The sequence below is a fragment of the Danio aesculapii genome, chromosome 13, assembly GCF_903798145.1.
Source record: "Danio aesculapii chromosome 13, fDanAes4.1, whole genome shotgun sequence".
Taxonomy (NCBI): Eukaryota; Metazoa; Chordata; class Actinopteri; order Cypriniformes; family Danionidae; genus Danio; species Danio aesculapii.
The window spans coordinates 26,253,782-26,316,231 of record NC_079447.1 but is presented as its reverse complement, the minus strand read 5'-3'; the positions used below and the strand labels follow the sequence as shown (position 1 = coordinate 26,316,231).

The window sequence follows — 62,450 nt, the reverse complement described above, 5'->3', positions numbered from 1 at the left end:
TAATGGTTTAATGTCAAGTTTTTGTACTTTCGAGAGCTTTAGCTTGCTTAGTCCCTTTGACGTTTATTGTCTAACTCTGCTTTTTGTAGCGTAAAAACAGTAATCTTGCTGTGAGATATGTACAATTATGCATAAGTATGCAGATTTGTGTGATATTAATCATGAAATGATTATATTAATGATCATGTGAAATGGTACACTGAACAAAATATATATATACAGTATATACTGTAATTGTAATTGTTAGACTGTTTATGGAGAGAGATCACCTGATATGCAGTATACTTTTTTCATATTACATCACAGAAAAATAACATGTCAGCAGTTTAAATGACCTGTACTGGTACCTTGTTTATCACAGCTGTCTCATGACGTGGCATTTTACAAGAAACCACTGTGGACTTAAAACTGCAAAGAGGAGAGTGAGAAATACACTCTTTCCTCCAGCAGTTACATGCCAGATCTGTCCTCTGTATAGCAAGCATGCAGTGAGGCCTGGCTGTGAGCTGTAGTTCCTGTATCAAGGGTTAATTTAGCTGTCTGCTGTTCTGCCTCTGGATGTGTGTGGTGAGACACCAAGAAGACCCTTTAGCTTTGTGTCAACCTGCTGTCCACATGGCCAGACTCTGCCTCTGTGCAACTCATCGATCTTAGGGTCAGGTACAGAGAGAAAGAGGAGGGGGAGGACGACAGAGTTAGACACCGGGGAGTTGTGTTTGAAACCATGTGTGTGTGTGTGAGAGTACACACATGTTCTGTGCTGCTTTGACATGGTCTCCCCAGACATGTGGACTCCTCTTTGCCCTGCAGGACAACCAATTAGAACCACACAGTGCTGGAGGTGAAGGAAAGCAGCAGCAATGCCTTTACTGACTTTCTGATAACCTTTCATCAACTTCGGTGCGTGTAATGTGTTGAATGAGGGTGTACGTGTACTTCTGCACCTTTTAATTAAATTATTTCCATAATTTTTTGACTTAAATAAAAAAAGTAATATAAATATTTTACTTCATACTATTCACACTTTTGATGCTTTAAACAAATTTCAAATTATATCTTTAATTGTATTGTTTCTATAATTATGGTTTAATAGAAATTTGTCTTTGGTTGAAGTATTGATGTCTATTGTTATGGTGGAGTGTGAATTTATTTTTGAATGTAATTTTATAGTTTATTTGTTGAACAATACAATGTTTTATTGTATTGTTTCTATATTATTATGATTTAATAGAAATTTGTCTTTGTTTAGTTGAGGTATTGTGTCCATTTTTATTGTTGAGTGTAAATTTATCTTTTGTTTGTTTGGGTATTTGTTTCTGTAGTTTACTTGAGTGTATTTTGCTTCTGTTTTGTACTGGTTTGATGATGATTTGATGTAAATGTGTCATTTTATTTGTTTTACCTAAGGAAGAATGGCTAGTATGTTGGTAGCATCAATAGCATAACTATTTACAATATTGACAGCACCAAGAAACGTTTCTTGGGCATCAAATAGGTAAAACAATCTAATTAAATAAAATCAAATTATAGTGATTTCCTAGCGATCAGATATATTAATGTTAAAAAATTGTAAAATATAAAAACAGAAACACCTTTTGTTTAAAATTGTACTATTATTTTTTTTCAAAATATTACTATTTTACTGTATTATGTTCAAAGAAATGCAGCAATGATGGGCATATAATTTATTTAAAAAACATTTTATGATAAAAATGTGTTTTATTATTCTTAACTTCAGTCCTACAGAAAGATCCCATCTAAATTGATCTGTTTATTTCTATGGACATTATAGTAGACATTTATTGAATGTAATTTTCAATAAATTGAAAATTTTATTGAATTGGGGGGGTGTATAAAGTAATTTGTAGTTTATTGTATTGTCTTAAATTGACTGTAATTTTACAGATCAAAATAATTTTTTATCTAAGATGATTAAATTAACGATTGGGTTAAATGTTGTCCTGACCTGATATTTATGCAAAATATCCCTTTTTCTGTATGTTGTATTTAGTTTATTGTAATACATTGTGTTCTCTTACAAAATTATGAGATTGCATCTTTAATTTGGATGACAACATAATTATTATTATATTGTAATTTGATTCGGAACTAATTTAACTACCATTAAAAACCTTATTGAAAAAAAACATTAGTGTAATTGGCCTTTTCAAACAAATTCTGAAATACCATTTGTAGTCGCTGTCTCTGCGTTGAGTTGCTTTGCACTAATCCCTGCTTCAACAGCAACTGTAATAATCATCCTTTGGCTTCAACAGGGAGGAAGAAAATTCAACATCACTAAATCCTGTTTCACCTCTTCTCGCTCTAAAAGACTGAGTTTCATGCTTGTTTGGTCATACAGCACACGCAGAGCTGCTTCCTGAAGGCGGTCAACATGCAGGTCAGTGTGGTGTGGTTTCGTTTGCTGATTTGACCTCTGCTGACCTCTGTTTTCTCCTGTCCACGTCTTTCCTCTTTAACTCTCTCAGCCTGACCACAAGTGTCTTCTCTCATCCCACTCACACACTACAGCTCACAATTAAGGCATTATAGCAACCTGCATCTCACAAATCAGTGACCTTAACGTCTGCACTTGGTCTTTAGCTGAAGAAGATGAGCTGCTTTTGTTTCTGCAGGACTTGCTCTGTCTGTAAATTCCTGGTTTAACTGCTAAAGTCAGAAAATTGTGTAAATTGGATTTACAGATCACACTTGCTGTAAGTGTGAACGTGTTGACTAAATCCGGCGGTTGAGGCTTTTTACACAGTATTAACCAGTGTTTAATGTCTTTTTGCACTTCTGAACCTTTAGTTACAGAAAAAAACTTTTTTTATTGCACATTTTACTAAATAAAATATTAGCCGAAGAGCCTCAGGATCTGTTGTGCACCTACTCTTTTTCTCTTCGTACTCTTATCATACAGTTGAAGTCAGAAATATTAGCCCCCCTGTTTATTTTTCCCCCAATTTCTGTTTAACTGAGAGAAGATTTTTTTTTTTCAACACATTTCTAAACATAATAGTTTTAATAACTCATTTCTAATAACTGATTTATTTTATCTTTGCCAAGATGACAGAAAATAATATTTTACTTAATATTTTTCAAGACACTTCTATACAGCTTAAAGTGACATTTAAAGGCTTAACTAGGTTAATAAGGTTAACTAGGCAGGTTAGGGTAATTAGGCAAGTTATTGTATGACGATGGTTTGTTCCATAGACAGTCGAAAAAAAATTAGCTTAAGGGGCTAATAATATTGACCTTAAAATGGTTCATAAAAAATTAACAACTGCTTTTATTCTAGCAGAAATAAAACAAATAAGACTTTCTCCAGAAGAAAGAATATTATCAGACATACTGTAAAATTTCCTTGCTCTATTAAACATCATTTGGGAAATATTTTAAAAAGAAAAAAAATTCAAAGGGGGTTAATAATTCTGACTTCAACTGTATGATTACAATCTCATCAAGTATTCTCTGTTATTGTTTTCATTAAGCAGTGAAACTTGCCTCTATATTTACATACATTTCTGCCATTTTAAAATGTAACATAATGATTTACATAGTTCAAAACACCTGCAGATTTGACTTGTTCTTGTCTTTTTTATGGGTGTATGCATTGTTGAATGTATTAACCTTTAAAATCAAGGATAGATTCAGATGTTAAATACATTAGCTTCCCAAAAGTCATGTCCAGCCTAAAGAAATTAGATTTTTGCCCCTTATTCTATTTTCCTTGAATTTTTTATATCTTATTGAATATAAAAGTTGTATTTTTAATAATAAAAAAACCTAAAAGCTTGTAGAATGTGGGTATAAGCAATACGTTGCTGTCTGCAGTTCACTTAAAGGGATAGTCAAGTAAATAAATCAATAATTGCACAAAGAGAAAAATGTATTCCGTAATGCTCAATGGATGTAATTGGGATTGTTAAACGACGTAAAGAAGTTCAGAAAATCCTGTTCTCATTTACCCACCCTTGACTTGTTGCAAAGCGATTTGAGTTGTTGTTGTTCTGTTGAAAACAAAGGAAGATATATTGAAGAATGTTGGAAACCTGGAATCGTCGATGTCCAAACAAATACTAAGCAAATCAATGTTTACAAGGTTTCCAACTGTCTTCAGTGTTGTTTGTAGACTTTATCGCACACGGTTGCGTCATTTTAGAAGTCTGAAGTTTTGATTTCAAAATTCCACCGACTTTCAGCTCAAGTGCTGCCGTCTCTTTGACACTTAATAAGCCTATTCATCTAAAAATAAAGCACCGGTCGTGGCATTAAGCAGAGGATCTGGTGTCCAGACTGAAGTGTTCTGATTCTGGGCCGAGATTAAAGACCTTGAATTGGCAGCCGGGTGGAAAGCGAGGAGTGTGGGTCTGAGGTCAGCGCGGCGTGGGCGACCTGTGCTCCCTCACTTTGACAGCGTGGAGTGAAACGAGGCCAAACCCCATCAGCTGTCAATCATCGGCTGTGATTTATGAGCGGTCAAACTCAAACCATTAGCTCTGCCTCACCACTGGACAGCTCTAAAGGAAACCGAGGCCTACTGTGTTTGTGTATGTTAGAATTAGAGGAAGCCGTTACGCTGAATGTGGATGGGGCGTCTGTGGTTCTCCATGATCAAACGCCATTGCTAAAAATTCTCTTGTTTGCTGATGTATGAGTTTTGGTCTTTTCCTGTTCAGTCACTTTTTGTATTTGATTTGTTCTTGGTTGGTGCTTTAATCAATGGTTTGTTGACAGGTAGTTGATGAAGACTTGGCAAGGCTTCAGTGGGAACGTTTCTTTTTTTTTTTTTTTCCTTCACGAGTGTTGATGGTAGAGGGCTGAAGAGTTTGTATAAAGCAGTGATATGAAACCAGACATGTGGACAGTATCAACATCTTCCATATGCAGAAGTGTTCAGGAGTTATTAAAGACAGCCCGGCCAATGTCAGAGTAAGAAAAAAACACACTTGTTCCTGCATATCAAGAGTCGCATGAGAATTTAAAACGATGGTATTTCTTGTGTCTAGGCACTTCTGAGAGATGGGGGAATAAATAAAAACGTTTAAGAGTACAACTGCTGGATGAGAGGCGTCATGTCCATTCAAACTGAGATGTTTAAACATAGTGGATTTTACTGTTCTATTTCTAAATTTAAATACAGTCATTTTACGCTTTCCAGAGATAATTTACTATAGGCCTAACCATATTTTCTGAAAAATATGTTGCACTTGTGTCTCAGGATCAAATGAGCTTTTTTTAAAGTCAAAAAATTATGTTATTTTATTCGGAAAATAAATGTACATTCATTCAAGTTTAAAATAAATGCATTCATTCATTTTCCTTTGGCTTAGTCTCTTTATTTATGAGGGGTCCCTTTATTTATTCCACAGTGGAATGAACCGCCAACTTATCCCACATTGGTTTTACGCAGCGGATACACTTCCAGCCATAAACCAGCACTGGGAAACACCCATACACTCTCATTCACACTCAAACACTACGGGCAATTTAGCTTATTCAATTCACCTGTAGCACATGTCTTTTGACTGTGGGGGAAACCAGAGAACCGGGAGAAAACCCATGTGAACATGGGGAGAACATGCAAACTCCACACAGAAACGCCACCTGACCCAGCCGGGGCTCAAACCAGCGACCTTCTTGCTGTGAGATGACAATGCTAACCACTGCGCCACCGCACCGCCCAAAATAAATACATGCATAAATACACACATACACAACCATTTAGAAACATCATGAACAGGTCATTTATTTCCTCTCAAATTAATCTTTAAATTTAAAGTAATTAATTGATTAATTAATACAAATTAATATTTTAAATTTAACTGTTCAGAACAGTAAAGGGAAATAAAATGGAAGTATAAAAATGTATAAAGTTATATTGTCAGAACAAACAATTTCAACAAAGCATGTTTATCCAAGAGGTCTGATTTATACTTCTGTGTCAGGAGATTGCTCTACCCCACAGCACATACATTGTGTTCAACACAATCGTGAGCATATACAGTATACCTCTGCATTCTGCCTGTGCAATAACACTTCTGAAATGCTAGTAAACCCAAAACACTGGCAAAGAAACTCAACACAGTGGAACAAAGAAAATCCCACTGCATTCTGAAATGCTAGTAGGCAGAGGGGATTTCTATGTTCCACCATGTCGAGTTTCTTTGCCAGTGTTTTGGGTTCATGCCAGAAATGCATGCAATGCTACTATAAGTAGATGTATCTCAAACTCACACTTGTTTAAGGAATGATTGTTCCAAATGGAGTAAATGTTCAAAAACTTTAATCATAAGATAAACCCAAAACAAAAGATTCCATCTGGAGCTTGTTAAACAATTACTCCACTAGACTCCCATGGCTCTCGGCCTCACAAACACTTGTTATCAATACCAAAATCCCTTTAAGTCATTTCACTCGCGGCCATCTTTGAAATGCCTTTCTGTTTTCTGTTTGAATGGGGAAACATCAGATTCTCCAAGTGTGCTTGCCAAGCTTACAGTTAAATTTCATATTAGCAATTACAAGTAAAATGAAACTACTGTCTCTTTAGTTTCTTTTCTAAACATTCGAATCACACAAAATCGGCAGAAACTCTGGTCTAAGCCCCTCCCCAATCATCAGTCTATGTCAATCAATGACTACGTTAACATAGACATCAGTAATCGAATTATTTGCCTTAATCTAATTAAGACAATAATAAGATTGTGTTTACATGAGTTGCTTTTTAAATGTTTCTTTCATGATCCCGTTTTACATGTAATAGCACATACATAAATTTACGTCATTGCATCACCGGGCTATCCGCATTTCCACCGGAGTTTCATGTAATTTCGGGTGTTTCATTGTTAATTTGTCGACTTTAACTGCAGTTTGGCACTTTCACTTTCATTCGGGCATGGCCCCTGTGACAAAAGAGATATTGGATGCAACTATAAACTGCTGGAAGAATGTTGTTTTAATAGAACTTCATACCGCATGCTGAATGGAAGAAAAAAGCCTCCACATTTCACGATGCAGGTGTCTGTGGTCTGCACTGACTCGGTAGGCGCAGCATGACAAACAGCCTGTGTGTAGACTATCCTGTCGCAAAACGCAGCGAAAAGCCCTAAATGACAGTAATAGTTCGATTAAGATGTTTACATGTCTGTACTGCACTTCAATAATGTGACTAAAATCGGCATACTCCACATGCCTTAATTCGGTTTCTCTTTAGTTCGATTATGATCTTAATCGGATTAAATTAATCAAATATATGCTAGTCTCTTAATCAGAGTATTGTCTTAAATCACATTAAAATCGAATTATTGGTGTCCATGTAAACGTAGTCAGTGATTGGCTCCTATACTACAAGGCGGGGCTTCATTTGTCATATTGACCATTACACTTTTCCCCCTATTCAAAACTATACGAGTGACACGTCTTGTGTATTCTATAGTCTTTGCCGATACCAAGCCAACCACATGTAGTCACCATGAAATGTACTTCTAGTTTTTGGGTATAGTGAAGGGTATGGAACTTTGCGAAGGCTATATTGGACCTACTACTTCTACTCGGTGCCTTTAGTGTCTTTAAGCCAAATGCCAATTCTCAATCAGAAATACATTAAATATTAGGACTAATTTATTGTCTTTTATTTCAACACCCAGAGCACCTTGGCCAACATCCACAGCCAGTTCCTGTTAAACGTGGAGGCTCTGTCTGACTTTTGGTCAGTGCTGGATGAGATCGATGAGAAGACATGGGTGCTGGAACCAGAAAAACCCACAAAAGCAGACTCCACCAGAAGAATCGCCATTGGTGACATCATATTACTACATTTGAATCTCATTACCAGCAGATTATCCACCATCCAACAATGCCCATTCACAATGATTCCCTATGATATTAAGCTGCCATATCACTGTTCTTCCCCAGGAAACAATGTCTCAATAAAGGTACAAATTGACCCCAGACACCCCAAAATGCTGCCGGAGTGCTGTTTGCTCGGGGCTGAGCACGGTAGGCATTTTTCATATCTGCAGATCTCTCTGTTTATCTCCATAGAGCTTTTATTACGCTTTCCTGCGTGTGAGAGGCAGCTCGGATGTGAAGACTCATGCCTCACTCTCATGCTCTTGTTTTTCAATTACCTCCGTACATAAGTGCACATGCTGTAAATGCTTTACTGCATTTAGACAGCAGCGCTACAGTCGGAGCGGCCGAGCTGACAGCCCGCAATATGTTTGCGGCGCAACGTGCTTTTAGATTCGGAGTGAGATGGTGCTGGAATGGAGGTCAGTTTGCTCTATTTAAGCCGCCGTGATTGTTTCTTTAAATCCAAGGTCATGCTTGGCTGACAATGGCACACAGAACACATTGTCGGTTGCCTAGCAATGTTATTCATTGATATTAAATCCACACTTCAATAGTCAAGACGGTGGCAGCCGCGGACCCTCCGAGCGCGGGGTCAGACAGAAATATTGCTTTTTGCATTTACAAATGACAAACAGAGAGTGCGGCTATCACGTTCCTCCCAGATTGATCTCTCGGGTGGAACAGCCATGATGAGCGCGTTTTATTTGAATTATTTGAATATTTCCCTTTCTGTCAGACGGTTTGTCACAGTAGGAAATGCCCTGTTCTTTCGGCCGCTCTACTGTGGCATTTCTTGGGAGAGAATAGAGATTAGAGGTAAGAAATGACGTGGTTGTGCATTGTCTGTCAGCGCTCGGCGATCAGGTGAGGAACGCTGAATGAGAGATGAGGTAGAGTTAATTGAAACTGCTCGGCTACATTAGGGGGGTGAGCAGCGTTCTTGCCTTCATATACAACACTCCCCCGGGCTTGTTTTTTTTTTGCCATGCAGATTGATTGATATGATTTATGTTGATGGCTTTTTTGTCCCCCAGTGCTTTGCAGACATTATGAAGTCCAGTGTGTATTGCTATTATAAAAACTAAAATATGTGTGTTTGTTTTAACGAATAACTGAAAATGAGAACAGATAACAGCTTAACTGTGTTAAGGTCATCAATGTATCTTGTCAAATTTAATAGTTTTCAATGCCAGTTTCACCACCACAGCAATAACAAACAATACATTACTACTGAATACAGCTTTATTAACTAAATGAATTACATTTAAATACGTTATTTATTAAATATTAAATATATAGACAGTTACAGTGACATTTTACTGTCATTAAGTAAATGTTTCATTTTTATTAGTAAATACACTCACCTGTCACTTTATTAGGTACACCTGCCCAACTGCTCATTAACGCAAATTTTATTTGTTAAATGGCAGCAACTCAATGCATTTAGGCATGTAGACATGGTCAAGACGATCTGCTACAGTTCAAACCGAGCATCAGAATGGGGAAGAAAGGTGATTTAAGTGACATTGAATGTGGCATGGTTGTTGTTTAGTATTTCAGAAACTGCTGATTCACGCACAACCATCTCTAGGGTTTACAGAGAATGGTTCAAAAAAAGACAAAATATCCAGTGAGCGGCAATTCTGTGGGCACAAATGCCTTGTTGATGCCAGAGGTCAGAGGAGAATGGCCACACTGGTTCGAGCTGATAGAAAGGCAACAGTAACTCAAATAACCACTCGTTACAATCGAGGTATGCAGTAGAGCATTTGAGGCACTTGAGGCAGATGGGTTACAGCAGCAGAAGACCACACCGGGTGCCACTCCTGTCAGCTAAGAGCAGGAAACTGAGGCTACAATTCGCACAGGCTCATCAAAATTGGACAATAGAAGATTGGAAAAACGTTGCCTGGTCTGATGAGATTCGATTTATGCTGCGACATTTGCATGGTAGGGTTAGAATTTGGCATCAACAACATGAAAGCATGGATCCATCCTGCCTTGTATCAATGGTTCGTGGTGGTGGTGGTGTAATGGTGTGGGGGATATTTTCTTGACACACTTTTGGACGCCATTAGTACCAATTGAGCATCATGCCAACGCCTGAGTATTGTTGCTGACCATGTCCATCTCTTTATGACCACAAGTGTACCCATCTTCTGATAGTGTACTTCGGAGAAGGATAACGCACCATGTCATAAAGCCTGAATCATCCCCAGACTGGTTTTCTGAACATGACAATGAGTTCACTGTACTCAAATGGCCTCCACAATCACCAGATCTCAAACGGGAGATTTCGCATCATGGATGTGCAGCAGACAAATCTGCAGCAACTATATGATGCCATCATGTCAATATGGACCAAATTCCAGTACCTTGTTAAATCTATGCTACGAGGATTAAGGCAGTTCTGAAGGCAAAATGGGTCCAACCTTGTACTTGTAAAGTGTACCTAATAAAGTGGCCAGTGAGCATATATAGTGGTTATACTTAGAAGCAATTATTATATGTTGAGGGATTATAACAAAAATTGTAATCGATAAAAAAATCATCTTTTTAGTATTTGACCTTTTATATAGATAGACAGATAGATAGATAGACAGACAGACAGACAGACAGACAGACAGACAGATTGATAGATAGATATTGTTGTATTTTGACAATTATTCCACCAATTCTGTTAAAAAATAGTAACACTTTTGTGTGTCTTTCAGTGGTCACTCCTTTAAGGAATAAGTTGAATGCCAATATGCACTTATGGTAAGCAAACATGTTATACATATATTCAAGCTGAAGCTGATCTGTGGGGATGCTGCATTGATTTCTGCATAAATGTGCTATTTTATTTGCAGCAGATTTTTGTGTGTGGTGTGTGCATATCTGCATTACAGTGGTAAAATGAATCAGAAACCGCACAGTGAGAATGTCTTGGCCCATACGTTGATTCTCACAGTGATAGCCTGCATTTTTTGGGGCAGTAATCACTGAACTGTATTCATTATAGCTTCATGACTGCGTGTGTTTAATTAGTGCACGAAGGTCTGATTTCCTCATCTCTTCTCAGGAACCCTGACTGCACTGTCCTACAGAATATGAAAGATGTGTTGGAGATTGAATTTCCATCGCCTACCACCCACGGAAAAATCTGTACGTTGCATATTTTCGTCTCATAGACTGCCACTTACTATTAGTTCCACAGCACCATTACATTTGAGGCTTGCAGTATGTGTGTGTGTTTGTGTTTCCACCTTCCTTTTCTCTTTATGTTTTATCATCGGGAGAGGTGGGTACGGAATTTCCTTTAATTGGGTTGTTTACAGATAAGATCATTACAATAACAAAGGTGGCAGAATCTTCAGGCAACTAATCAAGAAGCTGTTTAATCATAGCTCCGCCATGTATCTTTTTTTTCTCTGGCGTGCGTTTTTTTTCTGCTTTCTCTCTTTCAGCTCGCAGGTTGAAAGGGCGCAGTGTTTATTCACAGTCTGTACCGCAGATTAATGCTTGACCATCATTAACATTCTGAGCGAGAAAGAGTTTCCTTGACCAGATGTTGAAATTTTTTATCCTTGCATCTTTTTAATGGATTGTGGAGAATTAAAAACAAAAAACCTCTAATTATCCGAATGGCGATATGCAAACATGGACTGTGGAGGAGAAGCAGAGGAATGGGTGGGGGGGGTTGTGAGACTGAGGCGTCCTTTGCTACAGAGGAGATTGTGTGAAGTGCAGGTCAAGCACATATAGAGATGATGAGGTCCACCTGAGCCTTCTCACCCTGTGGGAACAAATATGAGCCGTCGCAATACTCATTTTACATGCAGATTTCACATCTCAGAGAGACTACATATGAGATTTGATGCTTTGTTGGTGTCCTTTTTGTTTTTTTTAACAAGATATTAACAAGTTATTGAAAAAGCCAAGATTAAAATTAGGCGTTTATTGTTTTTTAAATCGTTTTACTTTCCTAAAAAATAATTATATTACATATACAAAGTCATCATAGGATTTAACGGTGCTGTATGTAAGTTTTTGACTCTTCTAAAGCATACAAATACCATGTTTACAGATATTTAAGATACACGGCAAGTGAAACATTCTTGTTTATCTGAAAAGCAATGCTAAAGTCAGATATTCTGCTTTGAAAATGTCTGTTACGTGCTGGAAACGCTGTCTTTGTTTTGGTTATTTTAATCTGCCCAATGCCACATTAGCCAATTATATTTCAGCACCCAGGGTTGCCTTGTTGGAAAACAGCATATTTCATTCATTCATTTGTTCAGAAAGGCTCTCAAAGCATGCGCTCATGACCGAAATGCAAACCTTCCGGTGGACAGGTAGCAGACTCCGAAATGAGATGCAGATTCAGAGTTCCACATGAGGTAGTTAATCAGCAAATATTTAAATATCCCGAACATAAACATTAGATGAGCAGGTTACTGTACATTGTAATCGCGTCGTTACGTGAGGAGAGTTGCAGTGATGATAAGCAATTCGGCCTCGTTGGCACAGAATTTAAATACAGCCATTCAAAAGCAGAGACTATGTGCACTCACTCACAAAATGGTAAGGTTTATAATCTATTAATATATAATCTCTTAACATTATTAAATGTACAAGCTGAAATCACTCATGTGTTTAGTTGTTTAAAGTTTAATTTCACAACGATTATTTCATTTTCAAGATCTAAGTTGAAACTATCTGCTGCTGCTTTCAGTAGTACGGGAAGGAATGTCATGTAAAATGGCATTCACAAACTCACACTGTTAGCATTTACCATCTGAACAAAGCACATGTGATGTATCTGAGGTGATCATTAGCTACTTTTTCCATCCACCTTTTTTATGTACTGTACACTTTTGATATGCGCATAAAAAAAAAAGATTGCACATAAGTTTGAAAAATGAAACTGTAACAATTAAAGTAAAAAAATATGCGCATAACTGAGTAGGATAGACTTTTTATTCGATAAGAAAAGATGCACATGAACTGCGACTTAAACACTTTTACTGACAAATTCCAGTATGCACATAAAAAAGTAATGTGACTTTGTTATGAGATCATGTGATGATAAAAAATGTGTGGGGTAGATAAACTAGCAGACTGACCACATTGGCAAAATAGAAGCCGTTTCAAATATATCTATTTGAGGGTGTTGGTTAGGATAAAAACTCCTTTAATATGTAAAATATCCTTATATCGTGTGGCCTTTGCTTTTAGTTAGAACATGGTTTAAATGAGCCTTTAGGCTGGAGACTCGCTCCTGTTAAATGTTGTCAATCTGGCAACCTGCGCTTTGCGTTTGTTTTGATCCAGGAATGCAATACCTAGTTCAACCACTGGGTGTCAAACTTACATACTGCACCTTTAAACTTGTAAGATTTGGTTTCTCCTTGTCTTTATTGACAGTAATTGCATATTAAATATCAAATTCAACACAAATTTACTCCTTTTGTGTTCACGAAAAATAAAAAAATCTACTCACCTTGTATTTTTAAATGAGACATAAAATAATGACTGAAATGTTTACTGACGTTTTTTTTTTTTACTTCCCTGCAACTTTGTACATCTGAAAGCTAATCTCATTTTATGGTTGTGTTCTCAGAGTTTCAGTGTGAATGTGGAATCTGCTATTTCTTACCGACTTGAGTCAGCCATCCCAGATCAGGTCTGCAATGACCCACGCTGTGGCCCAGCCTTTTCATCAAGTGTGTTCTTTATGAGGTAAGAACACTGACTCAACCATCCATACAAAAACACACTGCACAATGTGGAACTCCTTAACCAATTATTAATTTGTTAGCAGTTTATTATTTAAAGAAAGTCTGTGGTATTCAGAATGTGTCTGGAAAGTTTCAGCTCAAATACTGCACAGATTATAAAAAGCTCACTTTTATGTGGAAGCAAAAACATGCTGTTTTCATGTGCCTCCTTAAATGCAAATAAGCTGCAGGACCCCGGCCAGAAGAGGGCGGAGCCTTTACAGCTTGTGCCTTGGATGCAGCAGCAACAGCAAACAATTCAAACATTTAAACTCCCAATACGTGATGTTTATAACCAAATTTCGTGAGGAGCATGCGCAGAAGTTTCCAGTATCAAATACGTCATTGACAATTATTCTATTATCCAATCAGTTCTTGACCAAACCCCTATATATACCAAAGGCTGTCTTACCTGCAGCATCTTACGACTTTTAGCATCCCTCCACCACCCCGTCACCTCACCTCTTAAGCATTACAATCCCGGGGGAGCGTTCTGGGGCCGGGCTAGATTATTCGCTCGAATCCCAATTCCTCTCCGTTTCCTGATAAGAGGAATAACTCGAGTTTGGGTGTCTTCCCCGAGCTCAGAGCCCCTCTCCCCGGACAGCACGCCAAATACGCTTTATTCTGAAACTATTGCAAGTGTGAACTCGTGAAATGGTGTTTAAAGCTCACAACAAATGTGTTTGCATAGAAAGCTGACTGTCAGACCCAGCACAATTTGAGTGTTTTTGAAATATTGTAGGCTTTTGGGTTTTTGACAGAGAAACCTACACTCTCTGCCCAAAACACAAAATGCTACAATATTTCAAAAACACTCACATTTAGATATCGTTGGTTACTATCTATGGAAAGTTAACAGCATGTGTACTTGTATATTAGATATAGGGAAAAAAAATATCTCGGATGTGGTGAACAATTATTTATATTCAGGATATGTGGGCATCTATTTCCCAAAAAGAAAACTTATGACTACAAACAATTCATGCTGAACTCTCATCCTGAACTCTACCTTTATTTTTTGTGCTCTAAAATTGTTCTATAGATAACCTATTAGTTATTAATAAACTATATATATTGTATTGGGGAAAAAAATTACGGGGGAATTCTGAATTCAACTCTACATTAAAATGGAAAAAAACATGTAAATGAACAGGCACAATGGCCCCTTAGAGTGAACTTGATGCTTTTTTACTTTTTCTGTCAGTCCAGATCAAACAGCACCAACATGCACTAAAGAAGCTGAAGTGCACAAAGCATATAGGACCCTCTAAATCTAATTTGATATATTTGTCTTCGCAGTGGCTGAGAGGTCTGCCAACCAGTCGCCAAAGCTTCAATATTGTGTTTGGAGAATGTCCTTACTGCAGCAAGGTAATATTACACTCCATTGCAAAAATATACCAAGAGCTCTATAAAGAAAATTCATTTTATTTTTATGCTCAATTAAATTGGTTAAAATGTACCATACAGTTTGTTCCTAGCGTACAAAAAATCCTAAAAATACTTTGTATTTATTTCAGCCTATCACTGTGAAAATGGTCACAGGAAATGCTTAACAACAGTCTGTTCATTCAGAGTAGCGTTGTGTGGCAATTACGGCTCCAGCGAGGATAAAACCAACAGCCAACAACCGCTAATATCAGAACAACAAGGAAAATCGATAGTCTTTTGATTGGCCATTTACTCTGATTATCAATTTTCCAAATCCTCTTCCTCTTCTGTTATTTCGTTCAACTTTCAGTTCACAAACATCACTTCCACAGTGGTCCTTCATCTTCATCATCATCATCGGTTTCTTCCCATTGTTTTTTCTTCCAGCTGTGTTTGCTAGTGTAGTTCCTCCAGTAGTCAGCTTCACTGCTGGCTACTGCATAGTCGTTATCAATTGATCGAGTATTGTTTTGTTGGTTGTCATACTGGTGGTTTTGTCTTCTCTTGGTCATCCAGGTCTTGCTCTTATAAACATCTGCATTCTTTTTTTCCTGTGTTGTTAAAGCAAATTAGATTATTTTTTTTTCCACACATTGCAAGGGCTTGATTGTTAAAACACTACTGCATCAAATGACAAAGACCTGCATACAACATACATCAGAATCCATCATTTTCTGCATTGTTTACTATATTTTTTGTTATATTTTTAAATCTTTTATGTTCATTGTTGATTGTTAAGTGCTTTGAGCTTGGAAAAAAGTGTTAAATAAATTAAACTTATTCAAAAAATTAATTTAGCATTTCCTGTGACTCTTTAAAACATAGATCAGATTGAATAAGTGAGTGAAGGACTGTGGTCTATTTGGCATTTGGGCTTGTGTTCTGTTGCTGGTTTTACTTGTTCATGTTCCTGTCTCTGTCGGGCTCCTGCTCTTGTTCTAGGATGAACTCGTGGAGGCAGGGGCTCATATTCATACACTGACGTCTCTCATCACTTTCGTAGGGCATAGGGTTTTGCCCGATGCTTCCTTTAGCAGCTGTGTCAGCTCTGACTGGCCTCTGTAACAAGAAATAATAAGCAAAGAAGAAAACCACAGTATGATAGCACTAAATATGTAGTATTTACATAAGAAACATCAAACAATCCTGAAAAAAAGTTTCCACAAAAATATTAAGTGGCAAAACTTTTCAATATTGATACTAATGAGAGAAGTTTAAGCACTTCATCAGCATATTATTGATTTCTTTAGAAACATGCAGCTAGAGTAATAACCAAATAAAATCTAATCTAAATAAAAATTTACCTGATACAAATTTACTATTATAATCTATGAACCAAGAAACATTTTCAGTTCAACTCTAATCGTGTAGCATCACCCATTTGTATTTGTAATATTATGCATTTATTCATTGTTTGTTTGTAATTAGTCATTTTAAGGGATGCTTTAATTTGTGTTTAATCTTATACGCAGTAAACACCATGAAGAAATAAGTCATTACTTTAGCATTAAATGTATAAATAATAATAACTATTTGTTTTAAATCGTCCAAGCCTTTTAAAAAAAACTGCACCTTTCCACATATGCATGCCCAAAGACTATAGCTGTGTCACATTTCAGAGGCTGCATCCTCTGAAGGAAGCATTCGAAGGGTTCTGTGTCATCATGGCGCAACGACGGCTGTCTCATTTTTTAAAAATTTTGAAGGCTTCTTCAAATACATCCTCAAACTGCGTCCTTCGTTTCCCAGGTAATGAAGGACACAAGCGGTGGATCCTTTGTGGCCTGGAACATCCCATAATTCATTGCGCGCTGATAACGGCAGAATGTTTTTAAAAAAATCTCTGGATTAAATGTTTGAATTAGGTTTTATCTTACTTGGATATCTAAACATATGTTAAAAAAACAAAAAGAGTATGACATGTCTAACTAAAAGTGATTTTATAGACAGTTTAGATTTTTGTGTGCGCATGTATGGATCAAAGGAAATATATTTCCAGCTTCTGTAAACCTTGCTTTTTTTTTCAGATCACTTAAAATAAGATTTTAAAATCACTTTAAAAAAAGTCATTCCAAATTTTATTACGGCTTATCAACGAAAGCTGTTATGGTTGCTAGGTGATGAGATCTGTCTATAGGCTAGATCGTCTCATTTCAAAATGCTAGGTTCAGCTTGTATAGACTTTGAAGGACTCACCTTTGAAGTCTGCAGCCTCTAAAATGAGACAGCTTATAGAATACACATGACATGTCACTCGTATATTTTTAAATGGAGAAAAGTGTAAAAGTCAATATGGCGAATGAAGCCCCGCCTTCTAGTACTGGAGCCAATCAGCCTTCGATATACAGTCTCCAGGGGAGGGGCTCAAATCAGACATGAGTTTCTGCAGATTTTGTATGATTCAAACATTTAGAAATGAAACTAAAGAGACATTTGTTGTGTACTTTTATTTGTGATACCTAATATTAAATTTAATCATAAGCTAGCTTGGCAAGCAATTTGAGAATTTGATGTTTCCCCATTCAGACAGAGCATACTTCCCGAGAGGCATTTCAAAGAGTGAAATGACTTGCCTTAAAGGGACTTGGGCATGCCTATTCAGAACATTATTCAACCAGAAGTGGATTTCCTAAAAGCATCACTAGTCGACAATGGTTCTGTCTTTACCAAAAAACATTCAACAATGTGGTGTTTCCCAAATCTATAGTTCACATTCACAGAATAGCAAACCTGTGTGCTTGAAACTACAGTTCTCGACCTGGGTCTGTAGAATAGTTCCTTCAGAATGTGGCAAATCATGGACTTCAATACAGCAAGCGTACAAATGTCAGTCTACATTTTTTTAGTTTGTTGGGAGTGATGCTAGTTTCTCAATAATATGAGCAGAATACAATTCTATTCTAGTCGAGTTATGCCTGTCATTCAGTTATGTTTTTTTTTAATTATACCTGCTTGTGTGTCTGTGTTTTGGTCCTGCTCCAGACTTTGTTTGGTGATGACACACCCAACTGTTCCTCATCAATTTCCTCCGCTGTCACCGCAGGCTTTGATCTCCCTGTTTTTTCTCAGTAGTCTTGGGTTGGCTTGCGGCCTGTGGGAGGTTAAGTTAAATTAGATGACAGAAATTTACTTGCTTTTGTCTCCGAGCATTCATGATGAGAGAGAAAGAGTGCACTCTGTGTTCCTTCCCTGACCTGAATCCTGAGAGGAGAAGACCTGCCCTGATTAATGGCATCTACTGCTCTCCCTACGGTGGCAACTGTCCAAACTAAATTTGGCCACAGATCACCAGCGAGGTCAGCTGTAGGCAAAATAAACTCCAGGAGTGTTGGAGTGACACGAGGAGCTGCTGGCCTCACGCTGCTTGACGTGGTTTCAGGAGAGCTGAGACACGAGGGGGACATTGATGGTGTTGTTTTAGCTTTTATTCAAAGGGATCTTTAGCTACATTGTCTAGAAAGAGATGAACAGAACCACAGAGAAAATAGAACTACAAAGAAATGGGGATTCAAATCATAATGTCCTTGCTGGTGACACTGATGCTTTCCATCTGCGCCTAATGTAGGGTGGTAGAATTAAAAGACTAAAAAGTCACATTGCTTTGTTAGAATGATCGATCATCCATATGAACCATCATCCAAACTACATAGTCATCTAACTTTGTGTCCTAATGTCAGATGATTATACCTCTTTTTCTGCATTTTGAGAATGGATAAACAAGTACAGTATGTGCAGTAACACCTAGTGGACTTGTTCTGTCTGATTAATCATCTTGCAATACACTGTATGCACACCGTTTGCAGTTTTGCTGCATGTGGATGGTGATGGAATGTCAAAATGACAGTGGACAAATTGTTGCAGAGTAAAAATTGGTGAAGAATATTTTGGCCTCTGAATTGTAATGTTTGTAAAGGCAGTTTATTTATTTTATTTTTTTTTGGTGCCGATATCCAATAGTATCAATAGGAATCTATTTGACCAAGACTTTTGCTTAAGGGCAAAGGATTTACCCATGCAGTTCTTGCATTGTGTTCAAGGATGTTTTCACACCTGCCTTATTTAGTTCGATTGAATTGCAATAGAGTTCGTTTTCCCTCTTGATGTGGTTCGTTTGGGCAGGTGTGAATTGTAGCAATCGCACTCAAGTGCGCACCAAAAAAGCATACCAAGACCTCCTTGAAGAAGTGGTCTCGGTACGCTTTCAAACTAACTCTGGAGCGGTCAGTTTGTGGATAGAACATCATCCGAACTAAAAACAACCAAACTGAAAAGTACTGCACCTTTTTGGACAAATTCAGATGCCGTAGTCCAATGCACCGTCTCATATTATGCTGTGTGGCGGTAAAATATTTGTTGACAACGCTTTACCAAAGGGTGAGAGAGAAAAACATTACCTGATGGATCATGGTAATATTTTCAGTTGTCGCAGTTTAGCAAAATGATTCATGCCTCCTCCTGAAGTGACTTGCGATGCGCCTTTGCCATTTGCAATGCATTAAACATTGTTTTGCAGTCACAGCCCCACTTCATTCTCAAACTGTATAGTCTACTATGACCAGGGATACAATTAGCCAGCGCAATCACTCCACAGTAAAAAGTGACATTTTGTGTCTGCCATTTCGTTTACTTGTGGGAGTTCCATTGGCATTTTCCTACACTTAAATTCTGACCAATCGAAAGGCAGTTTAGGAAATACGTTCAATAACATCTGGCCAATGAGTGATGTGGATTTTGTCACATGACCAAATCAGTGTGATGTGAGAAGAACCCAAAAACAGCAGAGAAATACTACAATGTATCATTTGTTGCCCTTTGTCTGGACAAACCAACCGAACCACAGATGTGAAAGCACCCCAAGTTCATCAATTTCCCACATTTAAAAAAAAAACCTTTTGAAGCAAAATTCCACTACAGTTTCTGTAGTCATTCATGTGCATGACTCATTCCAACTACCATCTGATTTTTTTTTATTCAAATCACCATTTGTATGATTCATGCTTTTATTCATAAAACACTTGTAAAATGCAAATGTCAATCTAAAACTGCAGAACGGAGATGTGTTCTGCAGGTGGTCCTCTGAATTACTTACTGTGCAGAGTGGTTTCAATATCAGCGAGTAAATGACACCCTAAACACTGAAGGTATTTACCATACCTTCTCTAAATCCTCAACATTGAGCCTTCTCTATTGACCACAGATCAAACTGATGGACAGCTTCAGAAAAATGACGAAGCAATTCTAAATGCCGATCTTTTGGCCTCTGCAAAATGTGTGTATTCAACAGCCCCAAATGGGTTGCTCGGGTGTTCATGAAGTTCAGCGGTTCAAGTTGGCAGTGATCAAACTGTGAAGTGATTCCAGAGGAATTAAGGTCTCTCCACTCCAGACCTCTTGAGAGCCAATAAGCCTTTTGGCAAGGTCAGCAAAGGTTAACCTATGACACCACGGTCAAGATCCACCATCTCATTCTACTTATAGAGAAAAGTGCATTCTTGTCTTTCACCAGCATAATAGAGCACAGAAATCTGACATGGTGGATTTTCAGAAGGCACCATTTTGAATACACATACACGTTGAAATACAAGTCTGCGCGTGATAGCAATAAATAAGAGTGCTTTAATTAAATGGCTCTCTTCTATGGTTTTGACACTGCATAGAGCTGTGGCCCCAGGCTGAGGGCCTTCAGTAACTCTGAGTCTGTCACCACTGTGTAAATCTCCTTTTTTTTCTGGTTTGCACCATTTCGGTCCAACTCCAACGCCGCCAATAGGCCAGTCAGTCTGCTCTGAACAGAAGTGGGAGGCAGTGTAGCTGGGAAAGGGTCTAGAGGAGGGTTCCCAAACCTGAGCATCTCCTTCTCTCTCCCAGACAGATAAATCTGCCGCAGCCCACAGGCTGCTCTGAATGCTCCAGCCCAGCTCATATGGTCTCGATTAAGACTACTGGGCTGTTGTGCCAAAGCATCTCACACTCACCCTTTGTGTAGTTGGCCTGACCGTCTCTGAAGCTCTCTGCCTGGAGAGGTCCAATGGGACCTGCAGCCCGTGGTCGCTGACAGAACCATTCTGAGGGCCTGGTTAGTCTGGCTTTTCATTATAGCCAAGGTCTTTCACTCTGGACAGGAACTGGGCAATCTCTGTAGGGGGACAGAAAGAAAGACATTTGAATATGCAAAACCATAATTTATACAAAAAATAAACATCAAATTTTGTCTTTCGTGTTCCAAAGAAGAAAGATGTCATCAGTTTCATAAAAGGACAGTAAATGATAACAAAATCTAATCAGAATTCTTGGTTGGACTCTAATCCATTTAATACTCGGAAAACAATTCTTAAAAATCAAATGTTGAGCAGGACACATTTTAGAAACACCTCATCATATATCCCGAATGTATCCTTTTTGGAAAACTACACAAGTGAGGACTACTGTGGAGGTGGATTGTGGTTGCGTATTTGCATAATTCACAGATAAACCCCAACTGTGCTGGTGTGCATGTTTTATGTTGATGTATCCTGCAGTTGTACCTAGATGCTAACCGAAAGCACGCACGAATGTCCGGCCAAGTGACAACCTGCATCTGCAGACTTAATTTTCATTCCAAAGGGAACAAAAACCACATCTTCCTAACAAATGGACGGTGGCAGAAGCACAATGTGAAAGGGCTTCTCTGTTCATACGAGAACACAAATGTGTGTCTTATATGGGCACCTTCCATTCTTCACTGTAATAATATGCTGGATGCAGTGCTATGCTGGTGCGCATTCTCTTTGTTGGCAGCCCAGCTGAATGTATACCACATGCGCAGCCTTGATGCATGTTAGAGGTCTTATCTTTCTGGTCCAGCTGCAGCCAGCCTCTCAAGGTTGGGGGAATAAGGCCTCATCATAATCATAGATCACAAAGCCCCCTTTCAGAAGACGCCGTGCCCTCGCTCCCTGCGGAGGGGAAAAAGATACTGCAGGGATGCTAGAGTCCGTTGATGAAGGAGAGGCAAGGAGATTGTGCCTGTGGGGATGGCGAGGAATCTAAGTCCCTGCTCCATACCTTGTTGATCAATGCAAATGGCCTGCAAACTCACGTGCACTTACCCATGCTTGAGCTGGAGGTAGACATCTTCAGAACAGAATCTGGCAGGTTAGACATCAAACCTGCAGTTAAGAGATGATGAGAGGAAAGGTTATCCAGAGGTCTTGTTGCGAGAATGCACTCTGAAAACGCCTTTGCTTTCGACTTATGCAAACACACAACATATGGTTAATATTTTACTGTGAAGAACTTGTCATTCTCTCTTCTGAAGATCTGAAGATCATTTTAAAGCTGTGTACCCCTCAGCTTACATTTCTAGCATGAGAGAGAAAGTCTGTAGCCTTATACACTTTTAGTAGAGTTTTAAGGCTTAACAAAGCAGCTGTGAGAGAATAATTCAGGCTGACTAAGCACAAAATGCTCTGATCAGCAGCCACTGTGCACAACGGAGTTTAAGGTCTAGACCTGTGGTGAAAAGGGGAACATACTTGGCCTTGGCCTCCTGGACCTCAGCTGGGTTTCTAAGAGAAGGGAGCCAGGCAGAGTTCCACACTGCCAATGAGCAAGCAGTATCCGCAGCACCTCCAAGTCTCCTCGCCGGGACGCGGCTGTTGGAGAAAGCGAAGATAAGAAAAAGAAGTTAAGTGTCAGTTGAGAAGTAAGTTAAGACCCTTGATTGAATGACCCATCCATTGGCTGCTGAAATATGCCCTTATAAAAAAAAGGCAGAGGAGGAGGGGTGATGGAGAAAAGTATTTTGTTTTCTCAGCTGGTTGCCCTGGCCTGCCTAACAGGCTAACGGGGCTTTTCTAAGAGGGGCTAAGAGTTGAAAGAGTAGGTCAGTTCCTCCCACCAGCACTCCTCGCATCGCTCTCACACTCCCTCCTTCTTCGTCTGGTCTGGCGACTCGTCCAGGAACCTGATCCTGACGGCCTCTGACATGATCCAGACAGCCTGTGGCCCCGGCCCGACACTCTCTCCGACAGAGAGCCAAGCAGTAAAACAAAGAAATAAATGTCTGGGCTCAAATAGTTTCCACATGTTACTGGATTCCGTGGGTCTCCGCTGGCCTTAAGAGAAGAGCTTGGGAGTGTGTGCTTGTGCTCCCTATACCTCCTCCATCTCCACCTCTGCCTTAGCACATTACACAACTGCCATCTAGTGTAAATGTCTTTTGTAAACGAAAAACTTCTTATAAAGCCACTTCATCTTTCATGATTATCGCATTATTATACATGTTAAAAAAGATTATTTCTCTCCACTAAGCTAGGTCTCAATATAGATTCACTTTTGCATTTGCTTATTTATCATTGCATATCTTACTCTAAAATTAAAAGTGGATGGTATTTCAGATTCCCAAGCAATTTTTTTTAACTAATAAAAATAATACTATGTTTTTGATTCATAAAAAATGGGCTGAGATAAAAAAAATTCAGGAATTTCTCATGAATCAAACCACTAACTATACTATACATTAGGGTTGTCACAATACTGGAATTCGATACCAGTGGGTACTGAGATTTTAAAAAACGTCCATTTCCCTGCGAACATTAGAGTGCTGTGGAGCACGTTCTTAAACAGCACTGATTTACCATTGTGTTCAAGTGCTCAACAGAAATGACTGTGATTGGTTGTGAAGGTCATCAGTTCACCAAACCACCCCTGTTACTGAGTGTAACCCAAGCGGTAAACATCCCGATCTCCCTCGTGAAGCCAATACCGAAGGAACTGAACTGCAATTCATCGACTCGCCATTGGGGGCTAGCTTCAGGAAGTCCAGGGGCCTCATGTATGAAGACTTGCGTTGAATTCATACTAAAACATTGCGTACGGACAAAGCTGTAAATGTGCGTACGCAGCAAAAAATTCAGATGTATGAAACACTGCGTACGCTGTATCCCACGCATATTCTCTTTGTACATCTGAATTAACGTGAAACTGAGTGCACGTGCACGAGCGCAAAACCCCCTCCCTGCCTCCTCCCCCTAATAAATATGGTAATGACTCTACTTTGGCAAAACCAAATGAAAACCAATGGCAAAAGCAAGCAAAAAGAGAAACTTTGAACAGAATGTGAATTGGAGGGTGCTCCTTTCGGTGGTAGACTGGAGATAAACAATGTTATTTGCAAGGTTGTCCTCCACAATTAATAACAAAAGAAAAAATACAGTGGGGAGAGTTTAGCTGACACAGTTAACGCAGTGGGTCTGAACATCGCACTGTGAAGGAATTAAAAAGAAATAGTGCGATGTAAAGGTGTAAAATTTTGTAGTGTCCCGTTTGATTGACAGAGATAAAAACAACTAAAGAGAGCAGAGCAGCGTAGCCCGTTAAAGCGCATGGCAGCATGTTCTGACACTATCAATCATGAACTCGGTTCGAATCCAGCGTCTGATGAAATCGATCTTTTTTTCCCCAATACATATCAGATTTGCCTACTCTTCATCACAAGGAAGACAAGTAGGATCATTAATAAGTGTGTGTATTGTGTTAAGCGCATTTGAGCATCACATATTGTTTGCACATTTATTCAATGGAAAGGTTTCCGATATACAAATGCAAATTCATCTTCAGATGGCGCCTTTATCGTGCAGTTGTGCAGTCGATCGCTCAGATTACTTTTGGAAAACCGGCCATCACTGCAAATTGCGCTTTAATGTTTGGCTGGTAAACTGTGTGGTATGGAAACCTTATGATCCCGTCCTATAGAGCTGCCATTGCACGGCTCAAGATACTTTGTAGTGTGCAATTTAACACAATTGCCTCTAGGAGTCGCTAATGGAAATAAAACAAACACACACAAGAAATGCGCGTCCGCTAGACATGAAGTTGGCGTGGACCAACGCACATTCTCATGTTCATTTCATCGTTAGTAAATCCAAATGTGAGCGTGAAATCTGCCGTACGCAAAGTTTTTGTGAGAATGCAGCGTTAATACATGAGGTCCCAGATGTTCTCTGACTGCAATGCAAAATTTCCTTTTTTACAGCTGATAAAAACGTTTACAGCCTGGTACAAAGATGGTTTTGGTGCATATAGCTAATATTACTGCTAATTTAAGTGTGTGTGTGTGTGTGTGTGTGGGGGGGGGGGGGGGGGTACAGATAACTCATCTGTTTCGTTTTTATTAAGTTATATAGAGTATAGACTGACATCTAGGTCTCGCTGGTCACCGTTATTTCACCTCAGCTGATTCCAGCTGATTGCCGCTGAACTTGGCATATACATCGTATTTTTGTTTTGTTTTCTATCGCTTTATTCAGTCTATTGCCTTTTGGAATTATTTCCTACAATTATCAGATAATATGGTATGCTGTGTGCACTTAACTGTGCTCACAAACCATTCAAGTGGCATCCATTTCCCAGGTGAGTGAAATTATTATTATTATGTTTTCCTCTTGTAGACAAACGTCATAAGAACATTTCTTAGTGGCTCAAAGTATTACAACATTGTTTTTTAAAAGACTAAACAATTTATTGATATACTGTAGTACACAGCCAAGCACAAGTGGTCAAAACACAAATGAGTTGCAGGTAATGAAGTATTAAGTGTTTCTCCCAATGAAAAGCCCGTCTAAGCAAAGTGCTAGAAGGCATCTGCAGCTCCGCTCAAGCTCTGCTTCTTGCCCTTATTAAGTCACCCCTGGTCGGTTCGATGATGCACTAACAAAATGGCGATGGTTGGCCACGCCTACTTGTAGCTTCATTTGCGCTCTTCAGAAACCATAGGTGACGTCACGGATACTGCGTCCATATCTTTTACAGTCTATGGTGTAATCACAGATACAGGGACACTAGAGCATTTCAAAGTCATGTTGATCAACTGTTGCATCGCGGCTTTAAAATGCTCCAGTGTCCCTGTATCTGTGGTTACACGCAGTAAACAGTGGTGAGTTCGGTGAACCGATGACCTTCACAGCCAATCACAGTCATTTCTGTAGGCAAATCAGCAGTGTTTAAGAACGTGGTCCACAGCACTCAAATTTTTGCGGGAAATGGACATTTTTTTAATTTCAGTACCGACTGGTAATGGATTCCAGTATCAAGACAACCCTACTATACATGTTCACCAGTCCACAAACATCTGTTTATAAGGCGGACTACACAAGTCACGTTACATTATGTTATGGTGTGCAACACAACATCACTCAGTCCAGCTTCTCATTAGGCATTATTTAAATTGTCTAGTAGTTGTAAACAACATAAATTTAAATAATCCATCCAATTGTACTTAACATCAAAAGGAGAAGAAATGAATACTTTTGGATTTAATTTAAGGGTTCTTTGTATAGTTATTGAATAAGCTCAACAGAGCTCAATTCAGTGTTCCATAAGCTCAATGGGAATCTATCCCTGTCCAGTTTTAACAACACTGCTCTAGAATTACTACAAAGGCATCTGCTTGAACAAGGAGTGTTAAATGGCCTCACTTCAACCAACTGATTAGTCTAGGCAGATAGACAGCAGCAGATATGAAATATTCATTTCAGATCCAAGCTATTAAACTAAAATACATTTTGGGTCAGACTGACCAATTATAGGTTGACTTTAAACTAAGAACCCTCAATGAATTATGTTCGCCCGTATATTTAAATCTGAATGGGAGGGCTTTGTCAGTTTCTCTCATATATGGGAGTTAACCTCCCTTTAAGCTTTTACCTTCATGAAAAGCTCCAACTTCATCAATAAGGATAAATTAAGGCACATCATTTGTTCGTGCCTAGAGAGTGTATTAACTCAATACTGTAACTGCAGTCCATCTCCTGAGAAATTACCTATTGACTGCATTCATCAAAAGGGAAAATCTCTGCCTAAATCCATGACCATCATTGATCCTGCCATGCCCATTACGGAGTCAGCCTCCCTGCCCGCTAGCCAGCAACACCATTAGGCCACGTCTATAGGTTTTCTTTATTTTTCTTCAACCTTGACCAAACTAATTTAGCAAACACACAATTTAATAGAAAAGATTTTAACATCCCTCACTGGTGACCTTGAGAAAATGCCTCTTAAGTGCCACATAAAAGGTAACTCTGACTAAAGACCAAAGAGCACAAGATAAGACGTGCTCTGTAAACATTTAGTACTACTCTGTAATAGGGAGTCGAAGGGGTGGGCTGCCTGGCCTAGTCCTGACACCGATTCACTTAGAAAAAAGGCCCATCCAAAAGAATGATGCATTCAAGCCTGAGAACAACACCTTCCATCAGATAGAAGCTGTTGTTCATAATTACGGCCTATTGTTATTGTGATTATCCAAAGCGCCATGTCAAACTCTTGAACCTCTCCTCCTGAATTTCAGCCGGCTCACTTCAACCCTACAGGTGATAATTAGGCCTTTAGCACGGGGTTCAGCGGGACACGAAGTGCCCGTCTTTGCACTCCTCACCATGGTAACAAATCAACAGCTACACGGGGTGCCAGAGGCCAAAAGAAAAGAAACACTGCAATCTACATTCATCTACAGGGCAGACGATGCTAATGACCAGCACAACAGCTGTCTGCATCCTCTGTCAGGGCAGTCGGTGTGGTGATGTCGACTCGTTCTGCAGCAGAGAGTTTGATAGTGATGCAAACAATCTTTGTCAAATTTATGGCCTCGCTGCATTGAGTTTAGGTTTGGGAGTGGATCGGGACCAGGACAATGAACTCCAGAGTCAGTGGGTAGGTGTTTTTATAAACTCTCAAATGTTATATCACTTGCCATATGCAGTGTGATTTACACAGTACAACTGGCCATACATTTAAAGAGCAGTAAGACAGAATCAGGACCATATGTAGAATCCTGTACATGAGAAGTTAACAAATTGTTTCAGGTAAGAACATGGTCTTGTCTGAAAGCCTCCAGACCTTAGTCTGAACCTTAGCATGATTTACTTTCTGATGTATCAAAAATGTGTTTTACTGAGCCCAAGCTATGAATTTACTGAGAGTCATGTATTTTTTTCCCTTTTATATCACTAACCGAAATAATAGATGTGTGACTGTGTAAACATACATATATACTCACATTTTCTTTATTTAAATGCATTACCATCATACAGATAAATAAAAATATAGAAGCATGTTTTTTTTTTTTCAATCTACATTAAAAAATGATTTAATTATTTAATGCCTGGATCCACAAATTTATTGCTTAAAAAGGAGGTGTCCTTGCAAAAACATTAAGGTAGAATTATATTTTGATGCGTGCTACTCTATTCGAAGTAGGAAACTTATTATCAAGTTCAATAAATATATATTTAGAATATTATCATGTCATTTAAGCTAATTTTGACATTGCCAAAACTAATTTAAAAATATAAAATTAAAATATCTTTATTTCAAATAATTTAAAGATAATACATTATTCAATTATTTAATATCAAAATTAAACTAGCTATTATCATAAAAATAAACTTTGTAAATTATTACTTTTTTCTGCTGACTGGGCATCTTGTTTATTTTCCATATGCTTACAAAATGAACGGCAACAGAAACATGGCTATTAGCAAGCTTTACCATTGTGTATTCAGTATTGAACTCCTGTAATATCCTATGGCCAACGCAGGCAGAGATATTGGCGTTGAGTCCCAGTTCAACAAAACATCAAAGCTTTAATTAATAGTAAATGCATACAAGATGCAGGTTATGACTTTGACTAATTAGGGATTTCTTGAATTAAGTCTGCCCAAGTAAGCATGGCTAGAACAATCAATATCCAATAAAAGGACTGTACACAATTTACAAGTTAATGTGTTTCCAATAGCATGACCCCGGAGTTAAGGACATGATACTGACAAGTCCCAGCAACATAAACAGTACTCTATTATAAGCTGAGTATTTTAGCTAGTGAATTCATGCTTGTGAATTTCATCATTTGAACTAAATTTAAACTAGAGCTGCACAATATATCATTTTAGCATCAATATCGCATTGTGTGTATACGCAATAGTCACATCGCAGGATCTACAATGTTGAATTGGGATTATAGTTGACCAGGAGCCACAGTTCAGAACATGGAACCATTGGAGATGTTCACCATAATGGAGCAAATGCTTTTCATTTACATGTTTTTTAAGGCTTGTGACTGTATGAGCATATCAAGAGAGTTTAATCCATTCAGGCACAAGGAAATGTACAATTTGAAACTTTAATAAAAGATAATTAATCAGTTATTCATACAATGAAGATGCCATGTAGTGCTATCTTACATTTGATTATTCTACTTTTGTACCTGAATTCTTACCAAATAGAGCTATTTATGTCATCTGGTGAAATTGTACACATATCACAAATATATTTTGCAGAATGCCCCATTTGACTTGCAAATACTTCAAATTCTAGAAATAAAATAGGTTGCAAACACCAATTCATGTTGACTTTAAGTGAGAAAAGCAAGACATTCACGTTAGATAGCATACATTTCTCTCACTGTGATATGTCAGGAAAATAAAAAGATAAAATAAACGACAGATTTCACATTACCTACTCCTTTGTGAGCGTCAATGCTTGTATACTCAATAGTGCCATTGTGTCCTTTCTTGGGGTTCTCTTTGTACTCTTTATGCTCGCCATTAGGACAGTATCTGTATGAGAGACCATAGTCAGCCAAGTACACCTGCAGGAGATAAAGTCGGGATAAATCATCACAATGACATTTTCCTTCAAACTGAATCTATTCTACAATACTATATATGGTACATTAGTGCAAAGCACAAGCAAACTGGGGTCAGTTTTAAAGTTGTGACAGCAGACTGAAAAGTTAATTGATTATACTTAAGAGTGAAGCTCTGAATGTCATTGATGCTGGCTGGCCGTCTTAACACATGATCAATGAAAGTGATAAAAAACTCTTTTGAAAACATGCAGCAACTAAATAGTTAATATGTACTTAAAACAATAACCAATCATTTAAGATGTCCCTACTGATTGTGGTTATGATGAGCATTTAGGCTCACCTTGTTAGGATCTCTGTATCCCAATAAGAGATTGGCAGCCTTAATATCAGCATGGACATATTCATTGTCGTGAATATATTCCAGCACATCCAGCTGTTGGGGGCAAAGTGGCAGAGTGGAAGGTTAACATGAATAATTTAGTAATCCCATAATGACCTGCTGTAATGACTACAGGCAGATGAGATGGATGCAAGATAGCCGGACACTAAGCAAATGCAACTAAGGTATACAAAATGAGGTAAATAATGTTTATGTGTTCACGCTAACGTGTGTGCTAAATCAAACCCCCTAAATACACTGAAGTCATTTTAAAACATTAATTGTTATGTTATAGTGTGTTCATAAATTATAGTGAGGTTGTTACTGCTTTTGTTAACCGCAATAAAGCTGAAATGAAAATAAATGAAACATAATAGACTTGAAGCTGAAAAGGAATATACTGTATGTACATTTGAGAAAGCTTTTATGTTAGCAACACCAGTAGACATTAAGTGAACAACAGACATAAACAAGTTCATGATTAAGATGTAACTAAATGCCCCAATAAACCTAATTAGAATCATTATCAAATGATTTGTTCAATACAAACTTACAAAGAAAGTGACTGTCTATATGAACGGATAATTAAATCACTGGCTCAAATGATTTACTGAAAAACAGATTTAAGAAAAAAAAATTTATAAAATTGTGTGATATTACAAATGATATATTTTTTTTATAACTTAACTTACAACAACACTGTAACTGCACTATTGAGGCTATATTACACAATGAATGCTTTTAGACTCTCTGTATAAATCTGGTTATGCACGACACTGACTTTACAGTAGAGAATACCTCAATTTCTTAAACATTAAGCATTTATGTCATGTGTCATAGAACAGGAGAGAGCTCTCAGGACCACAAAATAAGGTTACATCATTTTGATTTCCCCAGTCCTTCAGATAAAAATATGTTTACAAGCTTTCATAGACAATCTAGGAAGTCAGATAACCTCTAATATTTTGTGCAATAATTGTAAGTCTAATATCTAAGCTGTTCAACCATTGACAATAACAATGTGAAAAATACATAAAAATAAACAAATTAAGTTGTTTTTAAAATAATAATAATAAAGAAAAAATAAAAATGACAAGCCTGTGACAAAAAAAAATATATTGTATACGTTCAAATGAAAAATATAAAACTAAATCAAATTAAACAAATTAATGAATTCTAAATGTGTACATAAATAATATTAAATATCAAGCGGCTTTAAACATCAACTTCATGATGTAAAATGTTTATCACTCTCACCATGAGTACACCCAATTGTAGCACGCTGGACTTCCTCAGTTGTCCACCATTCTCTATTAACACTTTTTGCAGATCTGTACCCAGCCGATCCATTACCATAAACCTGTACCTACACCCGGAAAAAAATATCATAATGGACTTAATTATATGCAATAACTACAGTGAAGTTCAAGAATACAGACAAAAATATGCATGTACTCTATTTATTGCAGTTAATGTCAAATGGATTGGTGATACTATGTGATTGGGTACAGTAAGCGTCTCGACAAGCAACAATTTTAAACTCTTATCAGAGAGCTAAAATATAAAGCAGAATGTGTCAGACACCAGTCAAATTGTTTGGCAGATTTTAATCGTTTACAGTTGCTGAGCAACATCGCATCTCTATGCTTTAATATACAACTTATGTGGAAATATATTTTTTGTAATTATTTTTATGTTGTCACACAATCGAAAATTACTTTCAGAACTATTCATCTATTCATTCGTTTTCTTTTCAGTCTAGTCCCTTTATTAATCTGGGGAATTCCTCCACAGCGGAATGAACCGCCAATTTTTCCAGCATATGTTTTACGCAGTGAATGCCCTTCAGCTGCAACCCATCCATACACTCATTTATACACATACACTACGGACAATTTTATCTTACCCAATTCACCTATAGCGCATGTCTTTGGACTTGTGGGGAAAACCAGAGCACCCAGAGAAAACCCACGCGAACACGGGGAGAACATGCAAACTCCACACAGAAACGCCAACTCACCCAGCCGAGGCTCGACCAGCGACCTTTTTGCTGTGAGGCGATTGTGCTACCCACTGCGCCAACGTGCAGCCTCACTTTCAGAACTATTTGTTTTATATCTACTTTACTATTCTCAAACAGCTTTTGCACTGATCCCAAACACAGATGTACGTACTGTATGCATGCTTATATATTATGTGTTCATCATGGTTGAAAAAAATACATATCAATTATTAATAATAATAAATAATGCAAATAATAAAATAAGACAAGCTCATACCTTGTTCCATTACTTTCAGTCAGTCCAGAACCCCAGTAAGTTGGGATACCCAAAAAACCCAGCCGTTTTGATTTCATCCATTTGCTCACTGAGTTCAGAATTTTAAAAAATATATATGTCTTAGCAAAACATTTATGCATATGCACATATTTTATAAACACATAAAGTGATATACAATAAGCACATATTTCACGCACATTTCCTAGAGCCTAGCTAGAAAGAAAATCTGTCTTGACTGGCTGTGCACCAGACTGACAGGTGGTCAGGGGCCCTTTGGAGAAACCAGCATCATTATCAGCAATTTGGTCACTCTCTCTGAATTAGAGCTCAAACAAGCTGGGATTGCACTAACGACCACAGAGGTGCATGTTTGCTTTGGTTTATTAATTCGCCTAGCCAGGCTAATTTACATCTATAGCCACTTCATCAGTGACATGCACTCCATGTTTGAGAACTCTCAGATGAAGATGAGGGGTCTTCAGCATTTCCATTCAACACTACTCCAAAGGCTGCATCTGCTTCTACCTCCTTTGGCAATAATAAAATCAGCGTTTATGGATTTTTTTTCCTTACATAACAACAGAAATTCCATTACAGAATATTGACAGGATTTAAATTTAAAAGGATCAAAATATCTTACTAGTTTCTGGCTTTGCTGCGCGTTGGTAAAATTTGAGTTCTGAGAATAAAGGTCCATTTTCATGATATTCCTGGAAATGGACATACAGTATAAATCAGTAGGTGTGGAGACTTTAAGTCTATTTATAGTGTTATTAATGACATTTCATAAACTGATTAAAATATTTCTTACCACTTTGATCACAAAATCGGCATCATCTCGAACAGGGGCATTCACATCCCGAGAGGCTGTAAACATTAACAAATATGTAAAAAATTTGAGCTATCCAATGCTTATGTATAGAGTTAAGATACATAAACAGTCCTAGTTTCACCAGGCCCATAGCCAGGAGCGGGTTGGTTAGAAAGGTCCACTCCTCACCAACAAAAGTTCAGAGATTGTCCCTTATGAGCATTTTTTCCCCTATTTTGACTGCTTTGCCATAATAAATTGTAAAAGAAAATACCTACAGTGCGTAAATAACCCATTGAAGAACCAAGCGGAATCCTGTGTTGACATCCCAAATTCTGACTGAGGAAAGTTGAATGTGCTGGCCAGTTTGTTTTTTGCTTATAAATGACAATAGGCTACTTTTTATTTAAAACTTTAACAGATTCCTATTTTTTCCTAATGATATGTGTTGTGATATATTTGTTTTTTGTTTTTTTAAAGCATTGTTTTCACATTTCGAATGAAATCTTTAGGAAATGTTTTTGGTACTTTAAAAATTGTGGTCATGGTAATCATCCGACAAGCTAATCCAGCAAAATAAGTGCTTAAAATGTCACTAAAATACAGTGTTTAAACCTCACTTAAATAGAAAATGAGCAGAATAACTGCATAAAAGTTCCACTTTTTGAGAGAGAGAAAAAAAAAACCCTTTCACCCAGCTGGCTATGGGTTTTAGACTAACCAAGGATTAGGCCATAGTTCAATGGGGACATTTAAGTTCTAGCTTTATTTTTGACAAACCCATTACTGTGTCCATCTTGAGCCAAACAAAGGCACTGATATTTTAAGATCAGTCAGCAAGTTTCTTTTAGTTGGAATAAGATCTTTAAACATAGTGTTCTTTAAACTTAACAAATGATGTGCCCTGAATTATTCTGTCAACACGTGAAATGAAACTGAAATTATAACATATTCATGCAGAACAGAGTCATACCCAAATAAATCAGCCCGAAGCCTCCTTTTCCAATCATTTTCCCGATGCGCCAGTTCTTCTTTTCTGAATCTGTTAGAATGCATCCATCTGGAAGTGGACGAGGTAGTGTGTATTTCTTTGGAGGCATTATGTTAAAATGTCATGTAAAACGTTTCAGAACGACTAACATAAAGTTGATTAACTAAAGTAAAATCATTAGTCTTATTCAACTTCTGTTTCACAAAAAACACCTAAAATTGCAATAGCGCGTTCTTATGTTAGTATGTTAGTACTCAATAAAAAACAAAATATGATACAGCAGCCGAATTTCTATTTAAAATCAACAGTTTCAGTTCTGCAGTTGACTCAAGACTGCAACTTCCTGAATATGATTGACAGTCCCGCGAAATCTAAAGCAACGAATAGAAAACAGGAATGCGTACGTCCTTCATATTCAACTACCAATAAAAACGTAGAGAGGCGGGACAACACAGTACACGTGCTTTATCACAGGATGGCACAGATGCCGTTCAAAACAGAAAGAGAAGATCCACTCGTTTACATGGATCGGTTCATTCGAACAGTCTGCCTCAGTTTGTTGATTCAGCTAATTCAAACAAAGTCATGTATAATTTACAATGCCATTATAATTTTCATTTACCGTGGACAAAACTTTATTCACATGTTTAGATTTGTGTGGTTCTGATGCACATTTAAAATAAAACACTGTTAAACAAAATCTCACGTGTGTTAAAAAACAAGCATGGCGTAAACATAGACCTTTGTGTATGTTCATATTTGTCTAAATTTGCTATTAAACTAACTTTTCTAGTGTTTGTTTGTTGTACACATTTCGTTTTAGTGAGTCAGTGAATTCGCATCAAACGAGTCATTCAGTTCAATTCCTCAACGGACCTTTCAGTGTGATTCATGAACAAGCCCAGGCATGTTTTATGAACAGGTTTAATAAATTAGGCTAGATGATAATCGGACTCAAATATTTTTTTTATAAATCTTTTCTGTATTCTTTTTCAACAATTTGAGGTAAGATCAGTTAAATATTTGAAGAGCTTTACTCGTTTTTAAATAAGCATAAAATTATCTATGTTGATCCATAAAACGTTCCTATATGTCACATTAAGCTCAAAATCACTGGGATACGATCATATTTTGGGCTCTGTGTGGGCACATCTCCTTGGAACTCTTGTAGTCCAGAGTGCTATGACACCAATCTTGAGGGGCCGTGGCACCATTTTCCATAAATGCCCCTTGTAATGAAGATGGCATAATTGTCGCAATTAGAGAGAGCAGCTTAGGCTGGCCCTGCAATGACCCACCTCAGCCCAGGTCCATATGGTCTGAAATAGATATAATGAGCCTCTTAATGTGCTATCTATGCGCAATATGGACTGTAAATGGACAGGCTGTAATTTTCACCAAGGCCACCAAGAAGTGGCAGATAAGACCTTGCGAAACAGTCTTGACTGCCACATTTCTTTAGTTTTTCTTGTTTTTTCCTACACATTCTTAACTTTGGACACACATCATACGTGTTCCTGGTCTTTTAAATCATGATAGAGATTAAAGTGTGAAATGAACCAATGTACAGTTTTTTTACATTAAATGTTTAGCACAATAAAAAAATATATATTTTTTAAAAAGTGCTATGGCATATATCCTTGCTATACATATACACTGACCAGCCACTTATTTGGTACACTTGTCCAACTGCTCGTTAACGCAAAATTTTAATCAGACAATCAGATGGCAGCAACTCAATGCATTTAGGCATGTAGACATTGTCAAGATGATTTTCTGCAGTTCAAACCGAGCTTCAGAATGGGAAAGAAAGGTGATTTAATTGCCTTTGAACGTGGCATGATTGTTGGTGCCAGGCGGGCCGGTCTGAGTATTTCAGAAACTGCTGATCTATAGGGATTTTCACACACAACCATCTTTGTTCAGCTCAGACTTGTTTCTTGAACATGACAATGAGTTCATTGTATTCAAATGGCCTCCACAGTCACCAGACTCAATCCGATAGAGCACCTTTGGGATGTGGTGAAACAGGAGATTCACATCATGGATGTGCAGTACTTGTGCAGATGACACATTTGCAGCAACTGTGTGATGCTATCATGTCAATATGGAGCAAAATCTCTTAAGGAATTTTTCCAGAACCTTGTTCAATCCATGCCACGAAGAATTAAGACGGTTCTGAAGGCAAAAGCGGTCCGACTCAGTACTAGTAAGGTGTACCTAATAAACTGGCCGGTGTATGTTAGATAAAGCCATGGTATTTAAACTACCCCTTTTTAAAGCTTTTTTTAAATCAATATTGTTTCTGTATAGGCGACATGATGGCTTAGTGGTTAGCACTGTCGACTCACAACAAGAAACTTGCTGGTTCAAATCCCAGCTGGGTCAGTTGCCATTTCTGAGTGGAGAAATGCAACACGTTCTCTTTGTGTTGGTGTGAGTTTCCTTCGGGTGCTCGGTTTTCCTCCAAAGACATGCGCATAAGGTGGCAATTCATTCCGCTGTGGTGACCTCTGATGAATAAAGGGACTAGGCTGAAGAAAAATGAATGTTTCTGTGTAAACAAGATTTTTTTTTGTGTGTGAAAATCGTGGCATAATGTGCTAGCATATCACATGTTTAGGTTCGCACAAAACCTGATCTAATAATTCAAAATTGCAAACAAAAGAATGAACTAATTAATTGCATATATATCATTTGCTGTCCTTTTATTTTACTGATAACAATGGGGGGGAAGACTTGTATTTTGTAAATATAAAAAGGTAAATGTCCTTCCTAGGTCAAAGTTCAAAGAAGAAACAAAGCTGCACAAGGTAAGTTTAGAAACACATTGAGATATTGCTTGTTTGATGGTACACTGACTGCATTGTTTTGAATTTGAAACATGATTGTAAAAGACTATCATAACTGCTTGAGCTCATATTGGAAAATGTGTTTTTATGAGAACAGTTATTGAGTGCTTTCATACTTTTTGCATTAACACTGTTTTATTATAACACAGCAACAGCTTTGCCTGATCCGACTAATGCAGATCTATGTGACTGCATTATGTTTTTGTGTACGTGTGAGAGAGATTGTGTTGGCTTTGACCTTATTGGGTCAGCTAGCAGTAATACAGTGTGAAAGAAAAACATCACTGCCAAACAGAATATGCCAAACAGATGAAGAAAATGCATTTTAAAATGTCATGACTTAACCCTACACAATAAAAAAGTTATGTATTTATGAATGCATTTATAGATGCATATGTAAAAGGACATAATGACCTGACCTATCACAGATCATTACACTGACATATGTGGCTGGCAAGAAGCAGGGCTGTCAAGGTGTATCGTGCTGGCTGTGTTGGGGCTTTCAGCGCATGTTTAGTATTCACCATGTGTGCGCTTCTTTATTAGCTTGTAGAGGGGAGAAAATGGTGAGGATGCTGAAAATTTCTCTCTTATTCCCAGTATGGGTCTTATTCATCGGTTCCATTATCAAGTGTTCATTCAGCACTCTAAAAGTAGCCGATTTAATATTGTCTGCATTACGCGTCGACTTATCATATTGTATCCCCGAGGCATTGCCTGCGAAATTATACATTCCTCTGAGTCAAAGTATGCCTTAAACGCAAGATTATTTCACTCTGCACATTTCTGAACTGATTGTACAAGTTATTATACAAGAGCAGCACATTAGCAGTCCATACAAGCAAACAGCCTCTCTACACCATGTTCCAATTACAAACTGTTTTGCTCCGAGTATTTTCTTTCTCTTTAGTGCATTATCGAGGCCTTTAAAACTAGTTATGGTTGCAAGATGTATTGCTATTTCAAATACAAGTAATATGAATCTAATGACCAGTAATGAGAGACTGGTTTGCTATTAGGGGAGAGGCCGGAGACTTGCTAATAAAGCACGCGGACCGCTTCGGGGAACTTGCACTGACCAAGATGTACATTAGGGCCTTAATGTCTCTAAAGCCTGGGGCTAAATTGAAATGTAAAACCCCAAACCAAACATCATTTAGGACTATATATCTCTTCATGATGTGCCACTATTTGTGCATATTGGTGCTGGTTATGATGCAATTTTTTTCCCTCTTTTAGAGATGTGCATTCTACGGTGGTCTTCATTACGTTCTTGCCCTAGATAAACAAATAATAAAAAAGAGTGGAGCAAAAATCGGAGAATATTGCGTTGCGACAATTTAGCCAGAGACCAAGTCATTTGAATCAATAGTAGAGCAAGACCTTTTGTGGATATTTTAATTTATTGAATGTTGACTTGTTTCAGTCTGAGTGCTCCGGATCTTTAGTGAACACTATGTAAGGAAATGTATCTTTGTTGGAATATTTGCCTTTAAAGATGTGCCCTTGGGTGGCAAACATTAACATCTTCATAATATTTCCATTGCTTTTCAACTGGTCACGTCCTTCAGACGAGCAGCCAGACCATAATTCAGACATTTAATTGATATCATTGAGCGTGCATGATAATGAAATAATAACTTTATTTGAGCTGTACAAATGCTCCGCTGTAATCGTTTAATACAATTTAAGTGTAAGTATATGTGCCATGGAGTGCAGTAACTTGATGAATAATCATTGTGAAAAGCTCTTTTACAAATAAACTTGAATTGAATAAACATTCAGTACCATTCAAACACTTGTACAGTGTCGATAATTAAATTAATAGTGTCAGTAATTAAATTAAAACTCATATTTGGCAATAATTCATTCGTTTTCTTTTCAGATTAGTCCCTTTATTAATTGGGGGTCGCCACAGCATATTTTACACAGCGGATGCCCTTCCAGCTGCAACCCATTACTGGGAAACACCCATACACTCTCATTCATGTTTTTGGACTTGTTGGGGAAACTGGAGCACCCAGGGAGAACATGCAAACTCCACACAGAAATGCCAACTGACTCAGCCGAGGCTTGAACCAGTGACCTTCTTGCTGTGAGGCGACAGAGTGTCCCACTGCGCCACCACGTCGTCCCGATTTGCCAATAATACATTCCGTTATTCAAAGAGAGAGTAAGTAAATGCATACATAAGGAAATTAATTATATTAATATATGCTAAATTTCCAATATTTTTATTCTCTTTATCATAAGCAGCACGACTATATTCAAAAACATTTTTTAATACCAAATCAGCATTTAAAGATGATTTTTTAAGGATCATGTGAGACTAAAAGCCAATAATGGCAGCAGAAAATTTAGTTTAGTTCCATTTTATTTTACAGCTAAGCTTAAGTTATTGTAAAGAAGTTATTATTGTAATGCATTATTGTAAATTGCAGTAATGTTAGGCCTTGGCAATTTGGCTTAAAATCAATATCTCAATTAATTGTACATTTTAACTCAATTATGATTAATGAATGATTATTATATTTATTTTATTTGTTGCCCTCATAGTTTACTGACAGGTGTTGTACAGAGACAACAGTGAGAGATTTATGAATGAAGGGTGCATTACTTGATTTTAAAACACTATATCTATGATTATTTATTGAACATTAACATTGAACAACTGAAATTAAAACACACATCGCCTAAAACCAACAGTCACTTTTTTTCGTATGAAAAAGGGAAAATAAATAACTTGCACTTTTGAAAACAAAATAAATTATTTTCAGTGTTTTTTATATTAAAAGTAGAAAATAAGCAGCATCTCTTCTAAATAAAATAACTCTTGCATATCCTGTAAATAATATTTTATGCATTTCCTGCATCTTCTGTAAACAAATAATTTAATGTTAATAATCATTTTAATGTAATGGAAAATATGCCATTTTAAGACATCTCAGCACAGCTTCCAATCATCGTCGGTGTAGTGCAAAGTAAGGCTCAAGAATGGGTCCTTCGTTCTACTTGATCAGAGATCAGATGTGGCTGCAAAGTGTAGCTAACAGAGTGAAGAAGAAATCGACCTGGAAAAATTGGATTGATTATAAGTTCTGAATGTCGATTTATATTACTTTTCAATTGATTGCCTAGCCCTAAGTAATGTCACAATATTTGTTTTAAAAATATTGTTTTTTTTATTTTTTGTATCAATGAACCCACCTTAGGTTTAAGTAGTTTAAGAAGTCAAGTAAAGTATAGTTAAAAAAAATACATTTGTCACAAATTATGTATACTGTACTCACATTAAGTACTTTGTCATACACTCTCAGAAATAAAGGTACACGAGCTGTCATTGGGGTGTTACCTTTTCAAAAGGTACAAATTTGTTCCTAAAAGGTCCATATTAATACTTCAAGGGTACATATGTACCTAAAATGTACAAAAGTGTCCCTTTTAAAATTTGTAGGTACTAATATATCCTTTTGAGGTACCAATATGGACCCTTCAGGTACAAATGTGTACCTTTTGAAAAGGTACCACCCCAGTGACAGCTCTCGTATCTTTATTTCTGAGAGTGTAGACTGTATAGATTTGAGAAGAATTAAGTTATAAAAATAAAGGTTTGTTATTGGTATTGATGATTCTAGGAAGAAATTTTAACATTCATATATAAACTTATACACAAAAGGGTCTTTAAAATGTTTATAGCAGAAATATATATTTTTAAGATTATAATGTAAATAATTTGAATAATAATAATAATTATTATTATTATTACTATAATTATAATAATAATAATAATATCCTTTTAAAGAACCAAAATTGTTCTTTTTATTTTAATGGTTTAATGTCAAGTTTTTGTACTTTCGAGAGCTTTAGCTTGCTTAGTCCCTTTGACGTTTATTGTCTAACTCTGCTTTTTGTAGCGTAAAAACAGTAATCTTGCTGTGAGATATGTACAATTATGCATAAGTATGCAGATTTGTGTGATATTAATCATGAAATGATTATATTAATGATCATGTGAAATGGTACACTGAACAAAAATATATATACAGTATATACTGTAATTGTAATTGTTAGACTGTTTATGGAGAGAGATCACCTGATATGCAGTATACTTTTTTCATATTACATCACAGAAAAATAACATGTCAGCAGTTTAAATGACCTGTACTGGTACCTTGTTTATCACAGCTGTCTCATGACGTGGCATTTTACAAGAAACCACTGTGGACTTAAAACTGCAAAGAGGAGAGTGAGAAATACACTCTTTCCTCCAGCAGTTACATGCCAGATCTGTCCTCTGTATAGCAAGCATGCAGTGAGGCCTGGCTGTGAGCTGTAGTTCCTGTATCAAGGGTTAATTTAGCTGTCTGCTGTTCTGCCTCTGGATGTGTGTGGTGAGACACCAAGAAGACCCTTTAGCTTTGTGTCAACCTGCTGTCCACATGGCCAGACTCTGCCTCTGTGCAACTCATCGATCTTAGGGTCAGGTACAGAGAGAAAGAGGAGGGGGAGGACGACAGAGTTAGACACCGGGGAGTTGTGTTTGAAACCATGTGTGTGTGTGTGAGAGTACACACATGTTCTGTGCTGCTTTGACATGGTCTCCCCAGACATGTGGACTCCTCTTTGCCCTGCAGGACAACCAATTAGAACCACACAGTGCTGGAGGTGAAGGAAAGCAGCAGCAATGCCTTTACTGACTTTCTGATAACCTTTCATCAACTTCGGTGCGTGTAATGTGTTGAATGAGGGTGTACGTGTACTTCTGCACCTTTTAATTAAATTATTTCCATAATTTTTTGACTTAAATAAAAAAAGTAATATAAATATTTTACTTCATACTATTCACACTTTTGATGCTTTAAACAAATTTCAAATTATATCTTTAATTGTATTGTTTCTATAATTATGGTTTAATAGAAATTTGTCTTTGGTTGAAGTATTGATGTCTATTGTTATGGTGGAGTGTGAATTTATTTTTGAATGTAATTTTATAGTTTATTTGTTGAACAATACAATGTTTTATTGTATTGTTTCTATAATTATGATTTAATAGAAATTTGTCTTTGTTTAGTTGAGGTATTGTGTCCATTTTTATTGTTGAGTGTAAATTTATCTTTTGTTTGTTTGGGTATTTGTTTCTGTAGTTTACTTGAGTGTATTTTGCTTCTGTTTTGTACTGGTTTGATGATGATTTGATGTAAATGTGTCATTTTATTTGTTTTACCTAAGGAAGAATGGCTAGTATGTTGGTAGCATCAATAGCATAACTATTTACAATATTGACAGCACCAAGAAACGTTTCTTGGGCATCAAATAGGTAAAACAATCTAATTAAATAAAATCAAATTATAGTGATTTCCTAGCGATCAGATATATTAATGTTAAAAAATTGTAAAATATAAAAACAGAAACACCTTTTGTTTAAAATTGTACTATTATTTTTTTTCAAAATATTACTATTTTACTGTATTATGTTCAAAGAAATGCAGCAATGATGGGCATATAATTTATTTAAAAAACATTTTATGATAAAAATGTGTTTTATTATTCTTAACTTCAGTCCTACAGAAAGATCCCATCTAAATTGATCTGTTTATTTCTATGGACATTTATAGTAGACATTTATTGAATGTAATTTTCAATAAAATTGAAAATTTTATTGAATTGGGGGGGTGTATAAAGTAATTTGTAGTTTATTGTATTGTCTTAAATTGACTGTAATTTTACAGATCAAAATAATTTTTTATCTAAGATGATTAAATTAAACGATTGGGTTAAATGTTGTCCTGACCTGATATTTATGCAAAATATTCCCTTTTTCTGTATGTTGTATTTAGTTTATTGTAATACATTGTGTTCTCTTACAAAATTATGAGATTGCATCTTTAATTTGGATGACAACATAATTATTATTATATTGTAATTTGATTCGGAACTAATTTAACTACCATTAAAAACCTTATTGAAAAAAAAACATTAGTGTAATTGGCCTTTTCAAACAAATTCTGAAATACCATTTGTAGTCGCTGTCTCTGCGTTGAGTTGCTTTGCACTAATCCCTGCTTCAACAGCAACTGTAATAATCATCCTTTGGCTTCAACAGGGAGGAAGAAAATTCAACATCACTAAATCCTGTTTCACCTCTTCTCGCTCTAAAAGACTGAGTTTCATGCTTGTTTGGTCATACAGCACACGCAGAGCTGCTTCCTGAAGGCGGTCAACATGCAGGTCAGTGTGGTGTGGTTTCGTTTGCTGATTTGACCTCTGCTGACCTCTGTTTTCTCCTGTCCACGTCTTTCCTCTTTAACTCTCTCAGCCTGACCACAAGTGTCTTCTCTCATCCCACTCACACACTACAGCTCACAATTAAGGCATTATAGCAACCTGCATCTCACAAATCAGTGACCTTAACGTCTGCACTTGGTCTTTAGCTGAAGAAGATGAGCTGCTTTTGTTTCTGCAGGACTTGCTCTGTCTGTAAATTCCTGGTTTAACTGCTAAAGTCAGAAAATTGTGTAAATTGGATTTACAGATCACACTTGCTGTAAGTGTGAACGTGTTGACTAAATCCGGCGGTTGAGGCTTTTTACACAGTATTAACCAGTGTTTAATGTCTTTTTGCACTTCTGAACCTTTAGTTACAGAAAAAAACTTTTTTTATTTTATTTTTATCTTTTTTTAATTAATTAAATTAACTGCATGTCATTATTCTGAAATAGAATATATTAATTTATTTAACTATTTAATAAGATAAATTTATGTATAATGCTGATCCTATGCATGGTTAATTTCCTGTAAATTTAAGTATAAAAAATTTGAAATACATAAATACATGATTAATACTACTGTCATGACATTCACATTGACTGGACAATCTTCATTTGATTTGAATGTACGTTAAGCAGTAACATGTTGAGCATATATGTATATGTATGTATGTGTATGTGTATATATAGTTCTGTCTGATTCTTGAATCGGATTGGCTGATAGGCGTGCAATGTTCTGCAATAACAGCACTCGTACAGCCTCCTTACCCTTCTGTATTACTCCGCCCACATAGTGACAGCAGATCAATAAACTCACTACAATTTGACAAATATTGCAGCTGTTGGACAACATGATCTATTTTTGAGGCTTTTTAGGTGAGAATGTAGATGTTTAGATTGCAACTATGCAGTTTATTCATAAGCATAGTGCCTATTTTAAATATTTATAATTTTGTAGATACAGCACGTCAGCATCCATCAGACTGTCATACTGAGCAGAGCAAAGGTGGTTGACACTCTTTCACAAGATGGTGACAGAGACTGCATAATAAGTCCTTAGAGGGGAAAAACTCATCTACAGCTGATCAAATCATTGTAAAACTGGTAAGTGACACTCTAAGTCAATCTCCCTCTTTTGTATGTTGTAGTGCTGTATTTATACCATAGTATCTGGTAGTGATGTGACGTTGTGCGGCGAGGCTTCGAAACATGTATCAAAAAAACGATACATCTCGCAGTGAAGCAGTGTATCGGAGCTTGATTCGTTTAGTCATCATCACGTGATCAGTGACGTCTGAAGCTTCACTTTCGCCTATACCCACGTGACTGCTTCGAATTTTGATTCAAAGGTTTAAACACCCCCATGGATTAGAAAAGTGTATAGCGAGAGATTAGGCGTTGATTACATATGTTTCAAAGCACTGCACCTGTCTCACACCAGTAAATAAACTAAAATACAATAGTAATTTATAGTAAAAAGGTTTTGAACCATACTAAAGTGTATAGCGTGTTTTTTACAACTATCTTTATAGAAAACCACTGCATATGGTAGTATAGTGTTTACGGAGACCAGCTGGCGAGCGCAGGTTGAAAGCTTCACTAACACAGCCTCCTCCTTAGAGCATTCGCCTCCCATGCAGGAATCGCTGGTTCGATCCCCGCTCGGAACGAGTGGGTGGGTGAAGGACTAGTTGGAATAAGATGTAAATGCTTTTGAATACCTTGGATTTTACTATAGGCATTTGTGGTGTTATGTAATATACCGACTATGTAAAAACTACAGTAATTGAGTTATTAGTTTATATTACTGTTGTTGTATTACTACATGAATGAGTTAGTTGTGAACATTTGACATTATTGCAACACCGTGTTTCCCACACTTTAACCAGAAGAGGTCCTCATCGAGCTCTGATTTAGAAAGCTTTGAGTAACGAACCTTTTTCCAATACAACTGAGTCGAGCGCTTCACTGGTTCAGAAAGATTCATTTCACCATCACTACTATCTATTAGGGTTTGCTTTTCTTTGGCTGTTTTAGAGTTAAATATTTTGATATCCTTATTGGAACAGAGAAATACTGGTAAATGTCTCTTGACCAGAGGTGTCCAAGCTCTGTCCTGGAGGGACCTACAAAGTTTAGTTCCAACCACAATCAGACTCACCTGGGCTAGCTAATCAGGCTCTTACTAGACTTTAAAGAAACATCCTTGCAGGTGTGTTGAGCCAAGTTAGAGCTAAAAATTTGCAGGACACCGGCCCTCCAGGACCGGGCTTGGAAACCCCTGCTCTAGACTGATGACATTTCATGACGTTCAGCCTTATAATCTTAAAATGTGAGCAAAATCACAGTTTTGTCATCACTTTAGACATTTCCCTTGAGAATCATTCAAATACTATAGCTCTAAAGTGAAGTTTCTAAAGTAGCAATGGTTTCTGCTGACATCAGCTGCAGATGTGAATGAATGGCGGAAGAAAGTAGTTCCTCATACAAAAGGATTTTTAGACTTTCCGTGTTTGATTTTCTTTTTTATTTAAACAGTTATGTCGTAGTACTGTTGTACAAACGCAATTTCATCACTGGTGGGACACTAAGGCACACAACGCATGCCTCCCACCTGTGCCAATATACAGCCATATCACACTGCTACTCATGTGATATTGCTCATATATATGTATTTATTTATTTATTTATTTAGACTGAGCATAAAATCAGCATTAGAAAACATACTTAAAACTGGCAGTATACAATCTGATCAATAAATAATATGCTATCATCATCATTATTATTATTATTATTATTATTATTATTATTATTATTATTATTAAAATGTCTTCTATGCTTACCATGGCTGCATCCATTTCATTAAAAATTCAGATAAAAAAATGTGAAATTTTGAAGCGATTACACTGTACACTATATGTGCATGACTTTTTTATTATCAGTTATTGTTTAGGTGGCTGTTCTTACTCTAGTTTTTAGTAGTGAAAAGTATTTTATGCTTTTGTTTGAAAAATGTAACATACTACATTATAAAATACATGATTTTTATTTTTTTTTATAATTTATTGCCTAGATGACTTTCAGTCTTTAGTTTTTAATCATCTTGATTTGATACTCAGTAATAATTATCATTGTAATATTTTCATGCAGTGTATGAATCTTTTCAGTCAACTTATTACATCCTTGTATGTATTACTGAAAAACTAAGAATAGTATTTTACTTTCTATTATCTTTTGTTGTTGTTGTTGTTGTTGTTGTTTTTAACCAGAAACAAGTAACAATTAGGCTAGGCATTGTTTTTTGCATTGTATTTCATCTGTTTGTTTGTTTTCTTCATCCGAGTAGATATTTATAGCAGCTCAAATCATTGAGCGGAATGACAGTAAAACTGCATACAGTCTTTCCAGCCGTATACGCATCAGGGAACCTTAACAAGCTTTGAGAATTACGCTGAATTATTCACCTGTGTGCCAATTACAATAATATTATTTACTTAGCACTACCTTTTCCTTTTATGTTCTGCCTTAATAACAATGGATATTGAGTCCCTTAAGTGCTCGCTTAGGTTTGCTTAATTATGATGCCTATTATCATCCATGTATCCACCCACAGCTCATCTACTTTCAGTCTGCGCACCTCAAGGATAAACACACTCACACACACACACACACAAATGCAAGCTTTCACACAAATGAGCGAGTGTTTACCTGATATGAATTCATTGCGGTGTGGTTGCACAGTACAGAAAAATATTTATTAGAAGTTTAATGATAAAATCAATGTCGTATTTCAAGGCTGTAAAGAGTTTAACGTCCATCTGTGAAGGAACTGTCTCTGACCTCCCGCGCTGGGCATTAATTTTGCTATTTTAACTGCCTCTCAGTACCATCAGATCATACAGAAAGCATTAGCAAGCATTAGACTGTGTGTGGTTCAGTTGTGAACCTCATAAGTTAACAGTCCTTTTTAATTTGGTCTCCAGTGGGTTGTTAAGAGCAGGGAATGACTATGAGAAACACAGAAACCCTTGGGCTATAATAATTCCTCTCTTTTTCTATTTCTCTCTCTCTCTCTCTGTGTCTCTTCTTATGCTCTCACCCTCCATTTACTTCTCTTCTAAGCCCTTGTTCAACCGTGCATCAAATGTGAAATACTACTTTTTTTTTCTCTCTCTTTCTCTCTTTGTTTTAATGGAAGCCAATTGTTTGTGTTTGTATTTAAGGCCTTGGAAACAGGTAAGATTCACGAAATCCATGAAAAATTGGATTTCCATTTCTTCTCAGATGAATTTACTCAGATTAGCTTAATATATCTCTATAAGCTGCCTACGTTGTAATAATCATAGGGTATGTTGCATCTGTATACCTGAGCGGATGAGAGAAAGGGGAAGAAATCAGTTTTGTATTCATGACAGTTTCTCTGCACCGAAAAATCAATCTCAATCAAAGCAGCTACAGAGTTTATCATAAATTATCATGAAAAGGGTTTCCACTGAGTAGATGCTTAATTACAATCTCATTTGAATAATTTTGCATATTAATGAGCGCCGAATGAAAATCGTTTTTGGAGTTCTTACTTGAGCCCGGGAACCCACGGTGATAATCGCAGACCTTTAAAATGTATGTGATCTTATTACCGCACCAAATCCAGCCATTTCTCTCAGCACACAGTTGCGTTATAACTTGATTAATGGACTTGTGTCTTTGACATTAATAAACTATAACCGAATTAGAAAGACTTCATTAGTTTCAGCTTGGACCACATGTTTAGCTGCATCATGAATTAAACCACTGTGATATCAGCACCTCGTAGCATTTGGTTTGGTTGACAAAAGTTGCATCTGCCATTGATGAGGATTCATTATCAATGGTGTTTTGAGGAGATAGAATTTTAGAAATGGTAGTTAACTAGCACTGAAATCAGTTAACTAACATTTGTTCACCAAAAAAAAAAAAAATGAAAATGAGCTGTTATAAACACCATAAAAAATGCTTGGTAGTTTTAATCCAGATTTGGATGAAATAGACAAACTTAACCAGAAGCTTAAAAAACTAAACTATAACTAAACAGTTTTTCTTTACCCCAATTTGAGTTGAAATGACCCAGTAGGGTGTATTTACTGTCATGTTGCTCCAAACTTAAAAATAAAGGCCTTAGGGTTGCAGCAGTGCCTTATAGAAGAACAAAGAACCATTTACTGTATATTTAATCATGCATACACTTTCAGTATTTTGTTTAAAGAGACTTCATGGGGTTATGCTGGGTCTTTTAAACCTTTATTGGGCAAAGAAACATAAATGTTAATTTCATTGACATTGATTATATATATGTGTGTGTGTGTTTTCAGAAAATTTCTAAAGTCTTGTAACAACCCCTGTAACACTTGAGAGTTTTTATCAAGGAGTATTTCAATGTGTGCCCTATCAAGGGTTCATAATCTCACCAACTATACATGCATGTTGAATTTTGTTTTAACAAATAGTTTTTTGAGTTAAAGGGCTCTTATGAATACTCTATCTCCCCAACGCCCAATTGTAAATTTTTTTTGAGTCTGAAGAACACAAAGAGAGTTTTTGACAATTGACTTTCACTGCACTAGACATTTCTCTAAATGTGTTTTATGTTTCACAGAAGTCATAAGTGTTTGAAACCACAATAGCATGAGATAATAGAAATTGAATTGTAGAGTTAACTTTTCTGCATATGTGAATATTTTGTAAGGCTTAAATTGTTGCATTCTAGAATACATTTTTTAAGTCTTTAAACTCGAAGAATGCTAATGCTAATCCAACAAATCATATATTAATGCATTACAAATATTTTTAAAATGGCCAGTTTTCTTGATGTAACTAAAACCTCATTCAAAAGGTTCCATGCTGTTTTATGAAGCTTTATTAGAACTTTTAAATGCTGGTAAAACCCCTGTGCTTTATCTGTGTTAACTATGTCAGTTTGATGCATAAGAAAGATTGCACAGTCATTTAGCATACAAGTTGAGTAGCCTTAATGATGGCAGGATAAAATTTTAGAGTTAATTATTTCTTAAGCAAGAATTTTCTTTAATGTTGTATAGTTCAAAAAGAAAAAGCTGTTCTTTTTTTATTTTATTGCAATTTTTAAAATTAATTTACAGTTTTCTCTTTATGATTGGAGTGCTATTTAAAACTGGGTGGCACCGTCGTACAGTGGTTAGCACTGTTGCCACACAGCAAGAAGGTTGCTGGTTCGAGTACCATGCTGGGCCAGTTGGCATTTGTGTGTGGAGTTTGCATGTTCTCTCCGTGTTGGTGTGGGTTTCCTCCGGGTACTCCGGTTTCCCTCACAGTCCAAAGATATGCACTATAGGTGAATTTGGTATAACAAAAATTGGCTGCAGTGTATGAGTGTGTGTGTGAATTAATGTATATGGGTGTTTCCCAATACTGGATCCACTGCGTAAAACATATGCAGGAATAGTTAGCGGTTCATGCCGCTGTGGCGACCTCTGAAATAGACACTAAGCCAAAGGAAAATTAATGAATGAATGAATGAATGAATGAATTCTCATCGTAAGGAAGTTGTTCACTTAACTTTTAATCGCTTTTTTTATTTTTTATTTTTTTTAGAAATTCCATTCCATTGTAATAATGTTAAAAATATTTTTTATAAATGTTATTTTAAGTTTGTTGTAGCCTATCCTAACGTTCCATCAGAAAATGGACCATTTCTTAGACGGAAAATGTCTTTACTGTTTTTGAGTAAGCTTGCTTTAACTCGCTCTCAAGTCTTCAAACAAACTCTGGAGTAAAAGACCACATGTCCAGGACAGAGGAGGACAGTTGGCGCGGATTGTGGAGAGAATGCTTGAAAAATGATACAACAGCAGAGACTAGTGGTGAGACGAAGCTTTGTGAACGCTCTTCCTATTTCTTCAACCTCTCCGCTGTTCTTCCTTTATAGCCTTGACCTTTCCCACTGTTTGTTCAATGATCTAAGTTACATTTATAACAGATTAGGCTGTAAGGCGGGAGGTCATTAGGGAGAGGTCTCCCACAATATACACAGAAAGTAAACTTTCCATACTAATGAAAAACCGACGGGTCGTAATCCCTGTATGAAAATTCTTTAATGGATTGTATTGACTTGGCGGTTCTATGAAGAGTTATAATTAGCATTTTAATATGTCGGGTTAAACCTCTGTGTATTCACTTTCTGTTTGTTCATTAACTACAGTAGCCTATAAGATGTGCATATAGCTATTGTTACTGTATTTGGATCTATTATAACTAATTTCGATTTTTTTATACTTTAAACAAAGTTGCGTTTTATTTTTTAAGAACATTTCATAGATTTCTCTCTTTCTCTCTATATATCGCTGTCATTCAATCTCAAGCAAACACGGGAGATAAAGTAAGGCTTTAATTAGAGATGTGTCATTAAAATATCCTCTCTTTCCAGAGATGGTGGGGGTTTGCTTCTGGATGGTTGGGTGGGTATTAACAAGTTCATGGATCTTATTACTTTCTCCCTCCGTTGCATGCTGTCAGCTCCTAGGGATATGATATCCGATGGCTGGGCTCACATTTACAACAAGTTCATTACGGCACGACTGCCGCTCTTTCTGCTTGGGCCCAGCTGGTTGGAGGGGTCTGTGTTTTAATTAGTGCTGAGGGTGTGCATATTAATTACAACATGAGTGATATTTACTGTACCTAAGGAACACAGGACCGGCTAAAGACACTGGCAGCCTCAGCTAATAAAGCCAGTCATGCTAATGAGCAAAAGGAACCATAAAAATAGACGGCGGCAAAATAATTCATAAAGTTTATTGATCTCGGAGTAAAGACGTTAAGCTCCGATTAAGGGCAACAAAAGGAAAGGCATCGCACTTTATCAAATAAATAAGCCGAGTGGAGAAATGTGAGCACGGAGACAGATTGTCATTAAGTAGGTCACGTGACGCTTTTCTCCAGAGAACGGCAAATATTCGTTCATGCGGTGAAAGAATAAAATAAAGGAGGGGGAAACACTAGAGTTTTCTCATAAATCGGATGAACGTAAAACTGCTGCTGGTTTGATTGACAAAGACATTTGTGATTCATCTAAACGCAAAGACATTTCTTGTAACTGTGCACAAGTTTCAGGTAGGCTCTTGGAAAACTTTTCTTATATTTCTATATTGTAAGTTTTGATTGAGGTGTAGTATTCTTTAAGAACAGTACAGCCAATATGTTTTTTAAACCATATAAACTTTTCCCCTTCAATACACAGTCTTAGATCTTTGCAGATCACTAGGATTTATTTATTTATTTATTTATTTATTTATTTATTGTAATAGTTATTAGGAGTTTCTCACCTTTTATTGGACAGGACAGTGGAGAGTAGGTTAGGCAGGAAAGTGGGGAGAGCAGAGAGAGAGGAAGGATTGGCAAAGTAACTCTGAGCTGGGAATCGAACTTGGGCCACAATGAGTACCATAGTGCTTAGGCAGGGGCATAGCGGACATTTTAAAAGTGTGTGGGGGGGGTGTGAGATCCAAAAGTTTGTGATCATATAATTATTAAACAGCTGTTTCTAAATGGTCTGTCTCTAAAAGTGAGGAAGACCCCCCCCCCCCCCCCCCCCCCCCAGTTGCAACGCTTAACCCATCCCTCACTGACAAAGTCCAGACAATGAACGCTACTTGAGCTCGTTTATTGATTACAAAATATATCAATTTTGACTGGGGAAAGTTGAATAAGCTAGCCAGTTTGTTATTTGCATATAGGCTGTAGTTTTTATTTTAAAACAAGTTTTACTAGATTCTTTTTTTTAAATGATGGATGATAATAAATTTGTATTTAAAATTAGGCTAAGTATTTTTTCATGTTTATTTTTTAATGCTAATCTCATAACAATATTTAAATTGTATATAAAATGGAAATATTTTTGGTGCATCAACAAAGTGTGGTTATGATCACATTCTGACAAGCTGATACAGCAAGGATTAGTTCTTAAAATGTCACTAAAATGTACGATTGAATAGAAAATTAGCCGAATAACTGCAAAAAGATCCACTTTTTCAGAAAAAAAGAACCACCCCTTTTAATTGGCTGCAGGCCTGGTGCTACAGTTGTCGGCGGACTAGGATGGATCTTTTCCATACAACACAGTACCTGCATAGTATGCGTTTTAGGCAATAGCTACAACATCAACAAGTATTTGAACAGCTTTTAAAAATATTGTCTGAACATTTTATTCAAGAATACTTGAGTATGATCAGTTTCCACAAAATATTAAGCAGAACAATTTTTTTAACATTGATAAAAATAAACACTTATCAAAATACAATAATTCCTTAATGATTCACTTGACGAATTAAAAAATAAGATATATTATTTACATGGTGTAGTCTTACTATAGGCTACATATAATTACTTATGTTTACATATAGATACTGAAACATTACATACACTTTGGAATATTGTTTCATAAAGTTCAACAACAACCAGGAGAGTTCAACAACCAAGAGGAAGAAAAATAGAAATAAAGGTGGAAAAAACTTTTAAAACAATTAAAATAAAAATGCTTTGACAGATGCACAAGTGTTTATTTCGTGGACGAAATAAAGTTTGGAATGACTTGAGAAACTGAACTTAAACTCTGAAAACTGAACAATGTTTCAATCTATATGATCTTCTATGTGAAGCTGCTTTGACACAATCTACATTGTAAAAGCGCTATACAAATAAAGGTGAATTGAATTGAGGATGTGCAAGTAATATCTGGATTATCATTTGCACTGTATTAATTTCTCTTCATTTATGGTTTTTGTTCATATGATTTTGATAGATCCTCTTTGCTTAATTTATAAGATATTGGATGAAGGCTGATGAATATGTCTCCGGATAGTCACAGTGGGCCTGTTATCTCATCTGATTTCCGTCCATCTCCAGTCGGCTTCTCGTCTGTGTAATTATGGCCAGTCCACAGTGGGCCTTGCCCTCACAGTATGCGCCAAGCCTGTGCCAAGATGACTCCATATGTCCTTCACACAACAAGGCCTGTAATGTGGGAGGCCTGGCGTTTATCCAAAATCATCAAGGTGTCTAGACAGGTATATGTTGAGTAGTCATGAAATCTGCCAACATGTGTTAATGAATGTACGGCTAAGCTGACAGCAGTTGTCTGTGCCTGAATCCCATATGATAACCCTTGACTGGCTATCAGTGTTTCCACGTCCCCCTCTCTTCACCCGCTGATCAAATCCCTGATTATTTGGGAGTGACTTCAGAATGGTTACGGTTCTATTTACGAAGCAAAATCTGCTGTTCGCCCAGATCACAAGTTCGTTTGCGTGCGCGGGAAACCTAAGGGCTGATTTTATAGGTTGATAAAAGGCATCTGAAACAGATGCCATGTTAAATGGCTGCTATGTGAGAGTGCACACTTATGCAGCGGGTGAAAGTGGGATTGCGTTGGCAGCTCTCCAAATGAAGGTTGTGTATAGCACACACCGGGGAGAGAGGGAGAGATGCTGCAAAAAAAAGAGTGAGAGAGTTAGACGCTTCATCTTAAGTCATGTCTGCATCAAGGCAACACACTTAAAACAGCAATTTGTTTCCCTTGCATCCAATAAACAGCTCATTCCTTTTCCAATCAATCACCTGAAGCAGAAAGATTAAAAGTGGGGGAGAGGAACTCCAGGCTGCAGGTCGCTCTGGAGAGGCAGTGGTGCAAGACAATCTGAACCATCTTCCTCCTGCAGAACAATAACAACAGATCTGGAAGCTACTTGTCATCAGGAGTTTTCCACTTGATAACTATGCAGTGTAATCCACTGGCTGCATGAGGTATTGGTTATAGGTCAGTGCTTTGATTAGAAAATTTCAAATTGGGCTACTTTCTGCAATACTGGGTTTCATGGTGTAAATCTCTGTCATTCTATCATAGATTTTCCAAATTTGAAAAATAAGCATTGCACAAATTACAAAGTTTAGCTGAATGTCCCTTCTACAGGGTTTCCATCAACCAGTGTTAATACACATTTTGAAGTATCGCACGAGAAATGAGTTCTAGAAACATAAAATGTATTAATTAGCATTTTGTTTACTCTCTCTTGGGATGGTTCGTGACTTTTGTGAAAAAGAGTTAATGGAAGTAGAGTTAATGAAAACTCTGCCATAGCAAATATTACACCCACATAACTAGTCAGCTGTTTCCATTATGCTTGCCTTGTTTATTGTTGGTTACTAGGTTACCAATACTACAGTCAGCTGCTTTAAGAATTCAATGGTAATGCACTTAATTTGCTTTACTTACATTGAAAAGACTTATGGTAGCCAGCTAGTTTTAGTGAGTTTTAGTTTTCTTTCTTTCTTTCCTTTCTTCCTTCCTTCCTTCCTTCCTTCCTTCCTTCCTTCCTTCCTTCCTTCCTTCCTTTCTTTCTTTCTTTACCAACCACACTTTTATTGGTCTATGGGTTTTTTTTTTTTTTTATAAAAAAACTCTTCCACTAAATGGGGTCATTAAACTGCAAACAATTTTTACTGACATGCAAAGTGCAAATTATTCATTTATTTATATAATTTTATAAATAAATATATAATTTTTTTAAATTTTTTTTTTAATAATTTTTATTTTAAATGATACTTTGTCCGGTTTGGTCATGTAAATTATTGTAAAAAAAACTGGATGAGTTGCCAGTACTTTTTCTCTTTTTACTTTTACTATATTTATTTTTATTATTTATTTACATTTCTTAGTGTACCCGTAATTAAAATAACTACACCTCTGTGTAAGATTTCATGTTGGAGGTTTGATATCATTGATTCCGATATATTAAAATATTGGCAGCGCAGTGGGTAGGACGATTGCCTCACAGCAAGAAGGTCGCTGGTTCGAGCCTCGGCTGGGTCAGTTTCTGTGTGGAGTTTGCATGTTCTCCTCGTGTTCGAGTGGGTTTCCTCCGGGTGCTCCGGTTTCCCCCACAAGTCCAAAGACAAGCGGTATAGGTGAATTGGGTATGCTAAAAATTTACCAAAGTGTATGTGTGTGAATGAGTGTTTATGGATGTTTCCCAGTGATGGGTTGCAGCTGGAAGGGCATCCGCTGCGTAAAACACATGCTGGATAATTTGGTGGTTCATTCCGCTGTGGCGACCCCACATTAATAAAGGGACTAAGCCGAAAAGAAAATGAATGAATGAATGAATATTAAAATAATTTTATTTTTGCTTTTATGCTTTAGTCTAAGTTCTAGTTTTGAATAACTTTTTATTAATGCATGCTATACAAAAGATCAAATTCTTTTTACATTCAGCCACCAAACCAACCATAGAATCAAACATTCTTTTTTCAATACAGATAAAAAAATTGGTCAGTACGTTATGATTATGAAAGTTAGACACTAAAATATCATTAGCCGAGTCTAAAAACAACAGAAGTCAAAGGAAAGTCCCCAGCCATCATGACAGAAGAACCCTGCTTTGTGACTGTGAATACGAAGTGCTTTGTTTGTCATGCACAATGAGAGAGAGTGCAAAGCATCTCTTCCACTCTCACCCTTGAACACACAAACACATCATCTCTATCTTCCTCTCCTTCTATCATTCCATCTCAGTCTCGGTCTCATCCTCGCTCTCTAGCCGTTTCAGAGATATGGCTATTTCCAGCCCTGGTGTTGACAGGGCAATTAGTCTGAGCACCAGATCTCTAAACTCCCAGCAACACTATCATTCTGCAGCCCGTCAATTCATCAGCTGATTTGCTATTAAACAGAAAGCCGGTGCTATAAAGCTGGACAGTGAGGTCCTGAACTGAGCTGTTTGGAAAAGCAGACATGTCGCTCTGACAGGTTTGTTTATATAGCAGGGAAACTGGAGGCGACTGTCCGGTGCGGTCTAGGCCTGGTTTCCCCTGTCAAAGTCTACGTTTCTCCTTTGGCATGGCGGCACAAGGGCTGCTGTCCTTGTCAGAACACCTGCTGCCTCCTCCACAGCCTCGCTTCAGTCCTCCCCTGAAGATCCTATCAATCCATCCCTGCAGAAGACATCGAAGCACGGCAAAAAGTCTGTGCATTAGCAAGAACAGCTTCTAAAAGTATGTCAGCGCACTCTCTTCAGTGTATTGTTTGTTGTTTATTTGTTCTTTCAAACAGATCATTCAAATTCAAAGAGGCAAGGGGTTCCTGCCCTCACTTTTCAATCACAGCTTCAGACTTTCCTACTCATCATCAAATTGCAAACATTTAAACGAGGATTCAAAGTGCTCTTAAATCACTGTTATATTTTCCATATTAGCATTTTTAAGAATTATTTTGTGAAAAATATGTTATCAGCTTTCTTATTAATGTGATAATTCAAATTCATTTGCTCAGAATTAACTTGTTTAAAATCTATTTGACTTTATTTCTTCTTTTAAAAGCAAACGAAGACATTTGAAGTAAGTCCAAAACCTTTAAGGATTGACTTAATAGTTGTGTTCAACAGAAAAAAGAAACTCATAAAGGTTGGAAACTACATGAGGGGAGTAAATGGTGTGTACATTTTCATTTCTGTGTGAACTATCCCTTTAAATGTCCATGCACTTTATTGGAATTGATTTATTTATTTTGACATGGACAACACAATTACACTGGGCAACCAAATGCATTTGTTTAAGTGTTTCGGTAGACTTGCTAATTCTCAACACTTGTCCACGACAAGTCCTTGACATAAAATGAAAATAAAATAGATAAATATACACTATTATAAACATTGAAACACATTATAAACACAAAGATTTTAATTATTTACATAAAATTGCTATAAGGCAATAGCAAAGGATGCTCAAACAAACTAATAGTAAAATATTTGTGTACAACAAACACTGCTCTTTTGTTTTTAACCACTTTTTAAGTACACTACCAAAACATTTATATTACTTTCTAATTTTAGGCTAACAGGTAAATCATTCCACAATTTGCTTCCTTTAACAGAGAAAACAGACTGACCAAAAGAGGACTTATGCTTTGGAACAAGACGGTCATCATTAGCAGTTGCTCATGTGACTCAGTGAGAGGTTCGATGCCTACTGATTAGATCTGAAAACAGCATTGAAACATTATTTAAACATTTAAAAACCAATTTAAGATAATTAAAATTAATAAAACTATCAAAACTAAAAAGGTTATGGTTACATAAAACCTCACAATGATGCCATCGCATAGGCTTTAAGTCCATAATTTTAATGGCTTGTTTATATATCGAATCAATAAGCTCTTTAATGTGGTTAAAGAGGCTTGTGACCATGATGTAAATATCATTGTATGCATGTATAATTTTGCAGTTTAATATGTTAAAAATCTCCTAATAAAAAATGAAAACAATTTAGACTTGGCTTGACCTTCTTACACATATTTTTAACATCAAATTTTAAATTTACGCTTAGAGTTATGCCAAGATACTTGAATTTGTTCACTTCTTCAATAACTTTATTTTAATCAGCACCTTAAATGTATCCCTTGCAGGTCTGTTTCCTATGGAGAAGCACATAGAAACTGTTGCAAGAGTACTTGACATAAAAGAAAATATAGACATTGTGTTTCTTTACAGTGACATTACTACTAGATTCAATTCAATTCACCTTTATTTGTATAGCGCTTATACAATGTAGATCGTGTCAAAGCAGCTTCACATAAAAGGTCATAGTAAATTGGAACAGTGTAATTCAGTTTGTAGTGTTTAAGTTCAGTTCAGTTTAGCTCAGTTCAGTGTGGTTTAATAATCACTACTGAGAGTCCAAATACTGAAGAGCTAATCCAACGATGCGCAGCTCTATAGATCCCGAACCATGCAAGCCATAGGCGACAGCGGAGAGGGAAAAAAAAACTTCACTAATTGGCAAAAGTGAAGAAAAAAAACCTTGAGAAAAACCAGGCTCAGTTGGGCACGACCATTTTAGTTCCTCCGCTGGCCAAACGTCTTGTGCAGAGCTGCAGTCTCAGTGGCGGAGGCTGGAAGCTGGCCTCAGCGAAGACTCGTCTGTCTCTGGAGTGTCACAGGAATCAGTCTCATGTTATTTAAGATAGACTGGCATGCAAGTTGTTTTTATTAATCTTTCTAAATGGGAATGTTTTGACGACATCTGCTTTTTTTTTTTTACACAATTAAAAAAATGCATAAGAGAAACTTTCTGCATTAATACATTGTTTTCATGAACATCGTAAAACAACTATTTCCCCCACTTATTTATTCAAACTACATTATGGGACCTTGATTTTGGCTCAGATGGATTTTTAATGCAAAACATTGAGCGAGTTTTTTTTTTTAAGTATGTCAGCACGCTCTTCATTGTATTGTTTATGTTGTTTGTTTGTTCTTCTTTCAAACAGATCATTCAAATTCATACCGGGGAGGGGTTTCTGCTTGGGGACGGTCCCTCCCGCCCTCACTTTTCAATCAAAACTCCAGACTTTCCCCCTCATCATCCCCTTTGTCTCTGTCTTTTGTTTAATTTTGTCTCTCCCTTGACATATTTCTTCCTTTTCCATCTCATCCAGCTTCACTTTCATTCATCTACCTCTCTCCCTCATCTTTTTTTTTATTCCTCTCTCTTCATCCCTTTCTCTCACTCTCTTCTCCTCCTCCTCCTCTCTCTTTCCCTCAGCGGTCCGACCGTTCATTATCCTAATTAAATCCAGCAGCTGAACATCCTCTTATCTGTAGGGGAGGAGAGAGAGAGGCCATGATGCAATAGGGCTGATTTGCATATCCAAAGTTAATTAGTGTGGAGGAGCAGGTGTACAGTAATAATAATCATCACACATGACAGTCACCTGTGCCCGCTTTTGCTCTGCCCTTCCGAGATGTGCCCCATTCCCTCCCTCCACTGTCCCAAATCCCCCCTACCACCATCATCATCATCATCATCTCAGCCCTCCGTTGATGGAATTCACTCTCTTCCTCTTTTAATCTCTCACCATCTCTCTCTGTCTCTGTGTTTTTCTTTTCTTTTCTTTTTTTCTTCTTCTTCTCTGAAACCCCCGCACACATGCACACTTTTTTTTTTTTTCAAACGCTTCTCTTTTCAGATTTATTCCACACACTCCCCCATTTTTGTTTTACTGCAGTTGTTGCTTCTGTTTTTGTGTGTTAGCTTTTTATTTCTTGTCGTTTTCTTTCCTTTACGCATCTGCTTGTGGAATCTGGTCAGTCTCTGATGACTCTGTTTCTTTTGACTCTTCCGGAGCTTTTAGCTGCTCTCAGCAAAACATTTAATATGTAGAATGTAAATCGAAAAATTTTTTTTCCAATATTAATTTCAAAAGTAATCTTACTGATACCAAATGCTAAAACTTTTCGATTTGTTCGAGTTTGACAGATAAAAACTTTACATTTATACATGAAAATATATTCAGAATTTAGATTCAAGCACCAGATATCCATTTGCATATTTTTCTTAAGTGATGTTTATGAAATATACACTATAGTACTTAACATTTGTATTTAAAGAGAGATGGAGAAATATAAGTTCCTAAAATAACTGCATATAATAGCTTTACATTTTTACCTTTTGTTTATCATGTGTAAGGATTGCTATAAATGTTTCATGTTTTGACACACATTCAATGATGTTCCAGTAAGCATATCAAGTACATTTGATACATTTGATGTTTCTTTTGACTCCATTTTCTCTTCTAGAGCTTTTAGCTGATCTTAGCAAGACATTTAATTTGTAGAATGTCAATATAAATGTGTATATATATATATTTTTTTTATTACAATTATTAAAATAATTGTTCTGATACAAAACGCTAAAACTTTTTGATTTGCTCAAGTTTGAATCTATTCTGATCTATTAAAATGTATTCTGAATTTAGATTAGAGGATCTGGAATCAAGTATAAGATTTCTGTTTGCATATTATTCTTAATGATATTTGTGAAATATACACTTGGTACTTTAAAATATATATATATATATATATATATATAGAGAGAGAGAGAGAGAGAGAGAGAGAGAGAGAGAGAGAGAGAGAGAGAGAGAGAGAGAGAGAGAGAGAGAGAGAGAGAGAGAGAGAGAGAGAGAGAGAGAGAGAGAGAGAGAGAGAGAGAGAGAGAGAGAGAGAGAGAGAGAGAGAGAGAGAGAGAGAGAGAGAGAGAGAGAGAGAGAGAGAGAGAATATATACATTTATTATAATTTAAAAATCTAAAGTTCTTAAAATAGCTGCATATAATAGCTATAATTTTTTACCTTTTGCTATTCTATCTTTTTGCTATAAATGTTTTATGTTTTGAGACATATATTTAATGATGTTGCCATAACTACATACTGCGCTTGATGCAGTAATATATTTACACTGTTTCATATTCTGACTATCATGTAATATAAAGTCATTTGTTTGCAATTGCTTCTGTGGTTATGCAAATGTAAATTGCAATATGTTCATGTTGTGAATATAAATCTAAAATTGCTTTTTTTGCATATAAACTGTTTCAATACGCATATCAAGTAGATTTTATACATTTAATTCAATAATTTATTTTGACTCCAATTTCTCTTTTCTCTTCTGGAGCTTTTAGGATATTTAATATGTAGAATGTAAATTTAAATGTGTGTGTGTGTGTGTGTATGTATGTATGTATGTGTATGTGTATATATATATATATTTTTTTACATTTTTAACATTTTTGGCTTTTAATTAAGTCTGATGTAAAGAAAAAATCCAAAATACATGTTAAAGTTTTCTTTTGGCACGCTTTATTCATTTGTACCTGTAAATTTTAATTACAATACCTATTTTTTGATGGCTGTTTTGCATAACTCTTCAGCAGCACTTAACCAAACGTCATTAGTTTTATTCATGTCTGTATTAAGAAAGTTTATACAGATGGATACAGTATGTTCATACATAATTAGCATGATTGTACAACATAAAAAAAAAAGTTAAAATGATTGTTTGGAGGGGCTGTTTGCAATATTTTCTGAAATATGAAGTTACAACGTAGCCCTATGTACATTTCTGGAGATCGCGAATTATGTAGAATGTAAATGTGTATATACTGTAAATATATTTTTTCCAATTATATTTTTTAAAACAATCGTACTGATACCAAATGCTAAAACTTTTCGAATTTGTCCATGTTTGAAATATAATTTTTTTTTCATCTATATATTAAAATATATTCTGAATTTAGATTTAGGGGGAACTGGAAGCAAGTATAAGATATCCGTTTGCATATTAATCGTAAGTGAAGTTTCTGAAATATACACTATACTTAAAATTTGTATTTAAAGAGAGAAGAGGAGAGAGAGAGGGAGAAGACAAATACATTACATTTTTAAATCTCACCATGTACAGTACGTCTGCGGACTCAGAGACCGGAGTTGACTGCAACAATGGGGTTTTAGTGGTAAAGTCTAGATCAAATGCATGGCCAGCCAAAAGTGTGATATGCAAATTATTCATTCATTCGTTTTCTTTTCGGCTTAGTCCCTTTTTTAATCCGGGGTCGCCACAGCGGAATGAACCACCAACTTATCCAGCACATGTTTTACGCAGCAAATGCCCTTCCAGCTGCAACCCATCTCTGGGAAACGTCCATACACACTCACTCACACACACTGCAGAAAATTTATTGTCCAATTAAGTGTCCTTATGTCTTTGGATTGTGGGGGAAACCGGAGCACCCGGAGGAAACCCACGCGAGCGCAGGGAGAACATGCAAACTCCACACAGAAACGCCAACTGACCCAGCTGAGGCTCGAACCAGCGACCTTCTTACTGTGAGGCGACAGCACTACCTACTGCGCCACTGCTTCGCCCATATGCACATCAATATAGCAGTATTTTTTTAAAACAATGTATAGCAGTAATAATGTGTACTAATAAGTACTGTGATGGTTGGGGTGGTGGTAGATGTAATAAAATACAATAAATGGGAAATTTTATAAAAACAAATAATTCTCTTTAACTTCCGGCCGCAACGGTATCCGATCTAGCAACAACCGGTTGAAGAATGAAGAACAGTTCCAGAAAGACAAAAACAGAAGCCAAACAAATAGAATAAACAAGTAAATAACAGGGTGAGAATGTGGTCAAATCTGGTAAAAATCAGGCAAGGGCTTTTCTTTTTCTGGATTGCTTTTTAAAACAGTCGGTTGGGTTTAGGAAAGTGGGTGGGTGCTGGTCAATCGGTGCTTTTGAAACACAATTGGTTAGGTTTAGGAAATGGGGTGGGTGGGTCAG

General features: G+C 36.8%; 1 protein-coding gene and 1 pseudogene across 1 annotated transcript; one reads left to right on the top strand and one right to left on the bottom strand.

Annotated features, from left to right (window-relative positions):
* Positions 1-7,643: 7,643 nt before the first annotated feature.
* LOC130240044 (E3 ubiquitin-protein ligase FANCL-like) lies at positions 7,644-15,184 on the top strand (the record flags this gene model as incomplete). The annotated part of the gene is made up of 6 exons (XM_056471459.1): positions 7,644-7,806; positions 7,924-8,007; positions 10,578-10,623; positions 10,928-11,010; positions 14,833-14,999; positions 15,149-15,184. Coding segments are annotated over 6 exons (579 nt in total), but the record flags the coding sequence as incomplete, so codon positions are not given.
* An 11-nt stretch (positions 15,185-15,195) lies between these two features.
* On the bottom strand, positions 15,196-34,479 carry LOC130239290 (serine/threonine-protein kinase VRK1-like; annotated as a pseudogene).
* Positions 34,480-62,450: the final 27,971 nt, after the last annotated feature.